Source organism: Centroberyx affinis, unplaced genomic scaffold (assembly GCF_046629955.1).
Source record: "Centroberyx affinis isolate AG114_WGS23_722 - 3 ecotype Tasmania unplaced genomic scaffold, CSIRO-AGI_Caff_v1 ptg001192l_1, whole genome shotgun sequence".
NCBI classification, from domain to species: domain Eukaryota; kingdom Metazoa; phylum Chordata; class Actinopteri; order Beryciformes; family Berycidae; genus Centroberyx; species Centroberyx affinis.
Window position 1 is genome coordinate 1 of NW_027279716.1, and position 62,500 is coordinate 62,500.

Genomic DNA, 62,500 nt, shown 5'->3' on the forward strand with positions numbered 1-62,500 from the left:
TTAACTGTTAATTAAGGGTTACTTAATGCTTAATAAGCATTAACTAACCCTTTACTTAGTGACCCTTATTGTAAAGTGTTACCGATTCATTTTCTGTCAACTGACTAATGGTTCAGCTCTAGTCAGTGAGTTAATCTGTTCCTATAGTCAGTCAGGTATGTAGGTTGTCAAAACGTAGATAGTTTGGTAGATAATCAGTGAGTTAACATTTTAGTTTGACAGGTAGACAGGTGGACGTCCAACAGTAAGGTAGACAGTCAGTTAATCAGTTTAGTTGTCAAGACAGTCAGAACATTATATAATGAAAGGGACATTAAGAAATCTATACTTTCTATCAGCAAACACGAACTTTCAGAGTGTCTTGAAACTCTGGAAAGTGAATTTTCAAATATTATGGTTTGTTTGTGATATGGGGCGGGAAAAACATTACTTAGTGACATTTTTTGATGTTGTTGGTTAACGTTTTATTTAGTTGGTCAATTAATCAATTAGCCAGTTAGATAAATCATGAGAAATGCAGGTAAATACTTAAATGATTAGTCAATGAATTAATCAGTTGGCTAGTTAGCTTGATCGTTGTAAGTGCAGCTTAATACTCAGTTTGTCAGTTGGTTAGCTGGTTTGATAATTAATCATAGTTAGCATCTTTTTCTTTTGTGATACTTATTTTAAGTTAGTTTCTTAAAGTATCAAACTATTTTAAGTCACTGGTTTTTATTCTACAGTTGTCTTACCATGTATGCGTTTATTAATTCATTTTATTCTTGTCTTTTTTCCCTTTTAAATTGTAAAGCACTGTGTAACTGTGTTTTGAAAAGTGCTCCATAAATACAGTTTATTATTCTTATTATTACTAACGGACTGAGTGAGTACTAATCATTAAATCCCTCTGCAGATGGTCGGGCAGCTCGGGTGTTGCTCTGGGCCAACGTCTCCCCTCATCGCCGACTGCCAGAGATTCTACAAAGATCGCTTCAAACCGGGCATGATGTGCGCAGGTAGGTGTGTGTGTGTGTGCTGTTTTGTAAATGCCATGATGTGTGCAGTACCAAGCCATGTGTGTTTGTTTCTATGTGTGTGTGTGTGTGTGTGTGTGTGTGTGTGTGTGCAGGCGACCTGGACGGCAGCGTGGACTCGTGTCAGGGAGACAGCGGTGGGCCTCTGGTGTGCGAGGACGACCTGGGAGTTTCCTACCTGTGGGGCATCGTCAGCTGGGGGGAGCGCTGCGGCCAGCCGGGCTTCCCGGGGGTTTACACCCAGGTGGGCTGTGGGTAAACACACAGGGGAACTTCTTGAAACTGTCTCTGGGGCAAATCCAATGAGTTATATTCAATTATGTTCCATATATATTTCACTAACTCATTTATTCGCACAAGCTAATGGTGAGCTACTACCATATCTCCTCTAATATTGGCCCAGGCCTTTATTTACCTCAGCTGCAGAGGGTACCAGGCCTTTATTGGAAGCAGGCTTATATTAGAGACAGGCCTTTATTTCTAATTCCCTCTGTTTGATAAGTATATTTGCTCATATTTTAGTACGAAGCCTCCTTGTTTCTGATCTGCTTCTGTTGGGGTTCGTTAGGTAGCCGTTTTTTGTTACTGTGATGGATTACCAATAATTACGGTAATAATCAATGACGGCACGCTCCAGAGACTTCCGCCGGCCAAGCCGTCTTGTGGCATACTGCCATCTTGTGGCACTTGTACATTACTACAAACTACAGTTACATTGTATAACAGGCACCAGGAGTTTACCGGTATCCACCGTTGTTTTTTCCTTTGTTTTTTTTCCCCGGCCTGTATTTGGGGCCGACCTTTATTTGTTCGTGTCGACCACGGCCCCGGCCATTATCGGGGACCCAGCTTTTAATTGACTACTGGGCCACTATTAGAGGAAATACGGTATGTTAGGTGTGGAAGCTTAATTTTAAGGAATAAGTTTGTTGTTTTTCTACCTATATACAGTATATAACACACTCTCTTCTTCCTGTAGTTCTTGGACCCACAGACAATATTGTCACCAGAGTCAGCTGTCAGTTGAAGCAGCGAGCTCCGCTGCCTCTTGCTGCAACAATGAGTCCAAACTGTTTGTCAGAATATCTCCAAAAGCCGTTTGTGTCTCCACAGGGTGTTGAGGGTTGAGACTCAGGTTGAGACTGAGGTTCTGGACGGTCAGGTCAGATTGTAAACAGTAGAGCTCGGTAGAAGACGATCCGCTGAGTGGAAACGGTTGCAGTGCCGCTGCTTTCCGGCTCATGGAGAGAAACATGTCGGTTTTCCAGAGCGTTTTCACAGACTGGCTTTTTTTGGAGATATTTTGACAGTTTGGACTCATTGTTGCAGCAAGAGGCAGCGGAGCTCGCTGCTTCAACTGACAGCTGCCTGGAGACAATACTGTCTGTGGGTCCAACAGCTACAGACAATACTGTCTGTGGGTCCAAGTACTTCTTGTCAATTTACTGTCTTCAAGAAGTAACCAACCTCTCTCTCTCTCTCTCAATTCAATTCAATTCAATTCAATGTGCTTTATTGGCATGAAAGTTCACAGACAATATTGCCAAAGCATCAAGATGAATATCAGTCTAGGTGTGTGTGTGTGTGTGTGTGAGAGAGAGTCAGTGCCTGGACAGAGGAACTGGGTTGCTGCGTGTTCAGCTCCCGTACCCAGAGCCTCCATCACAGAGTGAGGATCAGTAAACTATGTGAAGGAATTAATGTTTGTTGGTAACAAGGGTTACACACATTTTATATGCAGTACACAATAACATTCAAAGAGAAAAACAAATAAAATAAAAGTGTATTGGTCACTCACTGTTCCTCAGGTTGTGGCAAGTTTCTACAAACTGAGCCGCTAGGTCTGCTGTGTTTCCCTCTCCTAGTAGAAGTCGCAGCTTTGATTTATCATCAAGCTCTCTGAAGTGGGAGACTTGGGAGCTGAACTTGTTAAAGTAGATTTCTCTGGCTGAGTTCTCTCCCTCTCTCTCTCTCTCCCTCATAGGTCGCTCATTTCTTTGAGTGGATCAGAACTCACACAGGCTGGCCTGCTGTCACCAGATTCAACTCCTGATATCACACACACACACACACACACACACACACACACACACACACACACACCACTTTCACTATTTTACCAGCCAACTAGTTGTTTAGAATACAATTGGACTCCAGATGGTTAATGCAGTTTAGATTTACCAGACCAGATTAACGTTAACCAGCTCAGTCATTTCCCAGGTTGTTACCTCCATTTCCTCCATGTACACATTTACATGGATTAGATTTACATTTCACCATGGCTACAGCTGTACGCCTGTGGCCGCTGTAATTGTTTATCATCAATAAAACCTTTAATTATGGTTATCAAGCTCATGTCTGTGGTTTGTGTTTCAGAGTGTGGGGGAGGGGGGGGTGGGGGAGGGGGAGGGGGGGGGGGGGGGGTTTAGTTAGGGGGTTAGTATAAAGTCTGTTGATGTGTGTCTGTTTCTGTTCCAAACTCCAAACACCAAATAAAACCATCTGAGCTGGAACAAGAGCTGTGATGATATTCGCCATCTTTAAATTTTACGTTTTAATGCCAAAAAATTTGAAGTTTTCAGTGTTTCTTCCCAAAAATTCTTCTGTTTCTCAATTTTTTGTTTTGGTCAGGGTGGAAAAGGCTCTGAATCAGCATTTAGGAGGCTTTCACACCAGCATCGTTTGGTCCGGACTTTTGGACCTTTTTGCTAAATTCGGATCATTTTGACCGGTGTGAACACGCCATGCGGACTCAGGTGCGGACCAAAATCTTGCAAAAGGTTTGCCAAAAATCGCCAGTCTCGGCCCTCTTCCATTCGGACTGTGGTGCGGATCATTTTGGTGTGAAAGCAACTTTGATAAAGTCTGAACCAAAGAAAGGAAATGATGATAAAAAATAAATACAGTAGCCATACCGATGGTTGTTCCTGTTTTAGGAGCTTAAACTACCGGCTTGGTTCGTTTTATAACCAAAGTTTTCCGGCTGGGCGGTGTTTGGACCTTCGGGCCAATCACAGCGCTTAAAAACAGAAAACTCCACTCAACCGGGTTGCTGGGCGACATTAAACAAACGCACAATCAAATAACAGCGACAGACAGTTTAACCTGAGCTGGGGAGCTGACAGGTAGGAAACTAGACATTCCTTCCTATTTTCAACCCAATGTGACAAAACAATGTGTAAAAGTAATAGTCTACCCAAAAATGAAAATTCAGTCATCATCTACTCATGCCGATGGAAAGTCGGGTGAAGTTTCTTAGTCCACAAAACAGTCCTGGAGCTTCACAGCAAAAAAGCATTGCAGCATTCTCCTAAACAACCAAAGTTGCTGGGGACTTGTTTGAAAACGGAAAAAAACAACCGAAAAACATAAAATGGCTCCATACAGCTCGTCCGGTGTAATCCAAGTCTCTGGAAGCCCGAGATCCCAAGTTGACTTGAAAAGACGTCATTTACACCCTTTTTTTTTAGCCGAAATCTTCACTGTAGCTGCTGAGCTCAAAGCCGCGTTCATGTTAGCGCGCGCCTCGTCTGAAGTGGGTGCACGAGCTCGAAGGCGCGTACATGCGCCGCTTGACAAGATCAACGAGAACTCGCGATCTCTCCATACCTCCGTGTTTACACTGCTACCCAGAAGCTAGCATCACACACAACAGAGAGAGCGCTGCTTAAGTTGCAGCAACAAGTGCCTCTGTCGGATTTAATGTTACATTTTCGGTCTTTGATCTGTTACCTAACCATTGTAGCTTCTTTCCTTAGCGCCGATAGCAAGATGTCTGTCCCATAGGTCCGCTTGATATTATAGTCGGTGTGAAACGAACCAGACCGATACAATGTAACAACCTAGCAAACTCTGGTTCGGACTTTAAGCGGACTTTGCAGTGTGAAAGCACCCTTAGACAATTATGGGTCATTACAACTCTCCATTGAAACCCAGACTAAATTCTTTTTGTGTTCACTGGCTGGTACGCCCAACTTTTCAGATGGTTAAACTTGAATTCCTCAGGTATATGATCTCCCAAAACGCTCCATCTTAACAAGTCATGTAGTCTATTATTGAGTCCTAAAATTTACATTTTCTTAAAATAAGTGAACAAATCTGCCAATGCCGTCAGATAATTTAATTTGCTTCCAGTGCTAATCAACTTGCATCAAGAATTTTGTAGAATCAAGAGTCATTTTCTTGGTAGTAGTGCAGTGATCTGTCTTTTTTCTGACTTGTTTCAACATACTGACATTCATTTTCTAGAAAATTCCCGAAACAAGTGAAGCTGTATTGGAAACAAGTGGAGTTATCTCAACTCATTGGCAGAATTTTTCTCTTGAGTTAAGAAAAATAAGATATGAGACTAAATGACTTGTTCAGATGGATGTTTTTTGCAGTGTATTGGCCACCGTACACTCTCTCTGACCAATCCAAACGAAGCAATACAACGGCTCAGATTTTTCTAAATGTTCTCTTGAATTCTGTTACACTTCAATGTAAACTAATGAGGTTTAAATCTGATCTGTAAACACTGAATACCATGTAGACTCTAACTGCTCAAACTTACGAAAAAAATACCAGACTCATATACATTTTACAAAACAATCGGATGTGCACTGCCTGTCGTACAGAAGACGATTAGGGCCACATGTGAAAAATGTGACCCTAACTGACTTTAAACTCAGAATTCTGAGCCCTTAGACAAGTCTTTCTGTGTATCTGTCTTTCTAGCTGTGATCTGTCTCTTTGTGACTCAACAGTAAAGTACACAGGGATTTTGCAATGCAATGCTGTTTTGTTGAATCAACGTTGAACATTAAACAAATTTTTGTGTGTGTGATGAGATTTGTTTTGTTTTAGGTTACTGGAATCCGATGCTTGGGGTTTCTGCATATGCACTTGAAAACCCCCCTGACCACCAGGCCGCGCGCGCACGTGCGCGCACACACACACACACACACATACACACACAAACACACACTTAAAGACTGGTGAGTGATGTTACATGATCAATAAACTGAACCAATCTAGGACACAGACTGCTTTTGTGCGCGCATTGACAAGACAAGCTAATGATTGATTGATGACATTACTGCTCTAAATAGAAAAGACATCTATCAGTCAAACCAATCTTTCATAGAGAGAGAGAGTAACTGTCTCAGTTCCTTCTCTGGACACGTATTTTATTATTTTTGCCTTATAAAGAGACGGACGTTTGTTTTTCCATCAGTCAGAAGAGAATAAATGCATTTTTGGGAAGAGGAAAAGATATTTATATAAGTATTTGTCGAAAGCTAAAGTTTGGCAGACAGCAGCCTGTTTGTGTTTCTGTTGGTCAAGATGAGATCAGCCGGAGTTTCTCTTCTCTTCATGTTTCTTCTCACCTCCAACTGCAACACAGTAAGTTCACTGTCAGTATGCTCTATAGAGCTGTATGTATAACATCCAAGCTGGAGTTGGCCCCTGCACTCTGTTCTACTTTTCCTCTTTTTTTATCAAATTTTCACAGCATTCAAATTGCAATGCTATCTTTTTTTGTGCTTAGTTACCGATCAATAGTGTCAAATGCCAAAAAAAAGGAAAACCTGGAAAAAAAAACCCCAGACAAAACAAAACAGCGAATGCCAATAATTAAGCAAAATCACACGAGAGGGAGTGCTGTAGTACTGTACATCAGCACGGCTGTGTTTTTCACAGCCGTGCTGATGTACAGTACAACAGCACAACCTCGAGTGTGATATTGCTTTTATACAACAGTTCTATAAACAAAGCTATTTATCAGGTAATGGTAATTTGAAACAACAGATGATTGTTATGCCTCTGCGCCGACGACAGCCGTGGCCGGAGGCATTATGTTTTCCGGTTGTCCGTCTGTCCCATTCTCATGAACGCGATATCTCAGGAACACCTTGAGGGAATTTCTTCAAACTTGGCACAAACATCCACTTGGACTCAAGGATGAACTGATTAGATTTTGGTGGTCAAAGGTCAAAGGTCAAGGTCACTGTGACCTCACAAACAACGTTTTTGGCCATAACTCAAGAATTCATACGCTAATTATGACAAAATTTCACAGAAATGTCTAATAGGATAAAATGATGAAGTGATGACATTTTATATCCAAAAGTTCAAAGGTCAACTTCACTGTGACATCATAATGTTTTGCTTACCACCGTAGCTGAGAAAACGATCTTGGGTCATTCTACAAAAACGGTGGAATGCTGTCACTTATTTTTGCAGACACCAAAATCCTTTAAGTTGACCTAATAATCACATTAATTATATATGTTCAATAAATAAAGACTGTCCTTGCAATGATAAAACAAAGTTTATTGGCGGAGGCATACAACCGCGAGGCGGTTATTTCTAGTTGTCCTTTATTCATCTCCGCCAACAAAAACCGTTCCCTCAGGATTCCACTACCAAGTGTTGCCAAGCAACACGTAAACTGTTTCCTGACTGCAAGCTAGCTGCTACTTTGAGGTTTGCACAGACGAATTCAGCTTACTTTCTTCCCAATCGTCGTCCTCTGACAGCTGTTCATAATTAAGGTCAAATGTTATTTTCGGAAATGTATCCATATTTGTACCATCGCTACTAGGTGCGAATGAAGTTACAGTTTTGTGTAGCTTAATCAAGGTTTTATTAGAACAGCTGTGAAGCGGGGTGGTACATACAGTAAAACAGCCCAGTGCTGTTATACTGTACATCAGCACTCATGGCATGCCTCTTGTCCAATCAAATTACTCGACCGGAACCAACTGTTGTATAATATCGTATATTGTGATATTTTGGCAGGACAGTGGCGCAAGCCCCGCCCCCACCCCAGACGAGTTTCTGGGCTCAACGGAATGTCTGGAGAAAAAGTAAGTGCTGCGGATTGGCTGGGTCTGTTCATTTGTTTTTCTTTCCTACATTTGTATACTACGCTCTTATATTGTTAATCAATTCTTTGTTCATTCTATTTTGTCATGTTATGTTGTTTTTACACATAGTTTAGTTCAGTTTTGTTTTGCTTTCCCTAGCTTGCTCTCTCTTTCATGCCTTATCATTCGTTTGTCAATTCCTTTCATCTTTCTTTTGTTCATTTATTCTTTATCTTCCTTTACATTATAGTTATCTGTATGTTGTTTAGTGTTTGTCCCTTTATCTTTCTATAAGGTTCACTCGTGCGTCATGTGACCTGGTGTTTTGTCCTCCATGGGAGCGTTGCGCCAACGGACGCTGTTCCTGTAAACTGCCCTATCAGTGTCCCAGAGAGGGCGTCGCCCCGGTCTGTGGGCGGGACAACAGGCAGTACCTCTCCTACTGCCAGGTAAACACATGGAGCCATCGAGCAAGGCACTAACAGTGCTGGGGTCAGGGATTAAATGCCCACTGGGACGACCATTACTACAGATATAGACACTTCTGGTACTTTAAAGTATCAGTTCGGTGATTTTGGACCTATATATAATTAGTCTCTTCCATACCTGTAGTACTTGGACCCACAGACAGTATTGTCTGTAGCTCTTGGACCCACAGACAGTATTGTCTCCAGTCAGCTGTCAGTTGAAGCAGCGAGCTCCGCTGCCTCTTGCTGCAACAATGAGTCCAAACTGTTTGTCAGAATATCTCCAGAAAAGCCGTTTGTGTCTCCACAGAGTCGAGAAGAAACAGACTCAGTTCCTCTGTTACCCAATTTTCACTAATCAGGAAATCACAGAACTTTTTTTCTCTGCCGCAGCACAGACCACTGTGGGGTGAAAGGCGGTTCCTGGTGGAGTGATCTAGTTCTGGACGGTCGGGTCAGATTGTAAACAGTAGAGTTCGGTAGAAGACGATCCGCTGAGTGGAAACGGTCGGTGCCGCCGCTTTCCGGGCCGCGGAGAGAAATACGTCGGTCGCTCTCTGTTTCGTTTTCACAGACTGGCTTTTCTAGAAACATTCTGACAAACAGTTTGGACTCATTGTTGCAGCAAGAGGCAGCGGAGCTCGCTGCTTCAACTGACAGTTGACTCTGGAGACAATACTCTCTGTGGGTCCAAGTACTACAGGTATGGAAGAGACCAATCATGTATATAGGTTCAAAAACCCCTGAACTTACCCTTTAAGGTACTTTGGACAAAACCATCGACCGATAGCAGCTTTGCAGTTGCTGAAACAGCGTATTGACGGCACCTTGCTTCTGTAATTTGACACTGATGGATCATTAAGTGTAAACTAGTTGGACATTTGGAAGGGTGTGTCATGGTTGTGACTTTTTGGCTGGTCTAGGTTTTGTATTTCTTTGTCTGTTTCCCTGTCTAGTTCTCTTAGTTCTACGTGTACCTTGTTTCCTGTCTGCCCCAGCTGTGTCTAATTTGTAATCACCCCCCATGTGTATATTAGTCTTGTTCCCCAGTCAGTCTTGGTCAGATCATTGTGTTATGTTACTTGTGTCAGTTTGTGTAGAGCTCTTGTTTTTTGGTTTCCTGTGTCACCTGCTATCTGTTCAATTAAACACCCAGTCTTGGGGTTTTGATCACAACCTGCCTCGCTGTCCTGCGTTTGGGTCCTCACCACACCTCCCCATGACAGGGTGGGGTGTGAAGTGGGGTATAGATGATTTAAGAAATGCACTGCTGTTTTTATTATTTACATAAAAACGTCATCCTCCGGGCGCAAATATTCTTTTTTCAAACCCTGGCCAACCTATTTTTCAGTTGATGGCTCTCTCCTGTCGGACCAAGAAACCGCTCATGTCCCACTTTGGGGAAAACTGTGGAGGTGAGCTGTCAGAGATACACACCATGCAAAGAATATCTATCATAACATTACGTTATAATGTCGTGATCTACACTGAGTTTATAGTGAACTCATGTTACTTTACAGTGTTTTTTTCTCCATTCAAAACATTTTTACATCAGAGTTTCTGTCTCTGAGAAATCAGCAGCAGCCTCCTGTTAGCATTTGTTAGCAATGCTAGTGTAAGTCAATAGGGTATGAAACCATTGCTTTCAAAATAGCATTCAAGTGCTTGTGCAAGTTCTATTATGTATTCTAACTATTACTACAGCTATGTGAGTATATGGAATGGCTTGCATGTCATTTTTAGAGTTTTGGCTTCATACCGCATTGACTTGTGCTAGCATTGCTAACAAATGATAATAGGAGGTAAGCTCTAATGTTAAAACTTCCCAGCCGGCATTTTAACGTTTATTCACGGGTGAATCAATGTCGTGGATCGCTGTTGAACTTGGTTTCGATTTTGAAAGGCGAATCAACGTTGATATCGCAACGTTGTTTCAACGTCTTACTTTTCAACATGGGTGAATTAAGGTCTTGCGTCAACGTTGAATTAATGTTGAATTAAGTATTGATTTTGCAAACCAAATCAACGTTGAAATTGCGACTTTGTTTCAACGTCTTACTTTTCAACACTGAATAAATTGTTTCCTTTTCATTCTACACTGTACACAATTGTGCATTCAATTATATTATATAGTTTGCAATTGGATCAACATATGACAGTACTGACTGAATCAGTGATTTACATATTCCATGTTTTCAATGCATTGTTCATGTTTTGATTATGCAACTTGCTGTGCATAACTTGCAATACTACTATCCCTAAACCATATAAACAAAAATAAACACCTCTAAATAACTGTGATAAAGCTTGAATGTGATCAAATGAGATGCCCTGGGAAGAGATTATGGCACCTTCCTGAATAATTATGAGGGAAAGCAGCTGTAACAATTTACCTTACATAGATGGAAAGATGTTCTTTCACAGACATAGTCAGATTTCCAAACTTCTATCTGTAGTGCAGGTGGGATGTTCCACAATGTATGGGAGAAAAAAAGCACTGTATAAGATGCCAGAATGAAAAATGAAAACACAAACCACTTTTTTAGAAGGTGTATATATAGTTTTTTTTAATTATTATTATTATTTAGAGACAGCGGAACTGCTCAACAAAACAAAGGGGTAAACCCGTAAAAAAAATGGCGTGGGTCTTTACTTCTTACGGCCACCACCACCCATCCTCTCCGGTGCATACTTGAGGTACTTAGTCATGGTCTCCATTACTTTAGTTTGCGTTGTTTGGTGTGTGCTGATTACAGCGTCTTAAGAGGAAAAACAAACCACAGGTTAGATCATTGTCAAAAATGCTGTACATTTTAGCCCATGTATGACAAATCCTGTGTGGTGTACATTGTTGCCAAACATTTTCCAAAGCGGTACCAAAGTTGTTTAAGTAGGATCACATTAAATCACACTTTGAATGTTAAGAAAAGTAAAGTGCGCAAACTCTCTTGATTTGTGAAGCCAGAAAACCACTTTGTTGTTGCTAGGTAACTAAGTCCACTCAAGTATGTCACTTGGCATCTTCAACAGCATTTTTAGCCAATTTCACAAAAACCTTGATCTATTATTGGTCCAAAACTTGGATGGGCAGAGGACACTTTTTCTCTCTTGGATAGTGTGTGACAAGTTCAAAACTAATGATAGACTGACAACCAGCTGATGTAGGGTGCTTTTTCCCTACTGCATGTCAAATTAGGACCAGCGGCCTAACGTTACACAATACACTTTGGGACACTGGAAATCGCACTAGCAACTGCAAAAGCGCAAGTTGACAAAGTGCCAAAAGTGCCAGAAATGTTAGCTAATTTAGCTAACGTTAGCAAACTGTGGCGTTAGCATTTAACTTACCAGGCATTGGCATCATGCGTTTTAGTCATATCACTTTTTATATATAAATGATGTTATGCCTTTCAAATATTGACTTAACTTACCTTTCAAAGTTGTGGCATAAGATGTAGGTTAATTCACTTTTTTCTGTGTTTTACCGCTCTCTTGCCATCTGTCTACCAAAGATCCAAGTTCATGGATAGGCACGATTGTGCTACGCATGCACAGAGCTGTTACACTGTCAGTCTCGTGTATATTACCTCACAATTTGGGTCTGTCTGGGTCTGGATGGAGCAGATAAATATCAATGGGCTTGATAATGTTATATTTTTTATGTGAGATATCTATATTATATCTAATAAATATAAGAACATAACTTTATATATAATTATAGTCAATTATAATATATAAATAATATATATATATATATATATATACATTATTGTAATAATAATAATAATTATCATTGTTAATACTACTACTACAATACTAATCATTTATGATTATTATTATTATTGTTGTTGACTATTTTTTAACATAAATTTATATTTTTGAAGTGGTCTTATGATCAAAATATAATAAAATGCTAATAAAATAATGATCATATAAGGCAGAACGTTGTTGAAGACATTATGTTGATTCAACGTACAGATCTTGTTCAAATTTCAACATTGATTTATAAGTATTTTGTTAACCTTTTTATAACCATTTTGCATTGAACGTTTCAACGTTATTTCAACATTGAAACAACAACTGACATTATTTCAACCACATTTCACCGTTGAAGGTTGGTCACGTGCCAGCTGGGTTTTGGCTCATTCTATGAGAGGGCTTAATTAGTGATTAATAGGGTAGGCTTTAGGGATGTTAATGATTACTCAACGATCGATTAATCACCGTTAAGCATTTGATCGATCAAGCATATATTAACTGATCAATCGACAATGTAGGCTATGTGCTATTTCTCATTTCTTGCTGAAATAATTTACCGCCACAAGGGCGAAATTTAACTTTCACGGCTTATACAGAAGAAGAAGAAAGCCAAGCAAGAGGGCGGAAAGTCCAGTGTAGGAGCATTACACCCAAATAGACGACAGTGTTCATTGTAAACATTGTAATACAATGTTGAAATACAGCACATTTACAAGCACAGTGACAGGGAATGCGGGAAGATCTTTTGAATTTTGCTCGGTTGATTAACTTGTTGAGTAGGCCTAAAGACAGGTGTACACACATTTTGTATTTTGTATTTTCTGTCAAATGCTGTTTTTTTTTTACATAATGATTAATCGTTAACGTGACTGATGGTTGATTAAGGAAATTGATTAAAATTTGCATCCCTAGTAGGCTTATAAAATCACTGAACCTTTATCCAAACTGTATGTGTCCTGTGCACAGCTGTGCGTTTCTTTATTAAGGTGCTGGTGACTGTAGAAGTAAACAAAAAGTCCATAGCCAGGCATGTTCCACCACAAACACAAATAAATTAATGGGAGTTCTTTTTCCTTTTGCCATTCTTTTTTATTATCATTTGAATTACATTATTGGTAAATTAAGAATGCAGAGCAAACAGCATCGCTTCTTCATGAAGAGAAGACAGCAGCCTCGAGGAAGCAATGGTGAAATGCGTGGTTTATTCTGTAAACTTGGCTTGCTGATAGCCTGATGAAAATGAGAATTAAAAAACAATGATTAAAGATAAAGAAGTCACTCAGTTTATTTTATAATGTGCAGTAGACATACATAACTATGGACTTGTAATTTTGCTGCAATATTTTAATAGTTTCTCTCTCAAATGTATTACAGCATTACTCTTTTCTTTGTTTCTCTCCTCAGTGGATGATCCAAAGTTCAGCAGTTCAATAGACAGAGACACAGGACTGGTGAAGCTTTTCATTCCTGATAATGGGAGCGCAGGAGGAGGAGGGGGGGAGGAGGTGCTGGTGTGTGGGAAGCTGTGGGACACGGCTGCTGCTAACGTGGCCTGCAAGGAGGACAAGCACCCACTGTGAGAGGAGACATGTCTTTACATATACATACATATATACATACATGCAGTACATAAACACATAAGATAAGATATCACTTTATTAATCCCCTTGGGGAAATTCAGGAAACACCGAAACAACACCACAAACAACTTACATATGCATGTAGCCTAATACATATGCAAATACATATTATAGATGTTTCATTTCACAGTTTTCTCACCAATCTGCTCCCAGCCAGCTGAGTCTCCATGATGGAGGAACACTGTAGAACTGTGTGTTAGTTAATAAAGTGTAAATGTGTATGAAGCAGCTAGAAGCAGAGAGCAGCTGAGTCAGCTTGTTGTGGTGTGGCTGTAGATCCATTCAGTAACGTTCTCAGTAAAAGTGAATAGTGTGATAAGGTGGATTTGTTTCCAAATGTAGGTTACTGTGACACAGTAAACTGTCTTGTCTTTAGCCCTAGTCTCTACTCCAAAACATGAAGAGTTGTAGCTTGAGAAGAGTCAGCTCAGTTAACCTGAACAAACTGTTAGCTAGCTAACTAGCCAGCAAACACACTGATGTTAATGTGAACATGCTAACGCTAGCTGCTACTAACGGAATTGTATCCAATTCCAGACACTCAGTCACTCGCGTAATTTCTGGTGTTTACCGGCATCTTTATACGGAGTTCCCAACCGAAAGCTAAGTGACGTAAATTCATACACATTTCAGAAGCTAGGTATCAAATTTTATAAATATCTATACACATTTAAGCATATAAAACACTAAGTTACGCACTTAGTCATGAACAAGGAAAAATAAGAGCTTTGAGTACATAGCCTGCACTTCTTACAAGTATCTGTAACATTGTGAAGGTACAGGAAGGGTTAATAAAGGGTTAATATCGAGTATATGAATACACCGACACAGACGAAAGTAAGTGTCCGGAATTGGATACGAATTTTTAATCTAAAAAATAGGTGCGCTATCATCCATTTGCAGGGACTGGAAGAAAATCAATTACAAGTTAAGGTAAAAGCGATATTAAACTTTAAAAAAGACAGATGGAGGATTGTTAATTTATGAGAAACTTCAGCGAAAACAGTACAGGATGAAATATATTGGTATTTGATTGTGATCTTTTGGTCATATGCTGTCCAGAATTGGATACCCTGATGTTAGATATGTTAGCTAGTGTGCTAATCAGATGTGTTAACAACAAGACAGTGATGGTTAGCTGACCAGATGCTAGTTAGCTAACAAGCTGACATTATCTTAACACTAAATCAATCAGATGGATCAGTGATGAAATGATCAGTCAGAAACAGACAAAAATTAACCGTATGTTCAATTCTGTTGAGACGACAGAAACCGCCAGAGGGGGGTCACCTTACAGCTATCAAATGTGTGTGTGTGTGTGTGTGTGTGTGTGTGTGTGTGTGTGCGTGTGTAGCGGGGCAGCGTCAGCAGGGTTCGTATCGCTCAGGTCCCTGATGACCAACCCTAGCTACAAAATGTTGCCACGGATCTGTGTGAGCGTTCGTTGCCAAGGTTACGAGACATCCTTGGCCGAATGTGTCATCTATGACGCGGTTAGGATCGGCAACAGGAAGGTCGCCACGGCAACCTGTTACCAGGCAACCCAAGGTCAGTACCTCTCTTGGTCCAGATGTATCATTTTATCACTATTCTCTTTCCAAGCTGGTTTTGCTGCAGTGTTGTGACCTTGTTGTGTGTTTCTGTGTGTGTGTGTATGTGTGTGTGTGTGTGTTCCAGAGGCAGCGGAGTGTGAGTTCAGGTGTGTGAACAGCAAATGTGTGTTTCTGAACCAGACGTGTGACGGAGTTGACGACTGTGGAGACCGCAGTGACGAGATGTGCTGCAAGAGTAAAACACACACACACACACACACACACACACACACAGATGTATCACCTGGTATATCCCATGTTTTCTCTCATAAAGTGACTGATGTGTGTTTATGTGTGTGTATGTTTTTATGTGTGTGTGTGTGTGTGTGTCAGGATGCAGGAATGATGCGCTCCACTGCAGGACGGGGGTGTGTGTGTCCAGAGAGGCGGTCGGTGATGGAATGATCGACTGTCTGGACGGCCAGGACGAATCACCGAGATACACAACTACTGACCACAGTGAGACACACACACACACACACACACACTAATTATTTCTCAAAAATGGTTGTTGTATTTTGCACTTTGCACTTTATGGTACTTAATAATATTTCTTACTTTCTTGAACTTTTTAACTTGAACTTGGTAAATTGTGACTGAAACAATTTCCCCCAGGGATGAATAAAGTCTTCTGAATCTGAATACTCTGTTTGAAAGGTCATTACGAGGGTTTCATTTTTACATTAAATCTGTAAATGTTATTAACGGATATGCAGTGAACTTGCAGGCTTCAAAATTTTTCTGTGATTGGTTAAGTTTTCTGGAGTTGCAGATTCCTGGGGGTCTGGTTCATGAACACTTGGTAGATACATGGACACAGATGTTATTTACAGCCATGGAGAGATCAGGCAGTGGAGTGACTCCCTCTGCCCATACACACACACTGGAGTCACTCTGCACTAATGCACCATACAGACTGGCAGTGTGGGCGTGGCCTTAGTCACGCAGTTACTGTTGTCCGGCACTGGAGGGCAGTGTAGACTTTAGGAAGAAGTCTGCAGAAAACTGTTAAATGTTATTTTTCACATATTTCCTATTTGTCCACAGGGTCAACGGAGATGCACAGCCTACTCAGAAACACAGGTATGTTACCTGTTACCATGGTAACAAACTCATTGCCATGTAATCCCTTCACCAACACACAGGCACACAGCAACAGTGGTGGGCTGCACTTCCTATTACTATGGTAACTGACTCAACCGTGGCAACACTGTAACATATTACCAGTCTCACAGAAACATAGGTACAGTGTAGTTACTGTAATGAATGTGGGTTTTGTCCTTATTTAGCAGAATACTGCTATTAATGCCAGAGCCTTTGAATAATCACAGATGCAAGTGTATACAGTACAGTCTTTATTAAATCGTCACATAGACAAATATATATATAAACATCGAACAAAAAGTTTGGAAATTTGTGTTTGGTAGATTATTTCTCTGTTGTAGCAATGCTTCTTGGCAATACATTTTATACCGTTGGAAAGCCTGTTTATTTCCCTTTTAAATGGTGCCTCATTTGTAAGGAACATGCATTTGTGGGATGAGCAGCACAGCTGAGTATGTGGGTTGCGCTCATGTAAAATTTGCCAAATCTTCTCTGCCAATGCCAAACAGCTTATTCTGCTGTTGCTATTGACTCTTGTTTGGTGTTGTTTGGTGGATTGGATGATTGAAGTCTATCAGTAACAAGGAAGAAACAAGACATATTGGCAATTTTACAATTTATTCATTTAACAAACAGTCAGGAGCCTCAGTAGCGTGTGGAAGAACCATACACAGCCACAACAGCCTGGCACCTCCTCCTCATGCTGGTCACCAGCCTGGTCACACACTGCTGTGGGATGGCATTCCACTCCTCAACCAGGATTTCTCGCAAGTCAGCCAACGTGGTTGTGTTGGTCACTCTAGCACGAACGGCACGCCCAAGCTGATCCCATAAGTGTTCAATTGGGTTGAGGTCAGGACTGTTGGCAGGCCATTCCATTCTCTCTACTCCCAAATTCTGGAGGTAGTCTCTGATAAACCCCGCTCTGTGGGGGCAAGCGTTGTCATCTTGGAGGATGGAGTTCGGTCCCAGACTGTGGAGATATGGGATTGCCACTGGTTGCAGAATCTCATCTCGATATCTCTCTGCATTGAGATCGCCTCCAATGATGACAAGCCTCGTTTTTCCAGTGATGGAGATGCCGCCCCACACCATCACACCGCCTCCACCAAAAGGTGTTACTCTATCGGTGCAGCAATCAGCATAGCGTTCTCCCCTTCTTCTCCACACTTTGACCCTACGATCCAACTTCTGTAGGCAGAATCTGGACTCATCGCTGAACATAACGTTCCTCCACATGTTCAGGTTCCAGTGCAGGTGTTGCCGACACCAGCGCAAACGGGCCTGACGGTGAAGGGCAGTCATGGCAGGCCTCCTGGCAGCCCCATGAGCCCGGAGATTGGCTGCGTGCAGTCTGTTCCGGATTGTCTGGGCCGAGAGCCGTGTGCCATATCGTCCTGCAAACCTTGACTGCAAATCTGTAGAAGACAGCCTACGGTTCCTAAGTGCTGAAAGGGTGAGGAACCGGTCTTCTTGGGGTGTCGTCTTCTTGGGACGCCCACTTCGCGGTCTGTCTCTGACATCCCCCGTTTCATGGAACTTGGCCTTCAGCTTGGAGATGGTACTATGGCTCACTCCAAATAATGCCGCAACTTGCTTTTGTGGAACACCAGCTTGAAGTTGCCCTATCGCACAGGCCTTATCGAGATCAGACAAACGTGGCATGCCGATTCTTGGAGCAGACACCAGTTGACCACTGTAGCAGGGCCCATGCTCACAGGTGCTGCCAATCAGGTGCCAATCAGGTACCTGATTGTCAGCACCTGGGGGTATCGGAAGCTCAAAACAAGAGTCAATAGCAACGGCTTCCACTAAGTTGAAGAACCACTATACACAGGGCTAGACTCTAGCTTAAGGCACACAGGCACTGCAATACACCACTACCACCGGCTTATAGTGAAACCATCTGAATGTCCCGCCTATGGGCTTGCCCCTCCCTCATCTGTTCCCCCTCCCCACGCTATTAAAACCACAAATAGGCTGACCTACACACACACATACAAATATACATACACAATATTTAAAACGCGCAACTTAACTCGCCCGCTCGGCGAGACCCTCCCCCAGGGTCTAAACTTGAGACGCCGTCCAACTCCCCGGGGAAACAGCTTTGCTGGACGGCGTGGACAGGATTCGGTCGGGCGCCAGTGTCACGCCAGAAGGCAGGAAGTAAGACAGGGAGCGGTGACAGCTACTGCACTCTTCTACAGTCCCGGCCCTGACTTTCTACAGGAGGCAGCAGACCTCCCCTCCTAACACAGGAAGAGCTAACCCCCTACTCTGCCTGTCTTCATCGCCGGAAGTCCTAAATAACTGCGAACGACACCCTCCCTCCCAAAAGAGTGCCGAACCGCAGCAGAAAGATGCTCCCCCTGAATGCGACCTCTGCTCAGTCTTTTGTCTGCTTAAGAGTCTCTCCCGCGCTTGCAATCAGTCCCACCTGTATTCAATCAGTTCAGTCAATCGGTGAGTCCATGCTTATTACGTCACTGATCAGAGAGTCCCACAGCTCATTCACATCACATTACCATGGCAACACACACCATGTAATCCTTAATAGTACTAGACTCAGTAGTAGTAGTAGTAATAGTAGTAGTAATAGTAGATAAGCAGTAGTAAAAGTAGTAGTAACAGCAGCATAAGTAGCACACATACCTGTTACCATGGTAACATTACCACAACCATGGCAACGCACCACCCCTCTCAAAAACACAGGTACATGGCACTACAATGGCCCTAATTACCACGGTAACACAAATTACCATGGAAACACAGTCCTTCACAACCAAAAAAACTGCCATGGCTGAATGCCGTCAACCATCACAATGCATTTGTTACCATAGCAGCTCACTTGCTACCATGGCAACGGCACTCATTCCAGTGTAAACCATCATATCACATAACATGTTTTCATTACAGTGGTAATCTGAAGCTGGTCACTGTCATTCAGGATGATGATGATATTTACTGTTTTGTTTTTTTTCAGACTACATCTCTCCAAAAAGTGGTATGTAGTCTAAATTACATTTATAGATATACACCACTACATAGTAGTAGTATCAGTAGTTGTATCAGCAGCAGCAGTAGTGGTAGTAGTATCAGTAGTAGTAGTAGTAATGTCAGCACTAGCAGTAGTAGTAGGTATAGTACAAACTATAGTAGTAGTTTCAGTAGTACCACAAATATTATTAGTAGTGTATTAACAGTATGGAGACTAGTAGAGTAGAGCTAAAAATGGTGCTGTGTGTGTGTGTAGAGACGAGGGCCAACAGACAGCATCTGGAGTCCAGGCTGTACTGTGGGATTCCCAACTCCACCACAGTGGATGACGAGGAGGAGCGAGGGAGGAGCAGCCGAGTGAAAAGGGTGGTGGGAGGAATACCAGCCAAACCGGTCAGTTAGATACACTGCAGGTCTCTCTCACTCTCTCTCTCTGCCTGTTAAAGCTGCTCAGAGTTTTTTACTGTCAATCTATCACTCAAAGGAATATATAATGTAAACCAATGAGAGCCAATTGGTCTCCTCTATCTCACACCAGTTGTATTGTTAGTTCCAGTGTTTCTCCACATTAAGACTACATTTCCCATAAGCCTCATCGCTTCCTGCCCCCCCCCCCCCCACCTCCCTGAGGAGGATCAACATGTTGGAAGTGATTTTTCCATCGGCCTTTCCCTCCTTCCACAGAACATCTTAAAGTCACGATGACATGACAAATTAATTTCTCACATTGAGAGTGCAGGTAGAACCAAAATGGACTTGATTGGAGCACAGCCAAAAATAATAGTAGTATGGCAGAGAACTCACTTTTCACTTGAATTTATTGGCACATGCTGATGTTTTGGCCATAGACTGTAAAAAAAGATGGACGTAGTGAGTGTGACATCACCCACAGGTTTCTGAAGGGCCGTTTTGAAGCCAAAAGTTATAACCGTTATATCCCATTAGTAATTACTTTGAAAATCGCCTTATGGACACATATCGCAAGAAGTGAAATTAGCTACTGAGACCATAATCTCTTGTCGAAACAAGACTAGGTCAAAACCTAGTATATGGCTGGACCGTGTATGGGTGTGCCACGTGCCACGGCCGACCATTGGTATAACTAACTCTGCTGTAGACTGCTAATACAGAATAATAGTCCATACATCCACTGATCTCCAGCGCGTCCCGTCTCGTCTCTCTCCACCGCTAACCCTCCACCGTGCCCACGGCCCGCATTGATCCTCCCGATCCAAGCGCCAGTCGCTCTGCTACCCATCGGTGCGGAAAACGCTGTTCGCTGGACACCCGGTGACACATCGGCGATGGGACCCGGGAACAAACCAGGAACAAATCGCCGCCCATCTATCGGCACTGGTTGGCACCGTGGCCCCAGGAAACTCCGGGAAGCGTCGGCAGTAAGCCATCGGCGCGCCAAAACCTCCATGTTTGTTTGTGTCTCTCTCTCTGCCGACAGAACAGAGGGCTGTCAGGTGGACTGAGCTCGTGCATATGCATCGAAATAAACGGCGATATGATATAATTGTATAGATTGGTCAGCCTGCTTACTGTGTGGGAGAAATGGGCTCCTGATGTCAGAGGAGAAACAAGATGGCGGAGAAAACTAATCTTAAATTTCTGGCTCTGTGATCCTGTGATGTGCCACCTGCCACAGCCGACCGATGGTGTAACTTCATCACTCAGTCAGTCAGTCAGTCAGTGAGTGAAAGACATTCGCGTTTATAGGGCTGGCCCCGCTGTTGCGGTCCAGCCAAAAATGTATTGACTTTATATTTTGGATTTAGAGTCTTTTTGGAGCCGGACTCTAGCGGACATCAGAGGAACTGCATCTTTCAGCCACTTCCTTATTGGCTTCAAAATTCACCCAAGGTTTTGGCCGCTTGGTTTCAGCCCATACAGCCTTCATCAGCGCATAAGTCTGTTTACCTGCCTGTCTGTCTGTTTACCTGTCTGTCTGTCTGTCTGTAGACCCAGATCCAGTGGCAGGTTGCAATAGTGGAGAACCGGAAGATGGACTGTGGAGGAGCGTACATAGGAGGCTGCTGGGTGCTGACTGCTGCTCACTGTGTCAGGTAGGGTGTGTGTGTGTGTGTGTGTGTGTGTGTGTGTGTGTCAGTGCTGACAGTAGTAGTTTGAAACTCTAGTAGTAGTGGCAAGAGTAAGAGTTATAGCAGCAGTGGCTGTAGTAGTTATACTAGTAGTAACTGGTCTGTTTAAGTTGTACTGTCTGTCAGTTCTGTGATACTTGATTCAGTTTCAGCACCACCTAGTAGCGATTTGTTACATTTTCTGTTTTGCAAACTACCTCCTGTCATAGATAATAATGGTGTGACCGTTCAAATGGGCCACGCCCACAAAGTGCAGTACAAGTGATATTCCCCACTTTATCTCTATGGGCAAAACAAAAAATCGACATTTTCTGTGGTTGAGCCCATAGAAATTGAACAGGGTTTCGCACTTGTACTGCACTTTGTAGGCGTGGCCTTTATGCCACGCCAGTAGTAGTAGTAGCAATAGCAGTTTTAGTAGCAGTGCTAGTAGTATTAGTATTATATTATGATTGTAGTAGCAGTAATAGTCTCTCGCCCCTCTCTCCCTCCCAGGTCCAAACGCAATGCATACTGGGTGAAGTTTTCTCTGTGGAGGAAGCACAGACCTCAGGACACGACCACCATCGCTCCAGTTCAGGACATCCACATCCACCCCCTGTATCCGTCCATCCATTTACAGCTTATCTATCTATCTATCTATCTATCTATCTATCTATCTACTCCATCAATCCATCCATGCTTGCTATCCCATTTTATCCTCTTTTCTAATACAGGTCCATCTTCTTTAAACTCTTTATTTTCCTTATATTATTAGTCTTTTTGGGCTACATGCTTTACTTTTTAGACACATAAAGTAACTCACATTCATTCATTCCCTCACAGTTAGCTCCTGTCTGCCCTCTAGTGGCCATTAGGAGGCATGACAGTGTTGACTGGCTGTGTCCTTGTTTACTTTTTTTAACCATCTTTTTCACATTCTATTCGCTATGTTCTGTCTTTACATTTTTATGTTCTCTACTGGTTTTACTTCAGTTTCTTCCCTATTATACTTTAGTTACTTTCTTTACTTGCTGTTCCTGTCTTTCATGACTATTTTCTTTACTGCTTTCCTTACTTTTTACTTTATTTTCCTGACTTTATCCTTATTTTAATTATGTTTTTATTTTCTGTAATTACCTTCACTTTCTTAGCTTTGTTTTCTCTTTTTTTTGGTTCATTTTGTTTTCTTCACTTGTGTTATTTATTCACTTCATGTCCTTTACCCCCCCCCCCCCCCACACCCAGGTACAATGACAGCAACTATGAGAACGACATCGCTCTGCTGCAGCTGGAGAAGCTTCCGTTCAGTGATGTGTGTTTAAAGGAAAACCCGGCGGTCAGCGCAGTCTGCGTTCCCTGGAGCCTCCAGCTGTTCCAGCCAAACCACACCTGCAGCATCTCTGGATGGGGACGCACCGCAGGTCAACACACTGAAGCACGACCAGCTTCCATCCACATAGATAGATACATACCGTATTTCCTCTAATAGTGGCCGGTAGTTAATGAAAAGCCGGGTCCCCGATAATGGCCGGGGCCGTGGTCGACACAAACAAATAAAGGTCGGCCCCAAATACAGGCCGGGGAAAAAAACAAAGGAAAAAACAGCAGTGGATACCGGTAAACTCCTGGTGCCTGTTATATAATGTAACTGTAGTTTGTAGTAACGTACAAGTGCCACAAGATGGCAGTATGCCACAAGATGGCTCAGCCGGCGGAAGTCTCTGGAGCGTGCCGTCGTCGATTACCGTAATTATCGGTAATGCGTTGCAGTAACAAAAAAACGGCTACCTAACGAACCCCAACAGAAGCAGATCAGAAAACAAGGAGGCTTTGTACTAAAATATGAGCAAATATACTTATCAAACGGAGGGAATTAGAAATAAAGGCCTGTCTCTAATATAAGCCTGCTTCCAATAAAGGCCTGGTACCCTCTGCAGTTGAGGGAAATAAAGGCCCGGGTCAATATTAGAGGAAATACGGTACACAATGTGGATAGGTAGGTGGGTCATGATAATTAGGTAGATAGTGAGTTAGCTAGATAGGTAGGTAGGTAGTTAAACAAGTAGATAATTTGGTAGTCAGTGATAATGATTATTTTCATTATTAATTAGCATAGTGTAGTGATTATTTTACAAATACCCATCACACTTCCCAGTGTCCAAAGTGATTCTTTGAGTCTTTACTTAGTCTGACCAGCAGCCAAAAAAAAAAAAAAGTACTCATGATATGAAACAGAGAAAAGCAGCAACCAGCAAATCTTTGTTATTATTATTCACTGATAAATGATTACAATTATTAATTTGTTATCAGATTAATTTTCTGTCAATCGACTAATCCATTTATCAACAATCGGCAATCTAGTCAGTGAGTTAATCTGTTCCCATAGTTAGTCAGTCAGGTAGGTAGGTCATCAAAAAAGTAGAAAATTTGGTAGATAATCAGTGAGTTAATATTTTAGGTAGGTAGGTGGAAATTTAAATATTAGGTTAGGGTCTCTATCCGCAACCAGGAACTTTCAGAGCGTCTCGAAACTGCAATAAAACTCTGGAAAGTGAGTTTTGAAAGCCAGAAATCCCAGCAGCTTGCCAAGTAATCAATGAATCATTAGTACTGATCAACTGTCAACCCCTATCAACCCCTCCACAGATATATTATGGTCTGTTTGTGATATGGGGCGGGATAAACATTAATGACACTTTAAAAGTTTTTAGTCAGTTAGCTAGATCATCAGAAATGTAAGTACTCAGTCACATTGCTGAATTAATTGATTACTCAGCTTGATCATTGGAAGTGTAGTTAAATACTCAGTCTGTCAGTTGGTTAGCTTGTTCAATATCTGATTAAAGACTAACTGAGTGAGTACAAATCATTAACTTCACTCTCTGCAGGCGGTCGGTCATCTGATGTGTTGCTCTGGGCCAACGTCTCCCTCATCGCCGACTGCCAGAGATTCTACAAAGATCGCTTCAAACCAGGCATGATGTGCGCAGGTAGGGGTGTGTGTGTGTCTGTGTGTTTGAGTGTAAATGGTGATGTACTATATACACATTTAAACAAGCTAATTTGTAGGTTCCATGATGTGTGAAGGTACCAAACTTGTGTGCGTTTGTTTATATTTGCATTTGTTTGTGTGTGTATGTGTGTGCGCGCGTGTGTGTGTGCAGGCGACCTGGACGGCAGGGTGGACTCGTGTCAGGGTGACAGCGGCGGGCCTCTGGTGTGCGAGGACGACCTGGGAGTTTCCTACCTGTGGGGCATCGTCTCCCAGAGGGAGCGCTGCGGCCAGCCGGGCTTCCCGGGGGTTTACACCCAGGTGGGCGGGGAGGGGGATGAAGATAAACTTGATCAGAGTTTATCTTTAGACCTGACACTGGCAGGCTGATTGATTGATTGACTTTATTCGATAAATTAAGTAAGGGATAATGCCCGACGAGGTGTCCATTATCAGGAATTAAAGGACGACAGGGAGGCCAGCCGAGGACGGTTACCTCCATTCATTCCTGATTATGGACACCTTGAAGGGCATTATCCCACTTATACCATGGTCACTTGCCAAAGAAAAAAAAAATTAGGACCATTAATTTATATTTTCATGCGTTTTGTATTCAAAATCTAAAGTTTTTCACAAGCCATAACTCAGTTTCCCTGGTAACACCTGAGGGTTTGACTAATACCTGGAACAATCATTACTATCCCATAAGGTTCTTATGCAATGGAAACGTTCATTACTCCAGTAAATAGGACGAACCTTAGATACGACTTGGCAGCGGGAGATATTTCTTGTCTGCTCAGCTCATAGAACCCTATGAGCTGAGCTAACGTTATGCTAGCAACATTCAAAGTCAATAACAAACAGTAAATATAATTTGACAGTATGTTTAACACCAAGACTAGCTAGCTATCCAGCCATGTCATTGTCCCCAAATCAATATCAAGATTTTCACGAACATACAAATTGTAAACGGAGGCTTTGACTGTCCCTGTTGCTATGGTTACTCATTTTAGATACAGGCTGATGCTACGTAGCCAGCGCATTAATTTAGAACGGTGAACAGACAGTTTCACTGGAACTACTTAGTAGATGTCCATTATCAGGAATTAATGGACACTCTGCAGCCAATCAGAATCGAGTATGCACCCAGACCATGGTATAAAATACAATATACAAATGTACATACAGTACTAAAATTCATCAGGATATCGCAATAAAGTCACATGACTTATTTCCATTGCAGTCCTGAGGTCTAGGCTAGGAGGCAGGCAGGAAAAGGGAGTGACATGTATATGCTACTAATATCCCATTTTTACACTGAAACACCTAATAAAAACAATATTATACAATCATGAAAATAATTTAAAAAAAACACACAAGTTCAGAAACCAGTGCAAACTTAGAACTGTCCTAGAAAAGATGTTTCACTATACCAACTTATACAGCATCCATTTTTTCAGTTGTTTTTTAAAACTATTCAGAGAATGGGCAGATTTAATTTTGTTTGGGGTTTATTCCACTCCTCCCCCTCTGTGTAGAGAAATGTACTTCTCCCTACTTCGCTTTTTAGATTGGGTTGATTGTTTGGGTTGTTGATACTATGAGGAAAGGGACGATCTACTCATCTCCTGATACAATGCGATATGCGATGTGTCATTCAGGCTTCAGTACGACCACGATACAATGTGATAAAAGTTCGATGACAACAAAGTCTGTCTGTGCAGAATTATGTTTATTTCTGAGCCAAAAATCTTTCTGTAACTTCACCGTAATCTCTTAAAAACGAGATCACACTAGTCACTATTAATAGAATTACATAAAATTGGCTACTTTTTGGTCGTTTTTTGCAGTTTGTAGTTTTTTGTGTGTTGTTGTGTCTATTGCCGCTGGTTAGGTTTCATTTAGGATTTACATTAAAGACATTTTCTAATCATAAATTCATTTATACCTACCTACTCTTAATACAACCACTCATCATACCAGATAATTAATCTGACAATTAAGCTTCTGCAAAATAAATGGATCATAAAATACACTCAAATACACACAATCTTGATGATTGAAAATATGATTACCTCTATCTCTTTAGCCGTTATCTGAATACTACAAAAATGTCTCATGTGTCACGGTTGTCTATAATATGCATTAAATACAATCAATCCCCAAAAAATTCTCTGACCAAATCCCTCTACTGTTTAATCTATTTAGAAATCCCCTTAAACACGCAGGGAATACGAGCATAAGAGATGTTCACATTCATTAGGATTTTTAGGGTGAAATTTTCAATCAACCTGACCATGCAGTATGTTTAAAAGTGTGAAATCTCAAGATTCTGTATACACAAATTTACAATTCCAAAGTTATAGCAGCAACAATCCCCTCTTTTGTAACAGGAGTTCACACAAGGCAGACTCACGGAAAATGGCAAGGGAGAAACCAATTACCTTCAATCACATATTAAATCCACAAACGATATGAATCACGGTAATGACGGTATCCTAATCCCGGCACCGTCCATCCAACTAAACTAGTAACAGCCACAAAAACTTGTCTGCTGTTTACTCTGCAATTTTTGATCATGTTTTTTCTCTGGTTAGAGGTGAGTAGTAGAGAAGTGTTTCTGAAAATAACTACTACAAATTGGGGAAATCACTTGGGTTGGGTCTTTATGTTTCCCTTCTCATCTGGGACAAAACCAAAAACCTGCCAGGTAAGCAAAGTTGTCCTTTTTTCCCCCAACATCTTCCATCATCTGAAAATGGCGGCTTTCGTTGTGCAGTTTACCCCCCTCCTTGGCAACGTCCACCTTTCTAAAAGATTATCTAGTAGCAGCAAGTGGGATAGCATGTCCTTAACTCAATATTATTTGCAAAAATATAGACTACACAGCTGCATTAACAGTCCCTCTAGTTAAATATTCATGGGCATTCAGTAGCACAGCGATAATGCAAACAAACTACCAAATCAGCTTATAGTAAGAAGTCCTTACATTTAAATGTACGCACACCGTCAATGGAAGAAGGAGAGTCAAAGAAAATCCCAGGTGATAGTCCAAAGTCAAAGAATAGTTTTTAGAAACCGTCTCTCTCGCCCCGTATTTGTAAAGTCCCGCCCCTTGATGCTCATTGGGTAGAATTTGGGGTGGTGACATGATGGACAGCAAATTTGACCAACAACAATCACAGGAGCAGTGGGGTGATTTTTGGGGGGTGACTGGAAACAGTCTAGGTGATCAGGACTTGTCCCGACTTGTTTCCAATGTAATTAAATGAACTGGGGGGATTGGGGAACTTCTTGAAACCAATCCAATCCAAATCCAACGGTCTATATATTTCACTAACTCATAATATTCGCTAATGGTAAGCTAAGTTAGGTATGGCTATGACAGTTACCGCATTACCACATTTTTTTTATTATAAACATCGAACAAAAAGTTTGGAAATTTGTGTTTGGTAGATTATTTCTCTGTTGTAACAATGCTTCTTGGCAATACATTTTATACCGTTGGAAAGCCTGTTTATTTCCATTTTAAATGGTGCCCCATTTGTAAGGAACATGCATTTGTGGGATGAGCAGCACAGCTGAGTATGTGGGTTGCGCTCATGAAAAATTTGCCAAATCTTCTCTGCCAATGCCAAACAGCTTATTCTGCTGTTGCTATTGACTCTTGTTTTGAGCTTCCGGTACCCCCAGGTGCTGACAATCAGGTACCTAATTGGCACCTGATTGGCAGCACCTGTGAGCATGGGCCCTGCTACAGTGGTCAATTGGTGTCTGCTCCAAGAATCGGCATGCCACGTTTGTCTGATCTCGATAAGGCCTGTGCGATAGGGCAACTTCAAGCTGGTGTTCCACAAAAGCAAGTTGCGGCATTATTTGGAGTGAGCCATAGTACCATCTCCAAGCTGAAGGCCAAGTTCCATGAAACGGGGGATGTCAGAGACAGACCGCGAAGTGGGCGTCCCAAGAAGACGACACCCCAAGAAGACCGGTTCCTCACCCTTTCAGCACTTAGGAACCGTAGGCTGTCTTCTACAGATTTGCAGTCAAGGTTTGCAGGACGATATGGCACATGGCTCTCGGCCCAGACAATCCGGAACAGACTGCACGCAGCCAATCTCCGGGCTCATGGGGCTGCCAGGAGGCCTGCCATGACTGCCCTTCACCGCCAGGCCCGTTTGCGCTGGTGTCGGCAACACCTGCACTGGAACCTGAACATGTGGAGGAACGTTATGTTCAGCGATGAGTCCAGATTCTGCCTACGGAAGTTGGATCGTAGGGTCAAAGTGTGGAGAAGACAGGGAGAACGCTATGCTGATTGCTGCACCGATAGAGTAACACCTTTTGGTGGAGGCGGTGTGATGGTGTGGGGCGGCATCTCCATCACTGGAAAAACGAGGCTTGTCATCATTGGAGGCGATCTCAATGCAGAGAGATATCGAGATGAGATTCTGCAACCAGTGGCGATCCCATATCTCCACAGTCTGGGACCGAACTCCATCCTCCAAGATGACAACGCTCGCCCCCACAGAGCGGGGTTTATCAGAGACTACCTCCAGAATTTGGGAGTAGAGAGAATGGAATGGCCTGCCAACAGTCCTGACCTCAACCCAATTGAACACTTATGGGATCAGCTTGGGCGTGCCGTTCGTGCTAGAGTGACCAACACAACCACGTTGGCAGACTTGCGACAAATCCTGGTTGAGGAGTGGAATGCCATCCCACAGCAGTGTGTGACCAGGCTGGTGACCAGCATGAGGAGGAGGTGCCAGGCTGTTGTGGCTGTGTATGGTTCTTCCACACGCTACTGAGGCTCCTGACTGTTAAATGAATAAATTGTAAAATTGCCAATATGTCTTGTTTCTTCCTTGTTACTGATAGACTTCAATCATCCAATCCACCAAACAACACCAAACAAGAGTCAATAGCAACAGCAGAATAAGCTGTTTGGCATTGGCAGAGAAGATTTGGCAAATTTTACATGAGCGCAACCCACATACTCAGCTGTGCTGCTCATCCCACAAATGCATGTTCCTTACAAATGAGGCACCATTTAAAAGGGAAATAAACAGGCTTTCCAACGGTATAAAATGTATTGCCAAGAAGCATTGTTACAACAGAGAAATAATCTACCAAACACAAATTTCCGAACTTTTTGTTCGATGTTTATAAATTATTACAAACACATCGCCAAAAGCCCTTGAGTAGCAAAACGGCAAAAAAGAACTTACCAAACAGTAACAAACTATAAAGATATTTCAAAAACATGACAGGATTGTTCAATCATCATCAATCTATTTTACAGTGTTATATCGTATACAATAAAAAGAAAATACCCAGCATGAATAACATTTGCTAAATGTCAAGTATTTACATATATATAATGAGCTCTGTCCATTAAATCCTTTTGAGAATGTGCTTTTACGCACACTCTTTCTCTCCTGTCCTCCGACACACAGTCAACACTCTGGAGTCATTCCTATGTTCCCAGGGTCCTATGTTCCCCAGATTTATATGCCACATAATGGGAACATGACAAAGGGTCCTATGTTCCCCAGTTCTAGGGTTAGGGTTAGAGACCTTCAAAATCAAATAAAAATATAGCCGCAAGCGGCGATTGAGGGGTCCAAGCACAATTTGATAAGACAGACAGATAGACAAAACATTACAGAAGGTAGAAAGACACACACAAAAAGTGACATGTTGTGAAGTTCGGACATGCAGTCTAACACCGGCTTTTGTGTTGGCCCGTGACTTCTGTGGAATTTTGATTGTGGCCCATACGGTTCAGAAGTTATAGGCCAAAACGTAAAATTGCTTGTTATAGCGCCACCATGAGGCCAATTGACTTGGGTTTCATTGCCTGAGTAGCGGCTGAGACTTTCGACGTATCTGAGAAGTTTGGTCATCGTAGCTCTTACGGTTTCTGAGATCCAGATACTTTTAGGGCAGAAGAAGAAGCGGAATAATAATAATCCGAACAAAAACAATAGGGTTCCCAGCACTACGTGCTTGGACCCCTAAATATGGTCATTTGTCCAAAAATTTGAAACTTAAGACATTACGCTTAGTTATCACAAGCTTAGTGGTGTGAGGAGACAGCATTACCCACAGGATTTGAAACCACAATCTTTTACATTGCAGACCTATGCATTAACCATTAGGCTACTGAGTCCACAGGATGGGCATCAAAGGAACACCAAAAAATAGGGCCAAGTAATGAGACTGTCCAAGCTATAGGCTATTTAGAGTCTTCGAGTATTTTAACTATGGTCAACTATGGTTACAATACCATCAAATGTTGCATGCTACCTCAGAGTTGACCTGTGCACATATGTACCAAATTTGTTTAAGGTAGGCCAACAACTTCCTGACTTATGGCAATTTTTGTATATTAGGCCCAAATTTTGAAAGCCAGTTGTAGCAAAACTGTATGGACTATCAAAAAACTGCTCAATAACTTTTGTGCAGGACAGTCCAGACATGCTGTGAGCGAAACTTGGTGAAGATTGGACAAAATATGTAGGAGAAGAAGCGAAAAAACAGTTTTGGACAAAATTCAACATGGTGGAAAACCTTGTGGGCTGAAATGGGAGTGGCCTATATGGATAGATGCAACTTGGCCCAAGGAATCCAGCAATCAAGGAATTTTAAATTTTTTGAAATGTTGCTATAGTGCCCCCTATAGGCAGAATGACACCAATTTTTTTTATATTAGTTGAGACTACATACCTGCACACGTGTACCAAGTTTGGTTACCATTGGACAATGCGTTCCTGAGTTTTGGTGATTTTTGTGAAATAGGCCCCACCCACGACAGTTGACCAAACTTTGGAAGTCGATTATATGAAAACGGTGTTGAATATCAAAAAACTGCTCGATAGCTTTTGTGCAGGACAATCCAGACATGCTGTGTGGCAAATCTGGTGAAGATTGGACAAAATTTCTAGGAGGAGTAGCGAAAAAACTGTTTTGGACACAATTCAAAATGGCGGAAAATCTAGTTAGGCAGAAATGGGCGGGGCCTATATGGATGGATGCAGAATGAACCAAGGAATCCAGGGAAAGTGGAATTTTGATTGTGGCCCATATGGTTCAGAAGTTATAGGCCAAAACGTAAAGTTGCTTGTTATAGCACCACCATGAGGCCAATTGACGTGGATTTCGTAACCTGAGTAGCGGCTGAGACTTTGGACCTATCTGCCAAGTTTGGTCGCTGTAGCTCTTACGGTTTCTAAGATCCAGATACTTTTAGGGCAGAAGAAGAAGCGGAATAATAATCCTAACAAAAACCATTGGTTTTGTTGTGTTTATATAGCTGTTTCGAAGCCTTGTTCTAATAAAAAACTGGATAATATTTATGAAATATTTTAACTTGAAACGGGTCAAATTTGACCCAAACACATTAGGAGGGTTAATGTGTGTTGACAGAATATTGAACTGAGGACCTTGGGAACTTAGGACCCTGGGAACATAGGACCTTGGGAACTTAGGACCCTGAGAACATAGGACCTTGGGAACTTAGGACCCTGGGAACATAGGACCTTGGGAACTTAGGACCCTGAGAACATAGGACCTTGGGAACTTAGGACCCTGAGAACATAGGACCCTGGGAACATAGGACCTTGGGAACTTAGGACCCTGGGAACATAGGACCTTGAGAACTTAGGACCCTGGGAACATAGATACGCTCCCAACACTCCCACAGGATTTCTCTGAAGCTGTTCCTTGGCTCACTTTGTCTGAAAAAAAGTCTGTTTATGATGACTAGCTGTCGATATTGAAGTTTGGATATGCCATGGAAATACGGAAGCGCAATGTTGTGCAGTCAATTGCTTCAGTGTCTGAAGTTAAAAGTAATGTAGATGTTCCATGTGAAGGGAATTAGTTTATTTGCGTTTTAATGCCCAGCTGTCCACATAAATAGAGCTGAATGGAAGGATGAACCTGGCTGCAGTAACTGGAGACAGTTGTTTACAGTGATCCAATATTATACTGACTGAAGCAAAGGCAACATCTTTAAAAAATAAAAACATTTGCACATGTGCTTTGAGTTCACATGTGGGTTTTCATGTGACTTTTTTTGTAAGAGATGGCAATCAGTTTAATGGTTAATAATAATTCTCTCTCTTTCTCTCATAGGTCGCTCATTACTTTGAGTGGATCAGATATAAAACAGGCTGGCCTGCTGTCACCAGATTCAACTTCTGATATCACACACACACACACACACACACACACACACACTCACCACGTACACTGTTTTACCAACCATATTCTAAACTAGATGTTTAGAATATAATGGGACTCTCAACGTGGGGTCCGGGGACCACCAGGGGTCCTTGAGGGGGTTCCAGGGGGTCCCCAGCAAATTGATGAATTGTTAAACTTTAGCATTATTTAATTTACAAAAAGTTAACACAATTAGAGAATGTAGAAGAATGACTATTTTGACTATCATAGTTTCACTGTTATCTCTCTACCTACAATACATGGAGTTCATGGACAAAATCAAATCTAACAATAAAAATATTCTCAGATTTGGGTCTGAGAGACAAAATCTCATCAAATGGGGGTCCATGGCTCTAATGTGGACTAAAGTAGGGGTCCTTGTGTAGCGTGTTGAGTCGAAAATATCGAACTTATAATTTGGTAAAGGCATATAAATATTAATATTCTGATCAAGAGATCAGATTACACTCGTTGGGGCACCACCTTCGTAAATGAAGGACCTTTACTCATACTTATCAGTCATCAATCTAAAGATCACGAGATCTTTCCAGTTCAGGGATTACTTTTCTCTGCAGGTAAGGAAACACATGACAACTTCTCTGCAATAGATGGGAATATTTATTTAACGATCCAAGTATAACCATATTCAATGAAATAAGCAATATAAATCACTGATATTGATCACCAGAATAAAATACGGAAACTATAGACTAAATTAGACATGGAATGAAATGAAACAGAATAAGGATGAAAGGAAAATGATAATGAAATGTGGGAATAAGAATTGGCAGCAGTAAATGGAGAGATGTATGGATCAATTAAGCAGAGTAACGAGGCGGAAAGCTACGGGACACCTAAACTATAAAGCCTAACTTTCTTTATCTATTTAATTTGAATCTAAGCTTTTGCATCAACTCTCAGCAGTAAAGACGTGGATAGTCAGAGCCTACTTGTTCAGTTGGAGGTCTTGCCGGTCGGGTTGTCTGGTCCCGCTGAGCTCGGAGAGACGGACTCGGCGAGGCCGGTTGCCTGGCAACGGCAGACGCTGGATGGAACAGCTGGTCTCTGGTACTATCATCACGTCGGGGCAAGCAGCGCTACCGGCTCGTCAAAGCTGTAGTCGTCAGGCCCGTGGATGTAGAACACTGTGGCGATGTTGCACCAGTGTTGGCTGCTGGATGGAGTTGAAAGTTCGAGCTCTTCTAACTGTTGTAAAGTCTAAATAATCTCGTTCCTAAATAGCTTCAAAAGCAATCTTCGCTTGGCCGGGCGTCGATAACTTCTTGACTATTAGACGCGAGGTTCAAACTTCTTGCAAGCGATTCTTAAGTTTATCTGGAGAAGACGTCTCTAACTCCAGGCTCAAACTCTAAGTTTCACTAAAGGCGAGTTGCAGCTAAAATTGTTGATCTTGGTTTCAGCAGGTTTCTTGGTGAGGGCGGAATCTTGAACGAACGTTGAACACGCACGTTGGACTGAACGTTGAACTCTGAACGTTGAACTGCGAACAAGGCCAGATCAGAGAGTTTTATAGATCTTTGAATTTCCAGGCGTGGTTCGCCATGCAAATCACGCTTCGCGCTCTTTTTCTGTTACGCCTTGTTTACTAATTAATTTCTTTGTTTGAGATGGTCCCACCCCGAATAGGGAGAGGGGGGGGAAATGGATGTAAGAGGAATTTTTCCTCTAGTCTATTTTATTTTGAGATCCCTTACAAAAGTGATCTTAATTAAGATTTCTTCCTAAAGTAATACGCAGGTATTTTACATCTCCACCAATTACTGTTGTCAATTGATCAAAATAATAAAAACCTGGGAACTTACATTCTAAATTATATGGCTAGCATATCAATATAAGGACCTCAAATAAATCTTCATGGCCTAATCTATAACTAGACAAACTTTACCAAGTTAACTCATATATGTAACTTGTGTTTCTAACTATGTGACTAATGTGAAAAACAATTTAACTATTTAATCCCATTAAACTTGGTCAACATTATACTGACCTGTCCTAGTTATAAATGACCACAAGGTGACAGTGTGGTATCATGCAAAAAGAAAGGGAGAGTAAAGTAATTGTAATCATTTCCTTACAACAGCTAACATTGTGGGTGCATGCAATCCACCACAAATTAAGCGGCTTTAACATATATAGTTGGCACATTTAGCCTATACTTCAAGATACATGATACACTTAAAAAAAAACATTTGAAGAAGTATAGGGTTGAGAGTGAGTTCAGAAGAGAGAGCAGAGAGAGGGAAAAGATTTATAACAGTCCTGTTCCAGAGAGGGGTAGTGAGGAGACTCTGGTAAGTGTCAACAGCAGTCTGTTGTTCCTTCATATTGACACTTTGGTATGTATACCCGTTCTCACCCAACGGTGAATGTCCCTTTCGATTGATCAGACCGTCTGGTGCTCCAATAAAGATAAGGGAGGGTGATCCCCTATCTTCGTAGGTGAGGAAGGTATGAAGGTGTGAATGTATTGTTCCTTAGGGATCCTGAGTCCCTGAGTCCTTCATCTCCCGATGGCTGGAAGATAAAGGTTGTTAACTCTGGAATGTGTGAGAAAGCTGCAAACCTCCTCGCAGTATCCTGTCGTTAATTCCCCAAAAGCTTTTAGGGTGACATCTCCTGCTGGCAGATGCCCCTTTCGAAGTTGTGGTTTGTATCAACCAGACGTCTTTATGGCCATTTGTTGTGATAGGCCATGTTGTGTTGATTCGAGAAAGCAACAGAGAGGTTGGCTTTCTCCAAAGGTCTCACTGGTATCGCTACACTTGATATGAAAAAGGTTGAGAATCACTGGTTTAGACGAACCAGACTAACGTTAACCAGTCCAGTGTACACACTGACAGGGATTAGATTGACATTTCACCATGGCTACAGCCTGTGGATGTTGTCATTGCGTAATATCAATTAAACTTTGAATTGTGGTTATCAAATTCCTGTGCATGTGTTTTGTGTTTCTGTAGCCAGCAAAAAACTGATTTGTTTTTGTAGCTGCTAAAATTTTAAGTTCAGGAATAACTCCTACATGTTTATTGTATGATTTCTAATACATAAGTGAAACCAACCAGGTACAGTATATTTCAACAAATAATCTTTTTTATTGCGAATGTTTAATGTATTTCAATGCAGAAGTGCAGTTTTTAAGGCCTCTGGTGACAGTAAGAATGTGTTTGTGGAGGGAGACCTTTTTGTACAGCGATGTACAAAAAGCAAAATACAGTTTCAGCCACATGGAAGACAGTAAAAACCTTCTGTAAAAACTTTCAAGTAGAACAGTATCCAATCTATATAAACTCATGCAGGTTTCTTCGGCTCAGTCTGGATCTGACACAGTGGGAGCTGCAGTCGGACGGGACTCCTCAACAGAGGTGGGGGACTCGAGTCTCATGACTTGACTCGAGTCAGACTCGAGTCGCAAATTTGAGGACTTGAGACTTGCTTGACTAACATTGATAAAAGACTCGACTTGACTGACTTGGTATTCATGACTTGAGACTTGACTTAGACTTGAGACAGATGACTCGAAAGGACTTTTTTTTTTTTTTATTACATACGAAAACTGGTCTCAATTAGAAGCCGGTTGCCATTGATTTTTTTACTTGCATTCAAACATCAGTCACATTTGCTGATCGCCATGGCGGCACAGAGAAAAAAGTACGACCTGAAATTCAAGCTGTCAGTTGTCAAATTTGCTGAACAAAACTCAGGAGAAGCAGCAGCAAGACATTTCTCCATTGATCTTTTTTTGGCTTTCATCCTTTCTAAGGTAGGCTACCGGTATTTTGATGCTCTCTCTCTCTCTCTGCTCTCTGTGCTTTAGTAACCGCTGTGAAACAATCAGAAAATAACGTTTTATTTCTCTGATTCACCGGCTTTCTCGCTACCACCACTCCCTGTCTTCATTCACTTTCTAGCTCACTCGACCACCACTTCTCTCTCTCTCTCTCTCTCAGCGCTGTCTCTCGGAGCGAGATCAAATGAATGATTCGTAATTGATATGTTATTCGATTGTTTGTTTATTTTTATACAAGTAATATTCATACTGGTTTAAATAAACAATTTGATAGTATTTCCCATCTTAGCTGAGCAATTTGTGCAAAAGGAATTCAAGGCCTGTCCCAAATATAGGCCGGTTGAGTTCAGTGTTTGAAGCAAATAAAAGCCATCGCTATTAATTGAAGTTTTACAGTATTTGCATTTTTCTAGATATTGATATTAAGCAGTTACTATTACCTGGCTGAAGGGGAGCCAGGGCAGGAGGCTTAACATTGTGATGTAATGTTTTTGTTTCGTACGTCTGTTTTCACTTTAGAGCCCTTTAGAGCTATAGGGCTATATTATAATTTCAGAGCCCCACTCTCCATTGTTGTTCATTTAGGAGGATTGCCACAAAATGTCAAATATCAGTAAGATTTATAAGATGTAAGCAGGCTGCAACAGTTTTCGTTAATGTTGAAAATAAAACTCAACTTTTCATGACCACTGTCTTTTAACTGATTTAAATGTGGAAACAAAATCTGGGGTAGATCATCAGAATTTCATATGACTTGACTTGTGACTTGCTTGACCTGAGCAATGACTTGACTTGCTTGACTTCTAGCAGGGACTCGACTTGACTTGCTTGATTCTCACCACAGTGACTTGGGACTTGCTTGAGACTTGAAGGTTAAGACTTGAGACTTGCTTGTGACTTGCATATGTGTGACTTACTCCCACTTCTGAGTAGTAGTATAAAGTTAGTTAAAATTGTAGTAGCAGTAGTAGTTGCAGCAGTAGTAGTAGTAGTAGTAACAGTAGTAGCAGCAATAACTAGTAGCAGTACTAGTCGCAGTAATAGTCTCTCGCCCCTCTCTCTCTCTCTCCCAGGCCGAACCCCAGTGCGTTCATGGTGAAGTTTTCTCTGTGGAGGAAGGACAGATCTCAGAACACCACCGACATTGTTCCTGTCCAGGACGTCATCATACACCCCAAGTATCCATCCATCTGTTTATGCATCTGTGAGGTTTGCCCGGGCGGTCGAGGAGGCAAATGAGGAGAGTGATAGACCAGGGTGGCGTTCCAACAAGAAACATTTATTTTTCTTGCACCGTGAACAACAGACTTGCCCAACACCTGCCAGCATACACCTTCCAGCCCCACAAACACATACATACAGACTGACTGCCTTATAAAGGGTGTTGCTCTACTAATGGGCTGGCACGTACCATTCACAGGGGTACCTAAACACAGATATCTACGCACATGAATATACAATAAATATTTACATAAAACTCTTACAAAAATATTTACAATCCTAATAAATATTTACATACCCAAAATATATACAAAAATTACCAATAAATATCCTACGTCAATATATACATTCAAACAGTACAACAAACTACCCCTCTACCCTCTTCCCGCTTGCTGTAACCCTCCCGGAACTAATAATAGGTGCGCAGGTCCCTGGGGAATTCTTTTGCCCACACACCTTGGGAGAAGGAGAAGAGGCAGAGGTAAGTTTGTGCATGACGCTACATTTCAAGGTACTGTTATTTAGCATTGCATTAGCTCACATTATACTCGTTAAATATTTGCTACAATTGAATTGTCAATCAATGCGCATTTCACGTTCACAGGCGAACGACGAGGCGGAACAGCCCAGCATCCCCGCTGTGAAACACCCGACACATGCGAGCTGCAATATACAAACAATCAATAAATAAGTACATTTGTTATCATACCACATGTGTGTTTATTTAACCTGTGTACCAATATATGCAAACCTGTGCATCAATTAACCCCATTTCTTCTAGCAATAATATTTACTATTCAAGCGAGAACCAGTAACGGCGACCCGTCGTTACAGCATCTATCCATCCATCCATCCATCCATCCATCAGTTTATACACCTATCCATCCATCCATCCATCTGTTTATACATCCATCCATCCATCCATCCATCCATCCATCTATCCATCCATCCATCCGTTTATACATCCATCCATCTATCCATCCATCCATCCATCCATCCATCTGTTTATACATCCATCCATCCATCCATCTGTTTTTACTTCCATCCATCCATCCATCCATCTGTTTATACATCCATCCATCCATCCATTTGTTTATACACCTATCCATCCATCCATCCCTCACCTTTTCCCCCTCTCTTTCTCATACAGGTTCATCATCTTTAAACACTTCACTTTCTTTTCTTTATATTATTAATCGTCTTTACTTTTTAGATGCAATAACTAACTCACATATTCATTCATTCATTTATTGATTCACTCACAGTTAACTCCTACAGTATCTGCCCGTCACTGTCCATTAGCAGGCATGGTAATGTCTTTTAATTGACTACTGGGTCACTATTAGAGGAAATACGGTATGTAGGTGTGGAAGCTTAATTTTAAGGAACAAGTTTGTTGATTTTGTACCTATATACAGTATATAATTCCTCTCTTCCTCCTTTAGTTCTTGGACGCACAGACAATATTGTCGCCAGAGTCAGCTGTCAGTTGAAGCAGCGAGCCCCGCTGCCTCTTGCTGCAACAGTGAGTCCAAACTCTTTGTCAAAATATCTCCAATTCTGTCTGACAAGACTGTCTGTGGGTCCAAGTACTTCTTGTCAATTTACTGTCTTCAAGAAGTAACCAAACTCTCTGTCTCTCCCTCTCTCTCTCTCTCTCTCATAGGTCGCTTATTTCTTTGAGTGGATCAGAACTCACACAGGCTGGCCTGCTGTCACCAGATTCAACTCCTGATATCACACACACACACACACACACACACCACTTTCACTATTTTACCAGCCAACTAGTTGTTTAGAATACAATTGGACTCCAGATGGTTAATGCAGTTTAGACTTACCAGACCAGATTAACATTGGTTGTTACCTCCATTTCCTCCATGTACACATTTACATGGATTAGATTTACATTTCACCATGGCTACAGCTGTAGGCCTGTGGCCGCTGTAATTGTTTATTATCAATAAAACCTTTAATTATGGTTATCAAGCTCATGTCTGTGGTTTGTGTTTCGGGGGGGGGGGGGGGGGGTTGACATGTGAATCGTTCTGATTTGTGCTGATAATTTTGGGAACTTTACTGTTCGTAAAAGTTGAATTAATGTCCTGTCAGGATTCTTCAGGCTCTTTACGTCCCTGCTCTGTTTCTTGTTTCAAATGGAAAGGAGTTGCTGTTGTGTGTTTGTGACAAGCTACACATTCAAATATCACACATTTAAATAGATTGGTCAGATCTTTTTCCCTATATCTACACCAGACTTTTTTCACATTTACCTTGTAATAAAGTAGAATTGTCCAAGCCTTCTGATTGGTCTAAGACGCGTTCTAACCGTGCTGAGAATTCCCATGATGCAAGTCGAAATCTGTATTCAGCAAAAAATTTTTTTAAAAAGAAGCAAATTCAAACCTTCGGAAAACCTGGATCATGTCTGGTTAAAAAAAATTGATTTCCTTTTCAGTGTGAACTGTGCTTAAAGTTAAATCATCTGATTTCATAGAGCCTGACTGAAACCGTTCACTTGGGTTTTTATTTATCATGAACTTGTGTTTTATGTTATTCAAAAGATATATTATTATAATGGTTAGTATGAAGTCTGTTGATGTGTGTCTGTTTCCGTTCCAAACTCCAAACACCAAATAAAGCCATCTGAGCTGGAAGACAATCCGGTGGGACTTTCGTCTATTTTCCTTACTGTCTGTATTAAAGTTGAACCTATATGGGTTTTTCAGGGTCAATAAACTGAAGCTGCCAACAGCAAATATTTTGTGATTATATTTGTTTTTCCTGCCAAAAAAATTGAAGTTTTCAGTGTTTCTGCCCAAAAATTCTTCTGTTTCTTAATTTTTTGTTTTGTTTTGGTCAGGGTGGAAAAGGTTCTGAATCACCATTTAGGCTTTCACACCAGCATCGTTTGGTCCGGACTTTGAATTCTGACTTTATTCTCACGTGGCCTTAATCCTCTTGCAGCAAATCAAATTGCAGCAACAAGTGCCTCTGTCAGATCTAACGTTACATTTTCAGTCTTTGATCTGTTACCTAACCGTTGTAGCTTCTTTCAATAGCGCCAAAGATCCATTGAAACCCAGACTAAATTCTTTTTGTGTTCACTGGCTGGTAGGCCCAACTCTTCAGATGGTTACACTTGGATTCCTCAGGTATATGATCTCCCAAAACTCGCCATCTTAACAAGTCATGTTAAGAGTCATTTTCTTGGTAGTAGTGCAGTGATCTGTCTTTTTTCTGACTTGTTTCAACAGACTGACACTCATTTCTAGAAAATTCCTTAAACAAGTGAAGCTGCATTGGAAACAATTGGAGTTATCTCAACTCATTGGTAGAATTTTTCTCTTGAGTTAAGAAAAATAAGATATATGAGACTAAATGACTTGTTCAGATGGATGTTTTTTGCAGTGTATTGGCCACCGTACACTCTCTCTGACCAATCCAAACGAAGCAATACAATGGCTCAGATCTTTCAAAATGTTCTCTTGTGATTTTAATTCTCTTACATTCATCATGATGGCTTATAATTTACTTATTGTGTGAGGATTTTTTCAATTAACACAGACACCTGAATCTACAAACAGTGGTGACATACTTTTAGGAAAGATTTGTTTTTGTTTTTGTCAATTATTCATTGTAACTTTTGTTTGAATATTTCAGACTGCCAACTAATGAGGTTTAAATCTGATTTGTAAACACTGAATTCCATATAGACTTTCACTGCTCAAACTTACGAAAAAAATACCAGACTTGTATACATTTTACAAAAAAATCGGATGTGCGCTGCTTGTCGTACAGAAGACGATTAGGGCCACATGTGAAAAATGTGGCCCTAACTGACCTTAAACTCAGAATTCTGAATTTATTCTGAGAACTCAACTTTGAATACTTCCATACTGTCTACATAGCAGAACTGTCTATCTTTATCTGACTAGTTGCCTGTCTTCATATGTAATTCGGCTGCATGTTTGTTTCTTTTCAAAACTATATATGAAACTTCCTTCCTGTATTTCTGTCTTTCTGTTTACCTGTCTTTCTAGCTGTGATCTGTCTCTTTGTGACTCAACAGTAAAGTACACAGGGATTTTGAAACACTGTTTTGTTGAATCAACGTTGAACATTTAACTCATTTTTGTGTGTGTGATGAAATTAGTTTTGTTTTAGGTTACTGGAATCCGATGCTTGGGGTTTCCGCATATGCACATGAAAACTCCCCCGACCCCCAGACCGCGCACACACACACACACACACACACACACACACACACACACACACACACACTTAAAGACTGGTGAGTGATGTTACATGATCAATAAACTGAACCAATCTAGGACACAGACTGCTTTTGTGTGGGTGTCCACATTGACAAGACAAGCTAATGATTGATTGATGACATCACTGCTCTAAATAGAAAAGACATCTATCAGTCAAACAACTCTTTCATAGAGAGAGAGAGCAACTGTCTCAGTTCCCTCTCTGGACATGTATTTTATTATTTTTGCCTTATAAAGAGACGGACGTTTGTTTTTCCATCAGTCAGAAGAGAATAAATGCATTTTGGGGAATAGGAAAAGAGAAACATATTTGTCGAAAGCTAAAGTTTGGCAGACAGCAGCCTGTTTGTGTTTCTGTTGGTCAGGATGAGATCAGCCGGAGTTTCTCTACTCTTCATGTTTCTTCTCATCTCCAACTGCAACACGGTGAGTTCACTGTCAGTATGCTCTATAGAGCTGTATGGCATACAAGCTATGGCCCATGCACTCTGTTCTACTTTTCCTCTTTTTTTATCAAATTTTCACAGCATTCAAATTGCTATGCTAACTTTTTTTGTGCTTAGTTACCGATCAATAGTGTCAAATGCCAAAAAAAAAGGAAAACCTGAAAAAAAAAAAACCCCAGACAAAACAAAACAGCGAACGCCAATAATTAAGCAAAATCATACGAGAGGGAGTGCTGTAGTACTGTACATCAGCACGGCTGTGTTTTGGTCGCAGGCCGAACTATATCTCAGGAACGCCTTGAGGGGATTTTTTCAAATTTGGGTCAAGGATGAACTGATTAGATTTTGGTGGTCAAAGGTCAAGGTCACTGTAACCTCACAAAAGACGTTTTTGGCCATAACTCAAGAATTCATACGCTAATTATGACAAAATTTCACAGAAATGTCTAATAGGATAAAATGATGAAGTGATGACATTTTATATCCAAAAGTTCAAAGGTCAACTTCACTCATAATGTTTTGCTTACCACTGTAGCTGAGAAAACGATCTTGGGTCATTCTACAAAAACGGTGGAAGTGCTGTCACTTATTTTTTCAGACACATATGTTCAATAAATAAAGACTGTCCTTGCAATGATAAAACAACATTTATTGGCGGAGGCATACAACCGCGAGGCAGTTATTTCTAGTTGTCTTTTATTCGTCTCCGCCAACAAAAACCGTTCCCTCAGGATTCCACTACCAAGTGTTGCCAAGCAACACGTAAACTGTTTCCTGACTGCAAGCTAGCTGCTACTTTGAGGTTTGCACAGACGAATTCAGCTTACTTTCTTCCCAATCGTCGTCCTCTGACGGCCGTTCATAATTAAGGTCACAGGTTACAGTTTTGTGTAGCCAAATCAAGGTTTTATCAAGGTTTAACACCTGTGAAGAGGGGTGGTACATACAGTAAAACGGCCCAGTGCTGTTATACTGTACATCAGCACTCATGCGTTATACTCTTGTATAATATCGTATATTGTGATATTTTGGCAGGACAGCGGCGCAACCGCAAGCCCCGCCCCGACTCCAGACGAGTTTCTGGGCTCAACGGAATGTCTGGAGAAAAAGTAAGTGCTGCGGATTGGCTGGGTCTGTTCATTTGTTTTTCTTTCCTTCATTTGTATACTATGCTCTTATATTGTTAATCAATTCTTTGTTCATTCTATTTTGTCATGTTATGTTGTTTTTACATATAGTTTAGTTCAGTTTTGTTTTGCTTTCCCTAGCTTGCTCTCTCTTTCATGCCTTTTCATTCATTTGTCAATTCCTTTCATCTTTCTTTTGTTCATTTATTCTTTATCTTCCCTTACATTATAGTTATCTGTATGTTGTTTAGTGTTTGTCCCTTTATCTTTCTATAAGGTTCACTCGTGCGTCATGTGACCTGGTGTTTTGTCCTCCATGGGAGCGTTGCGCCAACGGACGCTGTTCCTGTAAACTGCCCTATCAGTGTCCCAGAGAGGGCGTGGCCCCGGTCTGTGGGCGGGACAACAGGCAGTACCTCTCCTACTGCCAGGTAAACACATGGAGCCATCGAGCAAGGCACTAACAGTACCGGGGTCAGGGGTTAAATTCCCACTGGGACGACCATTACTACAGATATAGACACTTCTGGTACTTTAAAGTATCAGTTCAGTGATTTTGGACCTATATATAATTAGTCTCTTCCATACCTGTAGTACTTGGACCCACAGACAGTATTGTCTGTAGCTCTTGGACCCACAGACAGTATTGTCTCCAGTCAGCTGTCAGTTGAAGCAGCGAGCTCCGCTGCCTCTTGTTGCAACAATGAGTCCAAACTGTTTGTCAGAATGTTTCTAGAAAAGCCAGTCTGTGCAAACGAAACAGAGAGCGACCGACGCATTTCTCTCCACGGCCCGGAAAGCGGCGGCAACGACCGTTTCCACTCAGCGGATCGTCTTCTACCGAACTCTACTGTTTACAATCTGACCCGACCGTCCAGAACTAGATCACTCCGCCAGAAACCGCCTTTCACCCCACAGCGGTCTGTGCTGCGGCAGAGAAAAAGTTCTGTGATTTCCTGATTAGTGAAAGTTGCGTTACGGAGGAACTAAGTCTGTTTCCTCTCGGCTCTGTGGAGACACAAACGGCTTTTCTGGAGATATTCTGACAAACAGTTTGGACTCATTGTTGCAGCAAGAGGCAGCAGAGCTCACTGCTTCAACTGACAGTTGACTCTGGAGACAATACTGTCTGTGGGTCCAAGTACTACAGGTATGGAAGAGACCAATCATATATATAGGTTCAAAAACCCCTGAACTTATCCTTTAAGGTACTTTGGACAAAACCATCGACCGATAGCAGCTTTGCAGTTGCTGAAACAGCGTATTGACGGCACCTTGCATCTGTAATTTGACACTGAGGGATCATTAAGTGTAAACTAGTTGGACATTTGGAAGGGTGGGGTGTGAAGTGGGAGATAGATGATTTAAGAAATGCACTGCTGTTTTTATTATTTACATAAAAACATCATCCTCCGGGCGCAAATATTCCTTTTTCAAACCTTGGTCAACTTATTTTTCAGGCGATGGCTCTCTCCTGTCGGACCAAGAAACCGCTCATGTCCCACTTTGGGGAAAACTGTGGAGGTGAGCTGTCAGAGATACACACCATGCAAAGAATATCTATCATAACATTACGTTATAATGTCGTGATCTACACTGAGTTTATAGTGAACTCATGTAACTTTACATGTTTTTTTCTCCATTCAAACCATTTTTACATCAGAGTTTCTGTCTCTGAGAAATCAGCAGCAGCCTCCTGTTAGCATTTGTTAGCAATGCAGGTGTACAAACACACATTTTGTATTTTGTATTTTCTATGTCAAAAGCTGTTTTTTTTACATAATGATTAATCGTTAACGTGACTGACGGTCGATTAAGGAAATTGATTTAAATTTGCATCCCTAGTAGGCTTATAAAATCACTGAACCTTTATCCAAACTGTATGTCCTGTGCACAGCTGTGCGTTTCTTTATTAAGGTGCTGGTGACTGTAGAAGTAAACAAAGTCCATAGCCAGGCATGTTCCACCACAAACACAAATAAATTAATGGGAGTTCTTTTTCCTTTTGCCATTCTTTCTTATTATCATTTCAATTACATTATCGGTAAATTAAGAATGCAGAGCAAACAGCAGGTTTCTCCATCGCTTCTTCATGAAGAGAAGACAGCAGCCTCGAAGAAGCAATGGTGAAATGCGTGGTTTATTCTGCAAACTTGACTTGCTGATAGCCTGATGAAAATGAGAATTAAAAAACAATGATAAAAGATAAAGAAGTCACTCAGTTTATTTTATAATGTGCAGTAGACATACATAACTATGGACTCTTTTCTTTGTCTCTCTCCTCAGTGGATGATCCAAAGTTCAGCAGTTCAATAGACAGAGACACAGGACTGGTGATGCTTTTCATTCCTGATAATGGGAGGACAGGAGCAGGAGGAGGAGAGGAGGTGCTGGTGTGTGGGAAGCTGTGGGACACGGCTGCTGCTAACGTGGCCTGCAAGGAGGACAAGCACCCACTGTGAGAGGAGACATGTCTTTACATATACATACATATATACATACATGCAGTACATAAACACATAAGATAAGATATCACTTTATTAATCCCCTTGGGGAAATTCAGGAAACACCGAAACAACACCACAAACAACTTACATATGCATGTAGCCTAATACATATGCAAATACATATTATAGATGTTTCATTTCACAGTTTTCTCACCAATCTGCTCCCAGCCAGCTGAGTCTCCATGATGGAGGAACACTGTAGAACTGTGTGTTAGTTAATAAAGTGTAAATGTGTATGAAGCAGCTAGAAGCAGAGAGCAGCTGAGTCAGCTTGTTGTGGTGTGGCTGTAGATCCATTCAGTAACGTTCTCAGTAAAAGTGAATAGTGTGATAAGGTGGATTTGTTTCCAAATGTAGGTTACTGTGACACAGTAAACTGTCTTGTCTTTAGCCCTAGTCTCTACTCCAAAACATGAAGAGTTGGAGCTTGAGAAGAGTCAGCTCAGTTAACCTGAACAAACTGTTAGCTAGCTAACTAGCCAGCAAACACACTGATGTTAATGTGAACATGCTAACGCTAGCTGCTACTAACGGAATTGTATCCAATTCCGGACACTCGGTCACTTGCGTAATTTCTGGTGTTTACCGGCATCTTTATACGGAGTTCTCAACCGAAAGCTAAGTGATGTAAATTCATACACATTTCAGAAGCTAGGTATCAGATTTCATAAATATCTATACACATTTAAGCATGTAAAACACTAAGTTATGAACTTAGTCACGAACAAGAAGCGGTAAGCCTTAAATCCCACTTTGGGCGACAGTTACTTCATGTAGAGAATCAGTATTGGCTGATAAATGGAAAAATAAGAGGTTTGAGTACATAGCCTGCACTTCTTACAAGTATCTGTAACATTGTGAAGGTACAGGAAGGGTTAATAAAGGGTTAATATCGAGTATATGAACACACCGACACAGACGAAAGTAAGTGTCCGGAATTGGAAACAAATTTTTAATCTAAAAAATAGGTGCGCTATCATCCATTTGCAGGGACTGGAAGAAAATCAGTTACAAGTTAAGGTAAAAGCGATATTAAACTTTAACAAAAGACAGACGGAGGATTGTTAATTTATGAGTAACTTCAGCGAAAACAGTACAGGATGAAATATATTGGTATTTGATTGTGATCTTTTGGTCATATGCTGTCCGGAATTGGATACCCTGATGTTAGACATGTTAGCTAGTGTGCTAATCAGATGTGTTAACAACAAGACAGTGATGGTTAGCTGACCAGATGCTATGGTTAGCTAGCTAACAAGCTGACATTATCTAAACACTAAATCAATCAGATGGATCAGTGATGAAATGATCAGTTCAGTCAGAAACAGACAGAAATTAACCGTCTGTTCAATTCTGTTGAGACAGAAACACAGTCAGCTGTTCACAGAGCTGAGGACCTCCAAGATGGCCGCCAGAGGGGGGTCACATTACAGCTATGAATAATGACAATAACGCAGTACTTTATTAATCTTCATCGAATGTGTGTGTGTGTGTGTGTGTGTGTGTGTGTGTGTGTGTGTAGCGGGGCAGCGTCAGCAGGGTTCGTATCGCTCAGGTCCCTGATGACCAACCCCAGCTACACAATGTTGCCACGGAGCTGTGTGAGTGTCCGTTGCCAAGGTTACGAGACATCCTTGGCCGAGTGTGTCATCTATGACGCGGTTAGGATCGGCAACAGGAAGGTCGCCACGGCAACCTGTTACCAGGCAACCCAAGGTCAGTACCTCTGTTGGTCCAGATGTATCATTTTATCACTATTCTCTTTCCAAGCTGCAGTGTTGTGACCTTGTTGTGTGTTTCTGTGTGTGTGTGTTTGTGTGTGTGTGTGTGTGTGTGTGTGTGTTCCAGAGGCAGCGGAGTGTGAGTTCAGGTGTGTGAACAGCAAATGTGTGTTTCTGAACCAGACGTGTGACGGAGTTGACGACTGTGGAGACCGCAGTGACGAGATGTGCTGCAAGAGTAAAACACACACACACACACACACAGATGTATCACCTGGGGGGTATTCCATGAAGGCGGATAAAGGAAAAGCCTGGCTTATTTTGATAAGTCTCGCTAACTTAAGTGAGAGTTCCGTTCCATTACCGTGGCTTATATGATTCCCTGCTCAGTAACCATGGTAACTTGTACCGCAGAACTAGCCTGCTCCGTAGCAGGCTAACTGTCAAGTTTAATTTAGCTGTGTGTCAAAGAATGTCCGACGGGCAGAAACAGACTCCCAGACAATTCCGTCAGGTGTATTTTCGCGCTGGCATCACTTGTGTCATGTCCGTGTTCGGAAACACAAGTTCAGACCTTTTTCTCACAATGTGACCAAGCATGAATGTACATGTTTACTTTAATTCCAAAGACCGTATTAATAAAAATAAGTCATGAAAATCATGTCTCACCACTTTCCAAAATCATTCAATCAAACTTTATTTATATAGCACAAGTCATACATCAAATGCAACTCCAAGTGCTGAACATAAAAAGAGTTAAAAAGAACACAAGGTTAGATAAAAAAGACGCCTTATTTCATTTCCCACCCGCATTCTGCGAAGACCCGCCCTACTCTGCCTCTGATTGGCTAGTAGTAGTCGTCAGCGACGGATGCCACTGCTACTGGTGGAGGTCCCCCACCAGTAGCAGTGGCATCCGTCTTTTTTGGTGGCTACAATGGTACATATTTACAGCTCAACAACTATTTTAACAAATACATTTCACATTGGAAAATGTTTTTGTATTTAATTTTCACTTGTTGCCACGTTGGTTTCTGGCTATTGAGATGGCTCTTGTCGAGATGTAACAGTGAAGAATGAATATAGGCCAAGGGTCACTAGGTCAGAGGGGCTTCACACACCTCACCGAATTAGGCTAATTAACAGTAAATGCATTGTAGTTATGTCGGTTCTCCTAAGTTAGCCTACACCATGATTTTAAACATACATCTAATATTATCTAGCCTACTGATAATATAGCCATACAGTCTTACTGTATCTAGTAATCTGAATGTTCATTTATTAATAAATACAAATTAAACAATAAGTAGGCTTGTATAACTTAGCCTACGCATTTAGTCTGTCTGCAATTTTTTGCCAAGCCATCTCCCTCGCTTTGTTGATTGAACTTCTTGGTGACGACCCCTTTATATTCCTCGTATAATTCTATATAACTCATATAATTCCAGCCGCTGAGAAGAACACAGCTCCGGTTTTCCCTTCTTTTTGCGACATAGTATCGTCTTTTCAACAATCGACTCTTCTGGGCTGCTTATGTACTCCATGCGCGCGCACAATGCAAAATTATTCAAGCCTGGTTAGAGTTAACGTTGACTAGACACGGCGGGATTGAGTTAGTGGAACGGCTTCAGCCTTAAGTGAGAGTCGACGTTAATTCAAGCCGGGCTTTTTCAAGTAAGCGCGGCTTTCATTAGCTGCGTTGATGGAATACCCCCCTGGTATGTCCCATGTTTTCTCTCACAAAGTGACTGATTGTATGTTTTTATGTGTGTGTGTGTGTGTGTGTGTGTCAGGATGCAGGAAGGACGCGTTCCACTGCAGGACGGGGGTGTGTGTGTCCAGAGAGGCGGTCGGTGACGGAATGAACGACTGTCTGGACGGCCAGGACGAATCACCGAGATACACAACTACTGACCACAGTGAGACACACACACACACACACACTAATTATTTCTCAAAAATGGTTGTTGTATTTTGCACTTTGCACTTCATCGCACTTACTAATATTTCTTACTTTCTTGAACTTTTTAACTTGAACTTGGTAAATTGTGACTGAAACAATTTCCCCCAGGGATGAATAAAGTCTTCTGAATCTGAATACTCTGTTTGAAAGGTCATTACGAGGGTTTCATTTTTACATTAAATCCGTAAATGTTATTAACGGATATGCAGTGAACTTGCAGGCTTCACAATTTTTCTGTGATTGGTTCAGTTTTCCGGAGTTGCAGTTTCCTGGGGGTCTGGTTCATGAACACTTGGTAGAAACATGGACACAGATGTTATTTACAGCCATGGAGAGATCAGGCAGTGGAGTGACTCCCTCTGCCCATACACACACACTGGAGTCACTCTGCACTAATGCACCATACTAGAGCCCTGCACGGGACTGTTTTTTTAATCCCGCTCCCGCTGGATTTCTGACCATTACTGCCCGCTCCCGCAATGTGTGTGTTATTGACCACCCGCTCCCGCCCACAGCAAAGTTAAAACCGCCTGCTCCCGCAAGATTTGCATCGGGTCCCGCGGGATCCCAATCCCAATGCAGTCCTCTAGTCCCACCTGTCGGTAATAACGTAGCGAAATTACTATTATTTTTACTATTACTATTATTCTAGTGACAACTGACAACTGAGAAATTTGTCCAAATGTCAGACTTGCCTTGCTTTGCTTTGGTATTGTAATGACCTGCTTTGATTTTCTTTTCAACTGCATTTGTTGACTCCGTCTCCATCCTTCTGATTAAATCCTGGGACCCGCAGTTTATTTTCTGACCGCCCGCTCCCGCCCGCAGCAACGTTAAAACCGCCCACTCCGCGAGATTTGCGTTGGGTCCCGTGGGACCCGCGGGATCCCAATCCCAATGCAGGGCTCTACACCATACAGACTGGCAGTGTGGGCGTGGCCTTAGTCATGCAGTTACTGCTGACCGGCACTGGAGGGCAGTGTAGACTTTAGGAAGAAGTCTGCAGAAAACTGTTAAATGTTATTTTTCACATAATTCCTATTTGTCCACAGGGTCAACGGAGACGCACATACTCAGAAACACAGGTATGTTACCTGTTACCATGGTAACAAACTCATTGCCATGTAATCCCTTCACCAACACACAGGCACACAGCGACAGTGGTGGGCTGCACTTCCTGTTACTATGGTAACTGACTCAACCGTGGCAACACTGTAACATATTACCAGTCTCACAGAAACGTAGGTACAGTGTAGTTACCATGGCAACACACACCATGTAAAAATAATAGTACTAGACTCAGTATTAGTAGTAATAGTAGATAAGCAGTAGTAAAAGTAGTAGTAACAGCAGCATAAGTAGCACACATACCTGTTACCATAGTAACATTACCACAACCATGGCAACGCACCACCCCTCTCAAAAACACAGGTACATGGCACTACAATGGCCCTAATTACCACGGTAACACAAATTACCATGGAAACACAGTCCTTCACAACCAAAAAAACTGCCATGGCTGAATGCCGTCAACCATCACAATGCATTTGTTACCATAGCAGCTCACTTGCTACCATGGCAACGGCACTCATTCCAGTGTAAACCATCATATCACATAACATGTTTTCATTACAGTGGTAATCTGTAGCTGGTCACTGTCGTTCAGGATGATGATGATATTTATTGTTTTGTTTTTTTTCAGACTACATCTCTCCAAAAAGTGGTATGTAGTCTAAATTACATTTATAGATATACACCACTACATAGTAGTAGTATCAGTAGTTGTATCAGCAGCAGCAGCAGTAGTAGTAGTGGTAGTAGTATCAGTAGTAGTAGTAGTAATATCAGCACTAGCAGTAGTAGTAGGTATAGTACAAACTATAGTAGTAGTTTCAGTAGTACCACAAATATTATTAGTAGTGTAATAACAGTATTGAGACTAGTAGCAGTAGAGCTAAAAATGGTGCTGTGTGTGTGTGTGTGTGTAGAGACGAGGGCCAACAGACAGCATCTGGAGTCCAGGCTGTACTGTGGGATTCCCAACTCCACCACAGTGGATGATGAGGAGGAGAAACGAGGGAGGAGCAGCCGAGTGAAGAGGGTGGTGGGAGGAATACCAGCCAAACCGGTCAGTTAGATACACTGCAGGTCTCTCTCTCTCTCTCTCTCTCTCTGCCTGTAAAAGCTGCTCAGAGTTGTTACTGTCAATCTATTACTCAAAGGAATATATAATGTAAACCAATGAGAGCCTGGTGGAGACAATTGGTCTCCTCTATCTCACAACAGTTGTATTGTTAGTTCCAGTGTTTCTCCACATTAAGACTACATTTCCCATAAGCCTCTTCGCTTCCTGCCCCCCCCCCCCCGAAGAGGATCAACATGTTGGAAGTGATTTTTCCATCTTCCTTTCCCTCCTTCCACAGAACATCTTAAAGTCACAATGACATGACATTAATTTCTCACACAGAGTGCAGGTAAAACCAAAATGGACTTGATTGGAGCACAACCAAAAATAATAGTAGTATGGCACTTTTCACTTGAGTTTATTGGCACATGCTGACGTTTTGGCTATAGACTGTAAAAAAAGATGGACGTAGTGAGTGTGGTTTCTGAAGGGCCGTTTTGAAGCCAAAAGTTGGGGTTTACGAGCGTCACCATGCTGACATTTTTTGGAGCCTGAGCGAAGCCGGGGGTTGACCTAAGATCCACCCCTCCGCCTGCTATTGGTCCATAATCGGCGACCTGTCGATCACTCGGAAAACAACCCTGTTTTATAACCGTTATATCCCATTAGTAATTACCTTGAAAATCGCCTTATGAACACATATTGGAAGAAGTGAAATTAGCTACTGAGACCATAATCTCTTGTCGAAACAAGACTAGGTCAAAACCTAGTGTATGGCTGGACCGTGTATGGGTGTGCCACGTGCCACAGCCGACCATTGGTGTAACTAACTCTGCTGTAGACTGTTAATATACAGAATAATAGTCCATACATCCATACTGATCTCCGTTCCAGCGTGTCCCGTCTTGTCTCTCTGCCGCTGTCGTCTCCACCGTGCCCACGGCCCGCATTGATCCTCCCGATCCAAGCGCCAGTCGCTCTGCTACCCATCGGTGCCGAAAACACTGTTCGCCGGACACCTGGTGACGCATCGGCGTTGGGACCCGTGAACAAACCGGGAACAAATCGCCGCCCATCTATCGGCACTGGCTGGCACCGTGGCCCCGGGAAACTCTGGGAAGCGTCGGCAGAAAGCCGTCGGCACGCCGAAACCTCCATGTTTGTTTGTGTCTATCTCTCTGCCGACAGAACAGAGGGCTGTCAGGTGGACTGAGCTTGTGCATATGCATCGAAATAAATGGCGATATGATATAATTGTATAGATTGGTCAGCCTGCTTACTGTGTGGGAGAAACGGGCTCCCTATGTCAGCGGAGAAACAAGATGGCGGAGAAAACAAATCTTAAATTTCTGGCTCTGTGATCCTATGATGTGCCACCTGCCACAGCCGACCGATGGTGTAACTTCATCACTCAGTCAGTCAGTCAGTGAGTGACAGACATTCGTGTTCATAGGGCTGGCCCCGCTGTTGCGGTCCAGCCAAAAATGTATTGACTTTATATTTTGGATTTAGAGTCTTTTTGTAGCCGGACTCTAGTGGACATCAGAGGAACTGCATCTGTCTGTCTGTCTGTAGACCCAGATCCAGTGGCAGGTTGCAATAGTGGAGAACCAGAAGATGGACTGTGGAGGAGTGTACATAGGAGGCTGCTGGGTGCTGACTGCTGCTCACTGTGTCAGGTGGGGTGTGTGTGTGTGTCAGAAAGATAAAGTGCTGACAGTAGTAGTTTGAAACTCTAGTAGTAGTGGCAAGAGTAAGAGTTATAGCAGCAGTGGCTGTAGTAGTTATACTAGTAGTAACTGGTCTGTTTAAGTTGTACTGTCTGTCAGTTCTGTGATACTTGATTCAGTTTCAGCACCACCTAGTGGCGATTTGTTACATTTTCTATTTTGCAAACTACCTCCTGTCATAGATAAGAATGGTGTGACGGTTCAAATGGGCCACGCCCACAAAGTGCAGTACAAGTGATATTCCCCGCTTTATCTCTATGGGCAAAACAAAAAATCGACATTTTCTGTGGTTGTGCCCATAGAAATTGAACAGGGTTTCGTACTTGTACTGCACTTTGTAGGCGTGGCCTTTATGCAGCGTCAGCGCCGTTCTTATCTCTGTGAGGTCAACAGAAAGTGAGTATTCTGTATCATGGAGCCTGCTGTTGGTCAACATGTAGATTTACCGGTTACAATCCATGTATTCCATGTATTCCTGTTGTATTTATTCATTTACCAGTTATCTACATTTCTACATAAGTATTTTTGTGAAATATGATTATTTTGTGAGTTTAACAACAATCACTGTTGTTGAATGCTATTTTATCTGTAATACCAGCTACATCTTCGGCCAGCGCAATTGAGATAATGAGGAAAGATCTGGACAGTACTCTATTGTCAATTTTTTTCATAATTACACATTTAAAAACTCATACTTACGGTTACATTTCGTGCATTTACAAGCATACTGTCAAGTTACAGTTCATAGAAATGTACATTTTCTTCATTGTTTTTCAGTTTCACCCTTTCCCAGCTAATAAACCTGTTGACAATAGAGTGTCAGTCTATGGAGTCTTAGTTGAAGAAAGGCATTTATCTGACTGTCTGAGCACCTAGTCTGTGTGGAGGACAGACCAGTTACAGCAGAAATTACAGCATCAACAGCAACTAGTATTAACAGCAGTAATACTAGTACTAGCAGTAGCACTAGTAGTAGTAGGAGTAGCAGCAGTAGTATAAATAGCAGTAGTAAGTTAAGGGTTAGTTAATGCTTAATATGCTTAATTAACAGTTAACTAATGTGTAATTTACTAATGGTGTCCATGTTAACTAAGGTATTAATTTATACATTATTTAATAGTTTATAAAGATGACTACTAAATAATGTATAAATTAATACCTTAGTTAACATGAACACCATTAGTAGATTAGTTAACTGTTAATTAAGAGTTAGTTTATACTTATTAAGCATTAACTAACCCTTAACTTAGTGACCCTTATTGTAAAGTGTTACCATCAATATTAGTACTAGTACTAACGGCAGTTGTATTAGGAGTAGAGTAACAGAAACAGTAGCAGTAATAATAGGAGTAGTAACAGCAGTAGTAGTAGTAGTAGCAATAGCAGTTTTAGTAGCAGTGCTAGTAGTATTAGTATTATATTATGATTGTAGTAGCAGTAATAGTCTCTCGCCCCTCTCTCCCTCCCAGGTCCAACCCCAATGCGTACCAGGTGAAGTTTTCTCTGTGGAGGAAGCACAGACCTCAGGACACGACCATCATCGCTCCAGTTCAGGACATCCACATCCACCCCCTGTAAACATCCATCCATTTACAGCTTATCTATCTATCTATATAGCTATCTATGTATCTATCTATCTATCTATCTATCTACTCCATCAATCCATCCATGCTTGCTAACCCATTTTATCCTCTCTTCTAATACAGGTCCATCTTCTTTAAACTCTTTATTTTCTTTATATTATTAGTCTTTTTGGGCTACATGCTTTACTTTTTAACTCACTCACATTCATTCATTCCCTCACAGTTAGCTCCTGTCTACCCTCTAGTGGCCATTAGGAAGCATGACAGTGTTGACTGGCTGTGTCCTTGTTTACTTTTTTAACCTTATTTAGCTTTTTCACATTCTATTCGCTATGTTGTCTTTACTTTTTTATGTTCTCTACTGTTTCTTCCCTATTATACTTTAGTTACTTTCTTTACTTGCTGTTCCTGTCTTTCATGACTATTTTCTTTACTGCTTTCCTTACTTTTTACTTTATTTTCCTGACTTTATCCTTATTTTCATTATTTTCTTAAATTTCTGTAATTACCTTCACTTTCTTAGCTTTGTTTTCTCTTTTTTTTTTTAGTTCATTTTGTTTTCTTCGCTTGTATTATTTATTCACTTAATGTCCTTTACCCCAACCCCCCACCCAGGTACAATGACAGCAGCTATGAGAACGACATCGCTCTGCTGCAGCTGGAGAAGCTTCCGTTCAGTGACGCGTGTTTAGAGGAAAACCCGGCGGTCAGTGCCGTCTGCGTTCCCTGGAGCCTCCAGCTGTTCCAGCCAAACCACACCTGCAGCATCTCTGGATGGGGACGCACCGCAGGTCAACACACTGAAGCACGACCAGCTTCCATCCACATAGATAGATACATACTGTATTTCTTCTAATAGTGGCCGGTAGTCAATTAAAAGCCGGGTCTCCGATAACGGCCAGGGCTGTCTGTGGTCGACACAAACAAATAAAGGCCGGCCCCAAATACAGGCCGGGGAAAAAAACAAAGGTGGATACCGGTAAACTCCTGGTCCCTGTTATATAATGTAATATAATGTAATGTAGTTTGTAGTACCGTACAAGTGCCACAAGATGGCAGTATGCCACAAGATGGCTCAGCCGGCGGAAGTCTCTGGAGCGTGCCGTCATCGATTACCGTAATTATCGGTAATGCGCTGCAGTAACAAAAAAACGGCTACCTAACGAACCCCAACAGAAGCAGATCAGAAAACAAGGAGGCTTCGTACTAAAATATGAGCAAATATACTTATCAAACAGAGGGAATTAGAAATAAAGGCCTGTCTCTAATATAAGCCTGCTTCCAATAAAGGCCTGGTACCCTCTGCAGTTGAGGGAAATAAAGGCCCGGGTCAATATTAGAGGAAATACGGTACATAATGTGGATAGGTAGGTAGGTCGTGATAATTAGGTTGATAGTGAGATAGCTAGATAGTTAGGTAGGTAGGTAGTTAAACAAGTAGATCATTTGGTAGACAGTGATAATGCTACAACTAACGATTATTTTCATTATTAATTAGCGTAGTGTAGGGAATATTTTTAATTTTATTAATGGATTAATCATTTAGTCTATGAAATGTCAAAAATTAAGACAAATGCCCATCACACTTCCCCGCGTCCAAAGTGATTCTTTGAGTCTTTACTTAGTCTGACCAGCAGCCACAAAAAAAAAAAAGTATTCATGATATGAAACAGAGAAAAGCAGCAAATCTTAACATTTGTGGAGCTGCAACCAGCAAATCTTTATTTTTTCACTGATAAATGATTAAAATTATTAATTGGTTATCAGATTAATTTTCTGTCAATCGACTAATCCATTAATCGACAATCGTTTCAGCTCTAGTCAGTGAGTTAATCTGTTCCTATAGTTAGTCAGTCAGGTAGGTAGGTCGTCAAAAAAGTAGAAAATTTGGTAGATAATCAGTGAGTTAATATTTTAATTAGGCAGGTAGGTGGAAATTTAAATATTAGGTTAGGGTCTCTATCAGCAACCAGGAACTTTCAGAGCGTCTTGAAACTGCAATAAAGTGAGTTTTCAAAGCCAGAAATCTCAGCAGCTGGCCAAGTAATCAATGAATCATTAGTATTGATCAACTGTCCTATCAACCCCTCCGCAGATATATTATGGTCTGTTTGTGATATGGGGCAGGATAAACATTAATGACACTTTAAAAGTTTTCAGTCAGTTAGCTAGATCATCAGAAATGTAAGTACTCAGTCACCTTGCTGATTAGTCAATTGATTACTCAGCTTGATCATTGGAAGTGTAGTTAAATACTCAGTTTGTCAGTTGGTTAGCTTGTTCAGTAGCTAATTAAAGACTAACTGAGTGAGTACAAATCATTAACTTCCCTCTCTGCAGGCGGTCGGTCATCTGATGTGTTGCTCTGGGCCAACGTCTCCCTCATCGCCGACTGCCAGAGATTCTACAAAGATCGCTTCAAACCGGGCATGATGTGCGCAGGTAGGGGTGTGTGTGTGTCTGTGTGTTTGAGTGTAAATGGTGATGTACTATATACACATTTAAACAAGCTGATTTGTAAGTTCCATGATGTGTGAAGGTACCAAGCGTTTTATATTTGCGTTTGTTTGTGTGTGTGTGTGTGTGTGTGTGTGTGTGCAGGCGACCTGGACGGCAGGGTGGACTCGTGTCAGGGCGACAGCGGCGGGCCTCTGGTGTGCGAGGACGACCTGGGAGTTTCCTACCTGTGGGGCATCGTCTCCCGGAGGGAGCACTGCGGCCAGCCGGGCTTCCCAGGGGTTTACACACAGGTGGGCTGTGGGGGGTGGGGGGGGGCACAGGTGGGCTGAGGAGAGGAGAGACAGAGAGAGATGAAGATAAACTTGATTAGAGTTTATCTTTAGACCTGACACTGACAGGCTGATTGATTGATTGACTTTATTCGATAAATTAAGTAAGGGATAATGCCCGATGAGGTGTCCATTATCAGGAATTAATGGACGACAGGGAGGCCAGCCGAGGACGGTTGCCTCCGCGGAGTCCATTAATTCCTGATTATGGACACCTTGAAGGGCATTATCCCACTTATATCATGGTCACTTGCCAAAGAAAAAAAAAATAGGACCATTAATTTATATTTTCATGCGTTTTGTATTCAAAATGTAAAGTTTTTCACAAGCCATAACTCAGTTTCCCCGGTAACACCTGAGGGTTTGACTAATACCTGGAACAATCATTACCATCCCATAAGGTTCTTATGCAATGGAAACGTTGTTCATTACTCCAGTAAACAGGACGAACCTTAGATACGACTTGGCAGCAGGAGATATTTCTAGTCCGCTCAGCTCATAGAACCCTTTGGCTCATCTATGAGCCAGAAAGCTAACGTTATGCTAGCAACATTCAAAGTCAATAACAAACAGTAAATGTAATTTGACAGTATGTTTAACAACAAGACTAGCTAGCTATCCAGCCATGTCATTGTCCCCAAATCAATATCAAGATTTTCACGAACATACAAATTGTAAACGGAGGCTTTGACTGCGTCCCTGTTGCTATGGTTACTCATTTTAGATACAGGCTGATACTACGTAGCCAGCGCATTAATTTAGAACGGTGAACAGACAGTTTCACTGGAACTACTTTGTAGGTGTCCATTATCAGGAATTAATGGACACCCTGCAGCCAATCAGAATCGAGTATTCACCCAGACCATGGTATAAAATACTATATACAAATGTACATACAGTACTAAAATTCATCAGGATATCGCAATAAAGTCACATTACTTATTTCCATTGCAGTCCTGAGGTCTAGGCTAGGAGGCAGGCAGGAAAAGGGAGTGACATGTACATGCTACTAATATCCCATTTTTACACTAAAACACCTAATAAAAACATCAATATTATACAATCATGAAAATAATTTTAAAAAACACACAAGTTCAGAAACCAGTCCAAACTTAGAACTGTCCTAGAAAAGATGTTTTCTCTATACTAACTTACTCAGCATCCATTTTTTCAGTTGTTTTTTAAAACTATTCAGAAAATTGGCAGATTTAATTTTGTTTGGGGTTTATTGCACTCCTCCCCCCCTGTGTAGAGAAATGTACTTCTCCCTACTTTGCTTTTTAGATTGGGTTGTTTGTTTGGGTTGTTGATACTATGAGGAATGGGACGATCTGCTCATCTCCTGATACGATTCGATACGCGAATTCGTTCAGGCTTCGACACGACCACGATACGATGTGATAAAAGTTCGATGACAACAAAGTCTGTCTGTGCAGAATTATGTTTATTTCTGAGCCAAAAATCTTTCTGTAATTGAACCGTAATCTCTTAAAAACATGTTAGGGCCTACTGTCCAGTGTTGAGAGCTTAAATTGACTTAAAGCTGTCACACTAGTCACTATTAATAGAATTACATAAAATTGGCTACTTTTTGGTCGTTTTTTGCATCTGTGTGTTGTTGTGTCTATTGCCTCTGGTTAGGTTTCATTTAGGATTTACATTAAAGACATTTTCTAATCATAAATTCATTTATACCTACCCAACTTAATACAACCACTCATAATACCAGATAATTAATCTGACAATTAAGCTTCTGCAAAATAAATGAATCATAAAATACACTCAAATACACACAATCTTGATTGATTGAAAATATGATTACCTCTATCTCTTTAGCTGTTATCTGAAAACTACAAAAATGTGTCATGTGTCACGGTTGTCTATAATATGCATTAAATACAATCAATCCCCAAAAAATTCTCTATGACCAAACCCCTCTACTGTTTAATCTATTTAGAAATCCCCTTAAACACACAGGGAATACGAGCATAAGAGATGTTCACATTCATTAGGATTTTTTAGGGTGAAATTTTCAATCAACCTGACCATGCAGTATGTTTAAAAGTGTGAAAAATCTTCTGTATACACAAATTTACAATTCCAAAATTAAGCAGCAACAATCCCCTCTTTTGTAACGGGAGTTCACACAAGGCAGACTCACAGAAAATGGCAAGGGAGAAACCAACTACCTTCAATCACATATTAAGTCCACAAACGATATGAATCACGGTAATGTCGGTATCCTAATCCCGACACTGTCCGTCCAACTAAACTAGTAACAGCCACAAAAACTTGTCTGCTGTTTACTCTGCAATTTTTGATCATGTTTTTTCTCTGGTTAGAGGTGAGTAGTAGAGAAGTGTTTCTGAAAATAACTACTACAAATTGGGCAAATCGCTTGGGTTGGGTCTTTATGTTTCCCTTCTCATCTGGGATAAAACCAAAAAACTGCCAGATAAGCAAAGTTGTCCTTTTTTCCCCCAACATCTTCCAGTCTAATCTGAAAATGGCGGCTTTCGTTGTGCAGTGCAGCGTTGTGCAAATCAGCTTATAGTAAGAAGTCCTTACATTTAAATGTACACACATCGTCAATGGAAGAAGAAGAGTCAAGGAAAATCCCAGGTGATAAACAACAAGAAACAGCAAGTCCAAAGTCAAAGAATAGTTCGCTAGTCTTTAGAAACCCTCCCGCTTGCCCAGTATTTGTAAAGTCCCGCCCCTTGATGCTCATTGGGTAGAATTTGGGGTGGTGACGTGATGGACAGCAAATTTGACCAACGACAATCACAGGAGCAGTGGGGTGATTTTTGTGGGGAGACTGGAAACAGTCTAGGTGATCAGGACGTGTCTGGACTTGTTTCCAATATAATTAAATGAATTGGGGGGATTGGGGAACTTCTTGAAACCAATCCAATCCAAATCCAATTAATTCAACAACGGTCTATATATTTCACTAACTCATAATATTCGTACAAGCTAATGGTAAGCTAAGTTAGTTAGGGCTGTGACGGTTACCGCATTTTTTTTTATTGTATACTTTATTATATTTTTATTACAGACACATCACCAAAAGCCCTTGAGTGGCAAAACAGCAAAAAATAACTTACCAAACAGTAACAAACTATAAAGATATTTCAAAAACATGACAGGTTTGTTCAATCATCATCAATCTATTTTACAGTGTTATATCGTATACAATAAAAAGAAACTACCCAGAATGAATAACATTTGCTAAATGTCAAATATTTACATATATATAATGAGCTCTGTCCATTAAATCCTTTTGAGAATGTGCTTTTACGCACACTCTTTCTCTCCTGTCCTCCGACCCACAGTCAACACTCTGGAGTAGAGGTCTTCACGGGTCCAAAATGATGGACCCGAACCCTAATGGACCCGGGAAATTCGTTCCGAGATCCGATTGGACCCGATAATTTAAAAAAAATATATATATACCGACCCATTTTTGCCCGAGATATTACAGACCCGACCGAGAGGAGAGAGACCCGAGACCCGTCCGTTTTATGGACCCGACAAACCCGGTAATTAAAATTGCTAAATGCTGTTCTACTGCTAAAAACGTTTATCATGTTGGATACAACATATGATCAAAATAACAGCCAAGTTTCCGACTTGCCAAGTTGTGCCCTTCTACAGTTTGTCCAGTAGATGACAGTGAGACTCCATAATGGAATCTAGCAGCTACTTGGCTACGTAGCCTACAATAGGCTAAGTGACAAGGAAATTAAATTGCTTGTTAAATGGATGATTAAAACAATAGTTTATAGCTTATTTTTCACCTCAGTGAAGAAGGTATCCATCTTGCGCCTTTCCTCCGCTCCAACTCGCTGGCGCTGCTCAACGTTTTTTTCACCTTAGTTTCGCTCTTGTAATCTGATCCTAGGTCAGCCTAAACAGGGGGTTAGGGTTAGGGTTAGAGACCTTCAAAATCAAATAAAATGATAACCCTTGGTTTTGTTGTGTTTATATAATTGTTTTGAAGCCTTGTTCCAATAAAAAAACTGTATAATATTTATGAAATATTTTAACTTAAAATGGGTCAAATGTGTGTTAACAGAATATTGAACTGGGGAACATAGGACCTTGGGAACTTAGGACCCTGGGAACATAGATACGCTCCCAACACTCCCACAGGATTTCTCTGAAGCGGTTCCTTGGCTCGCTTTGTCTGAAAAAAAGTCTGTTTATGACGACTAGCTGTCGATATTCAAGTTTGGATATGCCATGGAAATACGGAAGCATAATATTGTACAGTGAATTATTTCAATGTCTGAAGTTAAAAATAATGTAGATGTTCCATGTGAAGGGAATTAGTTTATTTGCGTTTTAATGCCCAGCTGTCCACATAAATAGAGCTGAATGGAAGGATGAACCTGGCTGCAGTAACTGGAGACAGTTGTTTACAGTGATCCAATATTATACTGACTGAAGCAAAGGCA

General features: G+C 41.4%; 2 protein-coding genes across 2 annotated transcripts in view; both read left to right on the top strand.

Annotated features, from left to right (window-relative positions):
- Positions 1 to 895: 895 nt before the first annotated feature.
- On the top strand, positions 896 to 32,722 carry LOC139648327 (complement factor I-like; the record flags this gene model as incomplete). Its single annotated transcript, XM_071524408.1, has 18 exons — positions 896 to 998; positions 1,112 to 1,271; positions 2,130 to 2,178; positions 7,800 to 7,867; positions 8,163 to 8,316; positions 9,686 to 9,749; positions 13,498 to 13,669; positions 15,142 to 15,281; positions 15,417 to 15,521; positions 15,659 to 15,784; positions 16,373 to 16,408; positions 19,686 to 19,822; positions 21,398 to 21,501; positions 22,033 to 22,137; positions 22,765 to 22,940; positions 24,408 to 24,509; positions 24,684 to 24,832; positions 32,654 to 32,722. Coding segments are annotated over 18 exons (2,019 nt in total), but the record flags the coding sequence as incomplete, so codon positions are not given.
- A 9,693-nt stretch (positions 32,723 to 42,415) lies between these two features.
- Positions 42,416 to 62,500, top strand: part of LOC139648329 (complement factor I-like) — a 20,283-nt gene continuing 198 nt past the window's right edge. The window contains exons 1-16 of the mRNA XM_071524411.1: positions 42,416 to 42,475; positions 43,531 to 43,604; positions 43,900 to 44,053; positions 45,083 to 45,146; positions 45,909 to 46,080; positions 47,652 to 47,845; positions 47,978 to 48,088; positions 49,644 to 49,781; positions 50,474 to 50,506; positions 51,516 to 51,536; positions 51,802 to 51,941; positions 53,514 to 53,617; positions 55,138 to 55,242; positions 55,867 to 56,042; positions 57,592 to 57,693; positions 57,853 to 58,001. Coding sequence (XP_071380512.1) covers positions 42,416 to 42,475; positions 43,531 to 43,604; positions 43,900 to 44,053; positions 45,083 to 45,146; positions 45,909 to 46,080; positions 47,652 to 47,845; positions 47,978 to 48,088; positions 49,644 to 49,781; positions 50,474 to 50,506; positions 51,516 to 51,536; positions 51,802 to 51,941; positions 53,514 to 53,617; positions 55,138 to 55,242; positions 55,867 to 56,042; positions 57,592 to 57,693; positions 57,853 to 58,001 — 1,797 coding nt within the window. The remainder of the gene's footprint in view (positions 42,476 to 43,530; positions 43,605 to 43,899; positions 44,054 to 45,082; positions 45,147 to 45,908; positions 46,081 to 47,651; positions 47,846 to 47,977; positions 48,089 to 49,643; positions 49,782 to 50,473; positions 50,507 to 51,515; positions 51,537 to 51,801; positions 51,942 to 53,513; positions 53,618 to 55,137; positions 55,243 to 55,866; positions 56,043 to 57,591; positions 57,694 to 57,852; positions 58,002 to 62,500) is intronic.